The 71,514-nt window shown below is 37.4% G+C and overlaps 7 protein-coding genes and 1 pseudogene across 9 annotated transcripts; 6 read left to right on the top strand and 2 right to left on the bottom strand.

The window, feature by feature from the left end:
* Window positions 1-4,500: 4,500 nt before the first annotated feature.
* LOC126622915 (senescence-specific cysteine protease SAG39-like) lies at window positions 4,501-5,361 on the top strand. The gene is made up of 2 exons (XM_050291596.1): window positions 4,501-5,025; window positions 5,153-5,361. Exons 1-2 carry the CDS (start codon window positions 4,587-4,589, stop codon window positions 5,359-5,361), a joined length of 648 nt encoding a protein of 215 aa, XP_050147553.1. The 5' UTR covers window positions 4,501-4,586.
* Window positions 5,362-10,997: 5,636 nt separating this feature from the next.
* Window positions 10,998-11,579, top strand: LOC126622914 (KDEL-tailed cysteine endopeptidase CEP1-like; the record flags this gene model as incomplete). Its single annotated transcript, XM_050291595.1, has 1 exon — window positions 10,998-11,579. A coding segment is annotated over one exon (414 nt), but the record flags the coding sequence as incomplete, so codon positions are not given.
* Window positions 11,580-23,758: 12,179 nt separating this feature from the next.
* LOC126621717 (beta-xylosidase/alpha-L-arabinofuranosidase 1-like) lies at window positions 23,759-26,912 on the bottom strand. Its single transcript, XM_050290281.1, has 7 exons — window positions 26,454-26,912; window positions 25,946-26,251; window positions 25,673-25,842; window positions 25,486-25,586; window positions 25,023-25,364; window positions 24,522-24,929; window positions 23,759-24,369 (listed from the first exon to the last, which is right to left on the bottom strand). The coding sequence occupies exons 1-7, from the start codon at window positions 26,910-26,912 to the stop codon at window positions 23,759-23,761; spliced, it is 2,397 nt and encodes a 798-aa protein (XP_050146238.1).
* Window positions 26,913-47,486: 20,574 nt separating this feature from the next.
* Window positions 47,487-49,152, top strand: LOC126623888 (uncharacterized). 2 transcript variants are annotated; one of them, XM_050292867.1, is made up of 5 exons: window positions 47,487-47,695; window positions 47,801-48,028; window positions 48,183-48,293; window positions 48,550-48,619; window positions 48,792-49,152. In XM_050292867.1, the coding sequence occupies exons 1-4, from the start codon at window positions 47,552-47,554 to the stop codon at window positions 48,565-48,567; spliced, it is 501 nt and encodes a 166-aa protein (XP_050148824.1). In that variant the 5' UTR covers window positions 47,487-47,551; the 3' UTR covers window positions 48,568-48,619; window positions 48,792-49,152. The 2 variants fall into 2 exon arrangements, with proteins under 2 accessions (XP_050148824.1, XP_050148823.1); XM_050292866.1 differs by lacking the exon at window positions 48,550-48,619 and having other exon boundaries at window positions 47,488-47,695.
* Window positions 49,153-49,368: 216 nt separating this feature from the next.
* On the bottom strand, window positions 49,369-55,627 carry LOC126623887 (tobamovirus multiplication protein 1-like). Of its 2 annotated transcripts, none has more exons than XM_050292865.1 (13): window positions 55,189-55,627; window positions 54,205-54,255; window positions 53,330-53,363; window positions 52,888-52,974; window positions 52,754-52,778; window positions 51,776-51,950; window positions 51,544-51,639; window positions 50,775-50,835; window positions 50,540-50,604; window positions 50,296-50,370; window positions 50,123-50,198; window positions 49,868-50,034; window positions 49,369-49,758 (listed from the first exon to the last, which is right to left on the bottom strand). In XM_050292865.1, the coding sequence occupies exons 1-13, from the start codon at window positions 55,291-55,293 to the stop codon at window positions 49,729-49,731; spliced, it is 1,047 nt and encodes a 348-aa protein (XP_050148822.1). In that variant the 5' UTR covers window positions 55,294-55,627; the 3' UTR covers window positions 49,369-49,728. The 2 variants fall into 2 exon arrangements, with proteins under 2 accessions (XP_050148822.1, XP_050148821.1); XM_050292864.1 differs by having other exon boundaries at window positions 52,754-52,805; window positions 55,189-55,625.
* A 3,322-nt stretch (window positions 55,628-58,949) lies between these two features.
* On the top strand, window positions 58,950-59,802 carry LOC126624418 (agamous-like MADS-box protein AGL62; annotated as a pseudogene).
* A 2,123-nt stretch (window positions 59,803-61,925) lies between these two features.
* LOC126623415 (agamous-like MADS-box protein AGL29) lies at window positions 61,926-66,058 on the top strand. The gene is made up of 2 exons (XM_050292302.1): window positions 61,926-62,501; window positions 65,656-66,058. Exon 1 carries the CDS (start codon window positions 61,936-61,938, stop codon window positions 62,461-62,463), a length of 528 nt encoding a protein of 175 aa, XP_050148259.1. The 5' UTR covers window positions 61,926-61,935; the 3' UTR covers window positions 62,464-62,501; window positions 65,656-66,058.
* LOC126622913 (uncharacterized) lies at window positions 63,867-65,350 on the top strand. Its single transcript, XM_050291594.1, has 2 exons — window positions 63,867-64,161; window positions 64,867-65,350. Exons 1-2 carry the CDS (start codon window positions 63,983-63,985, stop codon window positions 65,348-65,350), a joined length of 663 nt encoding a protein of 220 aa, XP_050147551.1. The 5' UTR covers window positions 63,867-63,982.
* Window positions 66,059-71,514: the final 5,456 nt, after the last annotated feature.

Here is a 71,514-nt window from a genome sequence, read left to right as displayed (position 1 = left end):
AGAGAGCCGAGAGAGAGTGATAAGGGAGAGAGGGAAAAGAGAGAAAGAGGAAGACTTTTCAGAAGAAGAAGAAGAAAAAAAATAAAAGAAAGGGAAAGGGAACCAGGGGACAAAATAGGGGTGGGCCCCTTGGGCACACCATTTAAGATCCAAAAACAATTTTAAATGCAAGATAAAATCAAACTTAATGAAAAAACAATTTAAATTAGAGGTGGGTGTAACACCTCTGGACTCTGGGATTTGGGACAAACTTTCACTCTGGTAGTATTCATACAAAAGAAGGCAGTTGTAGTTACTGTGGTTGCTTTTGGTTGGGAATAGGTGGCTCTCGTGACCAAAATGGAAATAACTTGATTTGCGAACAGTTCTCGTATTATTTTTGCGAACCTTCATCCAGTTACAAGTCAAAGAATCTCACACTTCTGTTGAAACTCCGTCTGTTTGACCCCAACAAGGCAGCTCCGCCCTTTGCAAATCAAGTGGGTAATAATTACATGCACATTCCAGTTGCTTCTCCGTATGGGGCAGTTTTACCTAATGAGGCAAATCACTTTAAACCTTTCCATGATGTTGAATTTCAAACCTCTAGCATCTGCCCAAAGAATTTCATTATCTTCGACCAGACTAATCATCGAAGTCAAATTATGTTCAATCCCGAAATTGCCCACAAAATTACTGGTCCTGCGTTTAACCTCGGTGCAGCTTACATCCAAGACAATCTGGGATTGAACGAGGGAAATAATGACAATAGAGAAGCATCGTCTACTCTGAAGGAGGATTCCGATGATATTGATGAATTGTTGAGCTTGGTGAGGAAGAGCTGGAAGACTATGATGAGGAAGAGGTCAGTACAGCACGAACTCATGGAAATTATGGGAACTCATTCTCTGATTCTTGCTCCAGTTATGGTTTGAAAACCAAGAAGGAAAGGCTGCGTTCTTCACTTGAAAAGTCTTCTGGCGTAGCAGCAGCTGCTGCAACAGTGAAAGGAAACGCCAGAAACAAACGTATTCCTTCTGATCCGTGGAAATTTGCGGGATTGAAAAGATGCGTTCCATTTAATTCAACTTCTATTTTCAAGCGGTATTAAATTTCTGCATTTCTTCCTAAAACGTACTTTCAATATATTTAGTAATCCAATCCAATCTAGATCCAGGCACCAAACGAAACCATAACGATCCGTTTAATCCTGTCACATGATTCAGAGACACGTCACTGTTTTATCTCCTTTCCATACCTCTCACATTCATCCGCTGGAAATCCAGGAACGCGAACATGATGGCCATGCATGCATCCATGGTGAATTCTTGCGTCTCCCCTCACAACCAATCAGCAGACATGTTTGTGGCACACTTGTATTTGGTGCTGGATTCGGTCAAAAGCTGATGCTTTTCTCAAAAGCTGCAGATGATCACTGGTTGCTTTATGTGAGCATGACTTGCTCAAATCTCTGTCACTATTTTTTTGTTTTTTTGTTTTTTTTTAATTTAGTTATACACTCTAATTTGGATGCTTTTTTTATTAGCTTTTTGAGGTGCTGGAAATAGTGGGGACATGGATGCATGGAGGTATTGCCTCCTCCCAAGTCCCATCCCTGTACATATTTCTTAGGTTCCAATAAGATGTGAGGATAGTGGCACACCACTGAAAACCTCTTTTCCCCACTTACCCCAATATTTCTTGCTTGGTAGTTTTTGTGCCTTTTTGGTCCCCCTCTTTGCGATCAATTTTGGTCAAGTTGGGACTAACCTATCCATCATCCCTCCCAGTTCTCTTTGTTTTCTGATGGCTTTTTGCCCACCCATATATCTACTTTATTTCCTTGTGCAAATTTTGGAAACAAAGAATAAGAAATTTACTTAATTTTGTGTTCATGTTTCCTTGGATCTTACGTTTGGATATAATCCATTCTCAGTTGGCTGTAATCATGGGAACTATTTACTTTTTAGTTGTACCGTAAAGTTTTTTCTTTGTTATACTGAAAGAAACCGATTTCTTTTAACCTACCTTAATCGTAACTTATTTCTCTGCTTTTTCACTATTTGAACTAACCTCAAGGCTTTTACGTAAAGTCTTTTTTCAGCCTGCATCGTTGTCCAGTTTAATTTGGAATAATCTTAAGAATATTCCTCATGGTAGAAATTGATTCTTGCATATATATATATGTGTTCGCGCTCATGTGTAAGTAATATAAAAACAGAGATGCTACTGACGCTCTAAAAATGTCGTAGAAGTAGGATACATAAGAGGCAAAACAATCTTCTTACTTCTACATCAAAGCAAAAGAACAACCATTCTGTTAGTATGCCATCACCTTGTGCATGTGCACCATCAGCATGGCAAACATTTTCATTGAACATTTCTATTCCATTTGCAGTGTCAGAAGTATGATCTTCTGTATCCCCTGATTTCTTTTGCTATTTCTAGTTCTTTTTCACAGCATGTGCAAAAAAATTGTAAATGCCAAGCTACAGATTGATAGCTGGGAAGAAAATAATGAAATTTAAATTTAAATTTTCATCACACCTAAAATGTAATTAAATAAAGCAAATATATAATATCATATCACAACCACAGAAGCAAGAATTTTAAAATGCCACAACATTTAAATACTATGCATTAATTTTTTTTTTTAGAAAGAGTATAAAACTAACCTATCATGGTAGCTATTAATCACTCCCAAAAGAAGATGCTCAAAATCTAGACAATAGGACCTATCCAAAGTAACAGAAGAAAAAACTGATGGAAAATATGCATAAATTTGCTTCAATAAAATCAAATCTAAACAAATGGGTAAATTGAAACTCTGATTTCAATCCACCAAAATTTTCAAATTGCTTACCTTGATTACAGAGGACTTCGGAAGACAACAGCATTCGAGTCCGAAAACAAAATTAAATAAAATAAATTACTGTATATTAACATGAATTAAAAAAAAAGATATTTTATCTGATGAAAGCTCAAATTTCCTTGTGAGCCCTGTCTATCCCAATTTTTTTTTCGCATATCCAGCGTCATTTAATAGTGCTCTGGCTATAGAGATAGAGGCATTCTTATGTCAAACAATCAGTCCACACAAATCAATGCTTACACAGATGCAGACTGGGTAGGTAGTACAATTGATAGAAAATCTATCGCTGGATATTGCACTTTCGTTGGGGGAAACCTTGTGACATGGAAGAGTGAGAAGCAAACTGTTATAGCACGATCTAGTGCTGAAGCGGAGTATCGAAAAATGGTAGCCACTGCATGCGAACCGATTTGGCTTAAAGGGTTGGTTTCAGATTTAGGGTTCTCACATCAAGCCCCCATGTCTCTAATGTGTGATAACCAGCTGTCATGTACATTGCAGCTAATCTTGTTTTTCATGAAAGAACCAAGCACATTGAGGTGGACTGCCATTTCATCCGAGCTCAAGTTCAAACACAAGTCATTCAGACTCAATTCACTCGAAGCCATGATCAATTGGCTGACTTATTCACTAAGGCTTTACCCTCTTCTCAGTTACACAGGCTTTTGAGCAAGCTTGGCTCGACTACACTTCACGATCTAGCTTGAGAGGGAGTGTTGGAACCAGTCACACTAAACCCTAGCAACAGCAACCCTAGCATGTCGTCTCATTTCAAGTCTACAAGTAATCATGGATACACAAGTCAACCGCCAATTTTCCAACTCCTTGATTTAAGGCACTTAACTTGTTGATTACTTCTTAGTCTTGGATTTGATGTAAATCACCTTAAATTAAGGAAAAGCTTGTGTCCTAGGTTTAACCGGTCTCTAGGGTTCCATGTAAAAATGGTTGCTTGTAACCATCAGTTCCTCTCGCCTATACATACCGCATTGTACATTCAAAATTACTTATGAAATAGAAAACACTTTGAAACCAAAATTCTACAGCACTTTTTATCAATTAGTTTAGCATAAAATAATTTAGAAGATCTGCAAACCTCAAGAAAATTAGTTTTGAAAAAGGAACCTTAATTACAACAAACACTATGACAGCTAGTTTGGAAACTCTGAGTTGGAGGGCAACTGCATTGGCTTACCAATTTTAGTACTTGAACTTCAAAAATAAGCATCAAAGACTGCAGTCCTTAACACGGTACGGTATGTACACGGTTAAGGACTGCAGACTGTAAAACTTGCAGTCATCAGCACCATTCACGGCAGCTAAAAGCCAAAGGGCAGAGACTCCGGCAAATAGAAAAGGACCTGTAGTCATCAGGTCAATAGACAACCCTTGATTCATCGGTTGACTGAGTCATTCGAACTTCTTTGTGTGAAATCCCCGGAGAAAACAAAAGCAAGAATCGCATTCGGGCCAGACTGATTGATAAAAAAATTTATGTGGTCGTCAACTGTGAAATGTGCTTGGAAATTTCATGGCGACTAAAACCCAATGGGAAAAGACTCCTACGAAATTCCCATCCTAAGAGTTCCATCAAAGTGCACATACAGGAGGTTCTGATCGTCTTCTATATAAACCCGCAATAGCATGCTTGCTTCTTCACACCAATCACAACTTTAAATCAAAGCCATTGTCGATACAGAACGCCCCTCTCATCATCAGTGGTGCTTTGTGAGCAATGGCGTTTGAAAGAAACATTTTAATTGTTGCCATACTCATCACCTTGGGGACCTTGGCATCTCAAGCCACGTCCCGCACATTGTACGAAGCTTCCATTGCTGCAAAACATGAGCAATGGATGGAAGAGTTTGGGCGCGTTTACCAGGACAGCGCAGAGAAGGAAAGGCGTTTCCACATATTCAAGAACAATGTGGAATTCGTGGAGAAATTCAACAGTGAAGGGAAGAAGACATACAAGCTAAGCATCAATCAATTTTCTGATATGACCCATGAAGAATTTCTCAGACATCATACTGGATACAAGAAGCCCACTGAATCAACCTCATCCGCAGATGCATCTTTTACGCACGAAAACCTAAGCCTGACGGATGTTCCCCCAAGCATTGACTGGAGGGAGCAAGATGCTGTTACTCCTGTAAAAGATCAAGGGGACTGTGGTAAGAGCACCAACCACCATATTAATATTGGGCCAAGCTTACTCGTACATATATATTTTTAATTACGTTCTTCATGCATTCTTTCCTACGGAAATTAATTCGTATCTGTTTGTTTGAGTACATGCAGGTTGTTGCTGGGCATTTTCTGCAGTGGCAGCAGTCGAAGGGATTACCAAAATCAAAACTGGCCAATTGATCTCACTGTCTGAGCAACAACTTGTGGACTGTGATACAAGTAACTCTGGCTGCCAAGGTGGTGACATGGCTAAAGCCTTTGCATACATTCAACGGAACGGAGGAATTGCCAGTGAAGAAAATTATGTTGTGCTAGGATAGCACCAAACCCGTTGGAACCAACTCAAGCTAATCCACAGGAAATTTACCAAATGAAAATGCAAGAACAAAATATTAAAGACACCAAGATTTTAACGAGGTTCCTCAACAGTCAGTGTAACTGGAGTACGTCCTCGGAGCAGTAGGAGCTCACCCAATAATCCACTATCAACCAAATGGGAGTTTACAAAGTGTTGGCAATCTCACAACCCAAATAACCTAATACACCAATAGCTCTCACACACCACAGAAACAAATAGAGAAAGAAATATAATGAATAATTTCTTCTCTATACATGTAGCTCAAAGCTATTACAACAACAATTATGATGGATGATTGCTAACAAAAAGAAGAGCACTTTCTTCTTCTCTTCAACGAAGGGTTGCTGCACCCTTTCTATTTTTCTGATGCACTCCTTTTCTCTGCAGCTCTCTACTCACTCTTCTCTAAAAAAAATGAGCCTTTTTTTTCTCTCTTATTGCACCAACCAAACCCTTATTCTTTTCTTTAAGAAAAAGCCAAAGAGACATCATCATCACCCAATAAAAAATTCAAAAACATCATCATGACCATCAACTTTTCTTTTCAACAAACATAATCATGATGCCTCCTCATCATGATGTCTTTCACCTTTTTTTATTTTGGTTTGTTTATTAGCCGAAAGTTGTTTTGTTTTGTTGTCCACTTGGCCACTTGGCCACAATTCAACAATCTCCACCTTGACCAAGTTCCAAAAAACGCCATGATAAACCAACCAACACAATTAACACACAACATCACTCCCAAACACTAGCAAGAGAACAACTCATGCCGAGCCAAATGCTCCAAAACTCCTACTGCTCAACGCCTTCTTTATATAGGCAAAATGTGAGCCAAGTTCAAACAATGAACAAACTTGGCTACACCAACAACCTTAGTCAACATATCAGCGGGGTTGTCTTTAGTTGGAATCTTCTGGAGAATGATTTCCCCTTCACCAACAATTTCACGAACAAAGTGATAACGCACATCTATGTGCTTGGTCCTCGCATGATGAACCTGATACTTAGCCAAATAAATGGCACTCTGACTATCACAATGTACCTCCACCTGCTTCTGATCAACCCCCAAATCTCTAATCAGCCCATGTATCCAAATGGCCTCCTTTATAGCTTCAGCAACTGCCATATATTCAGCCTCTGTAGTAGACAAGGCAACAGACGACTGCAAAATGGACCTCCAACAAACTGGTCCTTTAGCCATAGTAAACACAGCCTGTAGTAGATTTTCTTCCATCCAGATCACCTGCATAATCTGAATCAACATAACCAACTGCAAAATGACCAATACCAGAGTCATCCCTCTCAAAGCATAAACCAACATCTCGAGTACCATGGAGATATCTCAATATCCACTTAGCTGCTTGCCAATGCTCTTTACCTGGATTATGCATATATCGACTCACCATGCCAACTGCATGAGCAATATCCGGTCTAGAGCATACCATTGCATACATCAAACTACCAACCAAATTTGCATATGGTATATTTTTCATTTGTAGCTTCTCTTTATCATTTTTAGGACACTGTAGAGAACTCAACTTAAAATGAGGAGCCAAAGGGGTACTAACCGGTTTGGTTGAATCATGAACTCCAAACTTCCGAATCAATTTCTCAAGGTATTGTCTTTGATTCAAACTAACCAAACCCTTCTCTCTATCTCTAGTGATCTCCATGCCAAGGATCTTCTTCGCTTCACCAAGATCCTTCATCTCAAACTCATTCTTCATTTGCTTTTTCAATTTTTCAATCTCTTCAACATTCTTTGAGGCAATCAACATATCATCAACATATATCAACAAATAAATGAAAGACCCATCTTGCAACTTCTTGAAGTACACACAATGATCATATTGACTTCTAGAATAATTTTGGCATCTCATAAATTTATCAAACCTCAAATACCATTGCCTTGGAGATTGCTTCAAGCCATAAAGTGATTTCTTCAATTTGCAAAACAAATTTTCCTTCCCTTTCACTATATACCCATCCGGTTGACACATATAGATCTCTTCATTCAAATCACCATGTAGGAAAGCCGTCTTCACATCGAGTTGCACAAGCTCAAGATCATATTGTGCAACAAGAGCTAACATAATACGAATTGAGGAGTGCTTCACAACCGGAGAAAATATTTCATTGTAGTCAATGCCCTCCTTTTGTGCATACCCTTTAGCAATTAATCTTGCTTTAAATCTCACATTGCTTTTCTCATCAGCATCTTCCTTCTTGGCATACACCCATTTGCAACCGATAGCTTTCTTGCCTTTAGGCAATTTAGCTAACTCCCAAGTCTTGTTCTTCAAGAGAGAATTCATCTCATCACCCATGGCATTGCACCACCTCTTCTTCTCCTCACTCTCAATGGCTTCCTCGAAATTGGATGGAATCTCATCAGTGATAATAGGAAGAGCAAAAGAAACATAGTCACTATACCGAGCTGGCTTGGTAATTTGTCTCTTTCCTCTATTCTTGGCAATAGACTCTTGAGGTGAAACTTCCTCTTCAACTTGAATAGAATCTTCAAGTTCAACTTCTTCAACATCCTCATGGTCTCCAACTTCTTCACTTGTAGTGGCTTCGACATCAGCGGAAATAGGATTTGAAGTACCAGAGGCAACTTTCTCAAGCTCCACCTGTTGGACATCTTTCACATTCTTCTCAGAGCCTTTGTACATACTTTCTTCATCAAATGTCACATCTCTGATGATTACAAGTTTTTTCATCTCTGGGCACCACAACCTGTAACCTTTGACACCACTACTAAAACCAAGAAAGATAGCCTTTTTGGCTCTAGGATCAAGTTTATTTTCAGTCACATGAAAATAAGCAGGTGAACCAAAAATACGGATATAGTCATAATCAGAAGAAGGTTTTCCAGTCCATACCTCCATTGGTGTCTTACCCTGAACAGCAGCTGAGGGTAATCGGTTGATGATGTGACATGCATAATTAACTGCCTCTGCCCAAAATGACTTGCTTAAACCCGACTGAGACAACATACATCTAACCTTCTCAAGCAAGGTTCGATTCAATCTTTCTGCAACTCCATTTTGTTGTGGAGTTCCCCGAACACTGAAATGTCTCACAATTCCTTCTTCTTTGCAAACTTTAAAGAAAGGATCGGATGTGTATTCACCACCATTATCCGATCTCAAAATCTTAATCTTTCTTCCAGTCTGGTTCTCGACCATTTTCTTCCAACCCAAGAAAATGCTTAACACCTCACTCTTGTGCTTCATAGTGTAGACCCAAGACCTTCTTGAATAATCATCAACAAAGGTCACGAACCAATGTCTACCACTCAAAGAGGGAGTCTTTGTAGGACCCCAAACATCCGAATGCACATAATCAAGAATGCCCTTCGTCTGATGTACAGCAGTACCAAACTTCACTCTAGTTTGCTTCCCTAAGACACAATGCTCGCAGAAATCAAGCTTACAAGTCGTGGCACCTTTTAGAAGACCTTTTTTCACAAGCCCTTGTAGAGCTTTCTCACCGGCATGGCCTAATCTCATATGCCACAGTCTAGTAGTATCTGAATCAGATGTGCCCATATTTTCTGAGACTACAGATGCTTCACCTGTCACAGTGCTTCCTTGCAATAAATACAAATGGCTACATCTAGGAGCTTTCATCACAACAAGTGCACCATAAGTAACTTTCAATGTCTGTCCATCTGAATGAAACATGAAACCCTTGGATTCCAAAGTACCCAAAGAAATAAGATTTTTCTTCAAATTCGGTACATACCGAACACCTGTCAACTCTTTAACCATGCCATCATGCAACTTCAAACGAACTGTACCAATCCCTTTTGTTGTGCAAGGATTGTCATCTCCCATGAACACAACGCCACCATCAAACTCTTTCAAGCTTGAAAACCAATCCTTGTGAGGAGTCATATGATGAGTACAACCCGTATCCAACACCCACTTAGTAGCACAATCAAATGATGAGGAAGTGGTTAAAGCAAAATCAGAAAAATCTGTTTCAACCTCAGCAACATTAGCTTCAGAACTTTCTTTGCCTTTGGTCTTCAATTTAGGACAATCTTTTTTCCAATGGCCCTTATTACGACAAAAGGCACATTCATCCCTTTCCAAAGGTTTTCTACCTTTAGAGTTTCCTCTAGGTCGAGACTGTGATTTTTTCCTACTAGAAGATGACTTCCTCTCCGATGATCTACCTCTAACAAATAAAGCTTCAGAGGTACTATCATGATTTTTATCTCTATGCCTCATTTCATAATTCATCAAGGCATTTGACACATCTTCAAATTTCATAGTTTCTTTACCATGCATAATAGTGGTAACAAAATGCTCATAAGAGTCCGGCAAGGAATTCAACAATATTAAGGCCTTATCTTCATCCTTAATATCCTCATCTAAATTTAACAAGTCGGCAATCAACTTATTAAAAGCATCAAGGTGTCTAATCATTTTTGTACCTTCTTTGTATTGGAAGCGGTAGAGCTTTTTCTTCAAGTGTAGCCGGTTCTCTGCACTCTTCGTCATATACTTGTCTTCCAATTTTTGCCACAACACACTTGCTACCGTCTCCCGCATCACAAAATACTTCTGAGTTTTTGCAAGGCACAACCGAATTGAAGAGCAAGCCCACAAATTTAATTTCTCCCATTCCGGCTTCGACATAGCTTCCGGCTTCTCTCCCAAAGCGGTAAGTAGATCTTGTTGAGCCAACACATCTTTGACCTCACATTGCCACATCCCGAAGTTGTTTGTGCCATCAAACTTTTCAACTTCGAACTTTGCATTTTGCACTGTAGTTCTTGCAAACCCGGAGGTGCTTCCAAAAGGATTCTCATCTTGCCCGTCTGACATCTTTGGCAACTAGACAGTACCCAAGAGCAACTAGTGCTCTGATACCAATTGTTGTGCTAGGATAGCACCAAACCCGTTGGAACCAACTCAAGCTAACCCACAGGAAATTTACCAAATGAAAATGCAAGAACAAAATATTAAAGACACCAAGATTTTAACGAGGTTCCTCAACAGTCAGTGTAACTGGAGTACGTCCTCGGAGCAGTAGGAGCTCACCCAATAATCCACTATCAACCAAATGGGAGTTTACAAAGTGTTGGCAATCTCACAACCCAAATAACCTAATACACCAATAGCTCTCACACACCACAGAAACAAATAGAGAAAGAAATATAATGAATAATTTCTTCTCTATACATGTAGCTCAAAGCTATTACAACAACAATTATGATGGATGATTGCTAACAAAAAGAAGAGCACTTTCTTCTTCTCTTCAACGAAGGGTTGCTGCACCCTTTCTATTTTTCTGATGCACTCCTTTTCTCTGCAGCTCTCTACTCACTCTTCTCTAAAAAAAATGAGCCTTTTTTTTCTCTCTTATTGCACCAACCGAACCCTTATTCTTTTCTTTAAGAAAAAGCCAAAGAGACATCATCATCACCCAATAAAAAATTCAAAAACATCATCATGACCATCAACTTTTCTTTTCAACAAACATAATCATGATGCCTCCTCATCATGATGTCTTTCACCTTTTTTTATTTTGGTTTGTTTATTAGCCGAAAGTTGTTTTGTTTTGTTGTCCACTTGGCCACTTGGCCACAATTCAACAAATTACCCATACCAGGGTTCGGATGGAACATGTGATACGAACCTGGCAAATGAGGCTGCTGCCAAGATAACTAATTATGCAAGGGTAACTCCCAACAGTGAAACCGATTTGCTCAAGGCTGTATCCGTGCAACCAGTCTCCGTTGCCATCGCTGCCTCACAAGCCTTTCAGCTCTATTCCGGGGGCCTGTTCACTGATGATAGTTGTGGGACAGAATTGAACCACGCTGTTACCATCATTGGGTATGGGACAACGGAAGATGGCACCCCCTATTGGTTAATCAAGAACTCATGGGCCGAAAGGTGGGGTGATAATGGTTACATGAAGATTCTTAGAAACGCTGATGCCCCAGAAGGTGTTTGTGGCCTCGCTATGCAAGCTTCCTATCCAATTATGTAATGTATTAATCAAGGGCTGAGGTGAGCTTTTTCACTTTGCCTATAGGCTATAAGTACTACCAAGAAAACCCATAGGCTGTGAAAAAATGCCTGTCTATTGTACTTGCTTAAAATATGCTCAATGAAAACAAAAGAAGAACTGCATTCGGGCGAGACTGATTGATCATAAGTTTACTGTGGTCATCAACTTGAGAAATATTCCTGGAAATTTGGCTTCAACAATGAATTTGCAGACCCCGCTTGCTTACTTAGATTAAATTCAGAACCACATCTGCAACGGCGGCTTGATGGAAACCATGTCATATCCTGCTTACTCTTGACTGCTTAGACTAATATTTATTTATGCATATCTGTTCCCTGTTAGCTTAATTGTCTAAAAGTTACTTTGTCGCAGTATTTTTATTTACAAAAATAGAGTGATACTAGCGAGAAATGCCAAGCGCAATGCAGCGGTAATGAAAACCATACGTTACTTTGAAATCAAAGCCTGTTGAAGAATTTTCTTTGAATAGGGAGAACCGGGACGGGATTTCCTGGAAAATTGTCTAGAGATATATAACACAAAATTCATTCAATTTGGGATTTCAAAACAAATAACTCTATGGACGCAAAATTGCAACCCTTTTATGTGGTACTGAAGATAGTGGGGAGCAGGGCAACACACCACAGTGTCAACCAAAAAATGCAAGATTTCTATGTTGAACTCCGCAAACTCAGCATGGTGGTTGCTGAAAGCAGTGATTTCTGCAAGGTAGGGGCACAAATTTTAGCAAATCAATCACATTAAGATAGATAAGCATCTAATAAAGATTCAAAATTTGTATGCATAAATGTTGATTGTGAAAACATACTTAACTGCAGGACAAACAAATGTGAAGTGCAATGGGTTAAAAAAGAGAATCACATACTTCTTCCCAATGTACTTAGAAAGCTTGACCTGAAATCCAAAACCAATTCTTCAACTTGCAATGAAACAAAGGGCTTTTTAGTTTGGAACCCCTTCTATACGAAGCACTTCTGCTTTTAAGCGCTTCTGCTAGAAGTGCATTTATTTGAAACATGTTTGAAGTTCCTATCCAAGTCCAAATGCTTCCTAAAAAACATAGAAGTAGTTCTAGAAAGCAGTTATATGAACCTGAATATAAATTCCCTAACTAGAAAATCAAAATACAAAATATGATTGCAAAACAATGTTTTTGTGTAATACAATCTGGTCTTGGTTAAAATCTAGTATCATTTACATAAAGGGAAAAAAAAGTAGTAGTAATATTCCTATAATACGATATAACATGCTTGCACTTCTCCGCACCAAGTTCTCAAGGAACGCCAACATGTTGTTAATCATGTCAGCATCCAAAATCACAACTATGTGCCTGATAAATAAAGCCAACCGAATACTCGAGATCAAAAAATGTGAAACTACATGCATAGAGAACTATAAATAAGATGAAAGTCAGTTCGTTGCAAAACCGATTGTATTTACCAAAAAATGAAATAAAAATAAAACCCAACAACCAAAAAAGAGGAGCATGTGCAGTAGCAGTCATGTATGTGTTCAATCATCACCTAAAGTTCGGAATTTCAGATTAACCCATTGCATCATTTCTATAAATAAAAAAATCCAATTATGGCATTATCATTGAGCAAAATTAATATGTTGGCATCAAACAAATTTTATGAAAATGGTGTGTGGATTTATAGCTAACCAAAGCATTGATTATAAAAATTGTGACATCTAACTGATCAAAAGAATAATCTTTACAGTGATAACATACAAATGCAAAGGTGATATCAATTTTTTTCAAAAGAAAACTAATGAAAATGGCTTGAAAACTTTGAGTTTTAACGATAAAGACAAAATAAAAGGTAAAGTGAATAGTATCATGTTTGACTTTTTAGTGTTAAAATGTGGTTTTTCGTTAAAGTGAACAGCACCGCGGGTTTTTCGTTAAAACTCCCTTTTTTCAATTGTCCGAGAGGTATACAATTCTAAGTATTGGGTTTACTTCATATTGGGTGAAATCCTATTTAGAGAATGTGGATAATTGTTTGTCTAATCATTAATAACAACCTCCTTCCTAGCGCTTTTTCAAGATGTCTAGAAGCACCCGGGTTCAAAGTCTCCAAACTCAAACACCATAAAACACATCATTGAAAAAATCACAACTTAAAAATGGTTGAAAAATTAAAACTTGGTAAGCAAAATCTAAGAGGGCAACAAATTACCTGCACTTGGAGCAAAGACTGGCAAATCCACCAAACTGCAAAGATCAACCTTTCTTTCATTCGTATGTATTGGATGTTATGCACGAATGATTCATACAAACCTTGAACCCCATTGCCCCCAATTCAAATTCTCCAAAACCCTAAAAGCATATAAAACAGAGCAATCAAACCTAAATATCTGAACCCCTTTTGACCAAAACCCATCAATTAGAACATAAAACCCAGCATTAAACTGGTAATTTAAAAAAAAAAAAAATTTGCTCATTACTCATTTACAAAATATATTAAAATTCACATAAACTAATAAAACCCAAAAAAAGGAAAACAGAGTTTGAAGTTTTTTTATGAACTTACAACAAACAAAATAATTCTTTTTTCTGCAACCATGTGGAGTTTCTTGATTCAATCACATAAAACAAAATTCTTAAGTTCAAAACAAAAAAAATATTACAAATTAAAGTGAAGAAATAGGAAGAATAAAGAAAGAAGAGCGTGCAAACGGAGGAGAATAAATACAAACGAAGAAGTTCAAAATAAAATCATACAACAATCTTTAGATAGAATGAGAACGTACGCAGGAATTAAAATTTGGGGACAAATATTAATTAAACTACTGTAGCAACATGCTAAAAAGGGCGAAGTTGGAAATTCATGTACCATTTGAAACGATCAGTATAATCGTTGCATGTCTCTTAGTCTTATCCTAATCTGCATGGAGGAAGCTGTCTCTTTTGCCCTTTCTTTCTGGGTTCTCTCTGTTTTCTCTCCCACCTATGCCTCTTGATTCAAACATAATGCTTGGTGCCCAAAGAGCAATCTGTGCAGGTTGATCAAGAGGTCACTAATTGGTTTTAGCCAACAGACGGTTAACCTATCACCAAAAAAAAAAAAACAACAACAACAACGATAAATCATGAATTAAATTAAATTTCTCACCTCCACGTCCGGCATAGCTTTCACATTCTCAACCTATCACCAAAAAAAAAAAAAAAAAATCAAAGAGAGAACTTGAACTTCCAAATTAATTGAAAGAACTATAAAATGAATCGGGGGTTTCTGCTAAAGTGAAAAGTAAGAACAAATAATTAATAAACATCATCCACATCTAGCGAATTAAAATTGAGAAATATTAAATTATAAATACGGAAACCAGAAAGATTGAAAGATGAGATCATCATCCATCTTGCAAAGGAATATGTATAGGGTGGAGTGCCTTCATCAAAGACAAATTCATCCTGCAACCTAATCAATTGTCCTAACAACCATAATATAGAGAAATTTGTGGTGCTCCATTGCACATAGGCAGCAGGCTGTTAAGCATATCAATATTTGCATAAGATGAACCAACATTTGAAAATGATAAGTAGACGGACCAACAAAGAGAGAACATCTGAATTTACAGCAAGATGAAAGTATGCGAAAATAGGGTGCAAACATAATGTGCCTCTTTTTTAATGTGGGTCAGTGAGGGTAAGAGAGAGTGCCCTTGGTGTTCTCTCTCTCAGTGCAACCTTACTTGACAGAGATATGACCTTACTACCAGAATGGAAAGAAGCCGGTATAACAGCATTGGTACTTACCTTGGATATATGCAACCAACTCTGGGAGTAGGGATGGGCAATGGTTATGGCAGGCGGGTAACCACGATTATTTACCCATAACCTTTTATATTCATACCCGTATAACCGTTTACTAGTTAACCGTTTATAAACGGTTGGTTATACCCAAACCCATAATCGTTTATAAACGGTTAACCATACCCATAACCGTGTACCCATTTAACCATAACCGTTTACCCATTTAACCATAACCATACCCGTTTACCCGTTTATCCTTTTTTTACCTATTTACTCATTTTTCATCCGTCTACATGTTTTTTTAACAACTTGAAAATTACAAAAGAAAAATTTGTCGTAATTTTCGTTTTCTGATAATTAAACATCGTTATAAGTAAATTTTAGCATGCATTTCCCTATTTTAATCATTTAAATCCTCATACAATTCCAATAATTGAAATAATAGTTTACGAACGATATTTTTCTGCTACACCCAACTTTAATTATAATCCATATGATTACAAAGTAATGCTTCTAAAAACAAAAAGTAGTCATTATCTTGAATACTAGATGATTCAAAGCTTCAAAGTATTCCGAAACTAAACACTTTCGAACACTAATACTTTAGCACGTTCAATCATAAAGTCTCATCGACTCGTTGCCATCAAAAGAGACCTACAAAAGAAATGTATAAATTGAATTAGTATCCCATTTAGGAACCAAAAGTCGAAAAAACAACGATGCATGGAAAAATGGCGTGAAGGGTAGAAGAAAAATGAAATCTTGATGGAGATAAAGGGTAATGGATGCAGTGATTCGTACTTGAAAATCGAAACGGGCAATGGGGCTGGTTTGGAGGCACGTAGGGGAGCACCAATCCAAAGTCAGTTTGGATTCAATTTATAACCACGGTTAAACTGATAGAATTAGAGCAGGGCCAAAACTTGTTGGGTCTGCTGAGTTTTTTTTTTTGTTTTTTTATTTTTTATTTTACATATATTGAATTAAATGGGTAAATGGACACCAGTTATAACCGCAAGTAATACCTACAACCGATAGATACCCATTATAACCACGGGTAATACCCATAACCGTCCATTTAAATTTCACTTATAAACGGTTATACCGATAACAGTTTGTTCGTTTAAACAGTTATCCATAACCATAACCGTAAACTTTATATGGACGGGTAACCGCGGTTACCCAAATCCATGAGTATTTTGCCCATCCCTATCTAGGAGCCATGTATCCAAAGTGGCAAATCTCACCTACAAAAGCATCCAAATCACCAGAATAATGCAGATAAAAATAGAATCGAAACTCATTAGCGTAAAGCATAAAATATGGAATTGAGTAACATACAAATAATAAAACGAATTGAAGTTTTTGCATAACCGAAAATTATACCTTTGGTATAAGTACCCCAAGACACCTATGGATCCCTGAACATTGCATGCATATGAAGATACCAAGATTCACGCTAGCCAATCGTATGGAGCTCTGCACCAAAAAATGGAAACACTACAACAAATTAGAAAAAAAAATGTTTGACATATCTGTTTGAGGTTACCCACACGACATGCAGTATGAAAATATATAGGATGTTGTTTAAATTAAAAATATATCTAGTATTGCTGCAATGACATATCTGCAAATCAAAGTAATATTACAAAAATAAAATAAAAATTATATTTCACCCATTAACCTCCATTCTTTGTCCAGCTTTCGCAAACCCTCTCAAACCCAATCACCTGCTTAGCATGAGTGCCTACAATTCCGTCTGGGGGCTTTGAGTAAACAAAAAGAACCTCACTCCGATCCCTTTTGCCTACATGTTTCACTTCAACCTTGACCGAAAGATCGTGTTACAAGTCATCTAAAAGGACTGCTGGGCAGGATGGCTTGTATGTTTCATCGCCGTACTAAAATTTGTGGCAGTGTTGCGTCTTGTTCAACAAAATATTCATCGATTCAACTGCAGCTATTAGGGTGTAGTTGAATTGAGTGTAGCTAAGGCCATAGCCAAATGGATAAACGGTAGAGCCATTTAAGAGTTTGTATGTACGACCAGGATAGCCTAGGGTATCGATTGGCCTCAATGGCATGGATGTCATAGGTAGCATTTTGACGTAACCAGCTTCATACCATGTAAGAGGTAATCTTCCTCCTGTAACATAGTCGACATATATTGTTGGGATGTTAGGTGATCACTTGACGAAGCAATTGATATGCACTTATTACATCTATCATCTTTATTATAATTAAGTATTGGCTAACATATTAATTGTCACATCATGTGGTCTAAAAATGCAGTTCTATTAACAGTTCTTGTACTTATGATTATCATTTTGTTTGGCGAACAACTTGGTTGATAATTGAGTTTGGTAACCAGGAAGAAGGAGGTCAACTTTGTCCAAGCCCTCCGCTTCAACCGATGAGTCCAATCCCACCATAACTATGGTTGCATGAACTGCCTTGGCGGCTGGCATGGCAGGGAATATATATCAAGCTCTCATTTAGACATGCAACATCACATCCCACTTCATACCTCACTTTTCCATAGGATTTGAAAGCATCACGAGGTGAAGTGTACTGCAAGGAACACGTACACAATGTAGTAACTAATAATGTTACATGTAACACATTTGTTCTATAAAACACGTAAGAGTTTGGAAACATTTTTTGTATTTTCAATACCAGCATATTTTCCAATCATGACCTTGGTAGTAGCATTGGCATGAGGCCCGACGACGGCCAGGGTTTTGAACTTAGCAGAGTTCTACGCAAAGTTTCATTGGCATTGTTTCTTCTCTTTGCTGCTTCTGTGGCTAACTCAATATGTTCTCTGGTGCATATATACCCTTCTTGTCAAGAGATTTGAAAGTAGGGTTTCCATCAAAGTAGCCTACCCTCATAAGCAAAACATAAGGTAATTCAGTGCCCTATCTATGTCGACCACATTCACCTTTCCTTGCTCCACAGCCGTTTCGGTGAAATTCTGGTAGTAAGCTCCACAGTCCAAACCCAATCCTGTACTGATTAATTAGAATGCATGGAACTTAATTAACTGAAATCATATGTTTATCATTTAAAACTCAAGAAATTAGTTAATTGTATGTTGTAACACATTATCCATAAATTACTGACATCTTATCTGAATGGTATATTTCTGTTTTTCGTAATCGCAAGAGATCTTATAAGGTGAGTTCTGTTAACATCAGTTAGTGGTGTTGTGGATAATATGAATCTTCACTGAATCTCGCCCAAAATTTTATCATGTAATTTTCATAAGAAAATCTTTGAATGCCGAGGAAATAGCTGGGAAATTTGAAAAAAACTATGAAACGTTCGATGCCAGGAAACAGGAGTAAAACAACTAGCAGTTGGATAAGACCATATAAATTACCAAATTCTTTGGCTCTGCTAAGGTGGGTTTGGAGAGATTGTTTAGACATGAAGTGGATGAAAATTAGAAATCAACTGGCTACCGTTTACAGGCTGATCTGTGTTAGACGAAGTCATGAATCACGTGAATCCACGTGACTCCAAACCCTAAAGAAAGGTCCACGACAGAACCTCCACCTTCTCGCTGTACAACCTGACAGAAGGAATACTTCACATGGTTTCTGGCACTTGTATTATTTATTGCATGCGTGTATTAAACTTGTATATAAACCATGCTGTCAGTACAGCAAGGGTTAAGGACATTATTATTTATTGCATGCTTGTAAACTTATATAAACCATGCTGCCATTGCAGCAGGTAAGGAAGTGAGTAAGCTTGATTATTCATCAGTAAAGACCATATTCTTCATGGTATTGAGCCCTACCGTCTAACGACTCGATCCACCCTTCGTTTTATTTTTTTTTTCTCACGCTTCCATGGCTGACGAAAATGGCACCTCCTCCCAGTCCACCATCACCACCCCGCCTACCACCAATCCCTTCCATCCTTTCTCCACAGTGGTCCATATTAAGCTTGATAGATCCAACTACCCACTGTGGTTGGCTCAAATTCTCCCAATTCTCCGAAGTCGAGATCTGATGGGATATGTGGATGGTACCTCGGTGTGTCCTCCAAAACACTTGCCTGGTATCACCACTGTCAATCCACAGTATGCTGCTTGGGTCCAACAGGATCAAACGATCCTTAGTTGGATAAATGGCTCATTAACTGCTTCTGTCTTGTCTACTGTGGCCAGCAAGAGGACTGCTCGCGCCACTTGGGAAGCCTTGGAGCAGAGGTATGCCTCGACATCCCAAAATCGAATTTTGTTCCTGCGAAATGAATTGTTGCAGACCAAGAAAGGTGATCTCTCTGTTGCGGATTACCTGGATCGCATGAATGCGATATCTGATAACCTAGCCCTAGCCGGGCAACCTGTCTATGATGATGAACTTGTACAGATTGTGTTGAACAATCTAGGACCTGCATTTGAAATGACAGTGAGTGCTGCTCAAGCTCGGGATACTCCCATTACTTATCCCACACTTGAGTCACTACTGTTGACCACTGAACGCCGAATGGCGGAACAAGCAGCTTCCTTGGCCGAGACTGCATCTGTGAATGCCTTTGTTGCTGCTCGCGGTCGTGGCGGTGGAAGGTCGAGAGGAAATGGGAGAGGTGTGTCTTCCCCCAATCGTGGCATTCCATTCAATCCCCGAGGTTACAACCCTCGTCCCAACCATCAGCGTAACCCGCCAAATGGTGATCGTCTTCCTTGTCCCGGTGAGCGCATTGTTTGTCAAATTTGTGGCAAACCAGGTCATCCTGCCCTTGATTGCTACCAGCGAATGAATGCCGCGTATGAAGGTAGGATTCCTACAAAAAAAACTTTCAGCTATGACCTCCTCTCCTAATACTCTGAACAAGCAACAGAATTGGCTTCTGGACACCGGTGCTAATGCACACATTACTCCTGATCTTCACAACCTTATCAACCCTAAGGAGTATACTGGTAATGAAACTATTGGAGGTGTAGGTAATGATTCTGCCATCCCTATTTTGCATTCTGGTTCCAATCAATTACGTACTAAAGCTTGCTCATTTAAATTAACCAATATTCTCCACTGTCCCACTGCTTCTCAACATATAGTTTCTGCCCATAGGTTTACATTAGATAACCGATGCTACCTACTAATATTCCCATATTTTTTCCTTGTTAAGGACCTCAAGACCCGGAAGACGCTTTTCCGAGGGAGATGTGAGAATGGGTTATACCCATTTCAAAGTGGCAGTGGACAACTCCAGTATCCCATTTCATCCTTTGTTGGAGTCCGGTGTTCTGTGAAAACATGGCATGCCCGTCTAGGTCATCCGTCTCATTCCATCATTAAGTTTTTAATTTCAAAAAAATTAGTACCAATTCATGGTACTTCTGATGTTAGTTTTTGTGAGACTTGTCCCTTAGGAAAGAGCACTAGATTGCCTTTCTATGCGTCTGAGTCTGTTTCTCAATTTCCTTTGCAACTGTTGCATTCTGATGTGTGGTCTTCTCCAGTTATTTCTAATGAAGGTTTTCGTTATTATGTTTTATTTGTGGATGACTATTCTCGCTATTCTTGGACTTTTCCTATGAAAAACAAAAGTGAAGTTTTCGAAATTTTTGTTAAATTTAAAGCTTGTGTTGAGAAAATGCTTAATCTTTCCATTAAAACATTTCAATGTGATGAAGGAGGTGAATATAAGAGTCGTGCATTTCAAAATTTCCTTAGTACAAATGGTATTTCTCAACGATTTTCATGTCCTAAACATCCGGAACAAAATAGACTTGCCGAAAGAAAACATCGACACATTGTTGAAACAAGTGTGGTTATGCTTTCCCAATCTCACTTGCCCAATCGTTTTTGGTTTGATGCGTGCTCAACTGCAACATATTTGGTGAATCGAATGCCCACAAAACTTTTGTCTCATGTGTCACCGTATGAGAAACTGTTTAACAAAACCCCAAAGTATGACATGTTGAAAGTTTTTGGTTGTCGATGCTTTCCTTGGTTGGTACCCTACACAAGCAATAAACTTCAACCCAAATCCAAATCTTGTGTTTTCTTAGGATATTCACTCAATCATCAAGGCTATAGGTGTTTGGATGTGTCCACACGACGAGTGTACTTGTCACGCCATGTCCTATTCGATGAGGACTCCTTCCCTTTTAAGGGACTCACATCTTCCTCTGCAGACGTCATTCCACCAGGTAACCATGTTTCCCCTGAACTTTTATTAACCTTTAATATGCCTGCTAGGTCAAGTCCTTCCCCACCCCACGCATCACCTTCTCCATCAATTACTTCCTTCCAACCTCAACCAACCTCTACCCGTGACCAAACATGTCCTTCAATCACTACTCAGTTGCAACCTGAACAAAATAACTCCCTAGCCCAACCTCATTCTATTTCTACGACCCATTTGTCTTCCTCGCCCATCCAATCAATCTTCCCATTGCCACCCACCCTACCCTCAAATGAGCAAGTCACGGTATCCACAGAACCGATACCAATGGTGCCTGAACCTCAGGGCAATCGTATGACCACACGTTCACAGTCAGGAATTCACAAGCCCAATCCTAAATATGCCATGCATGTCACTGTTGACAAGTTTCCTCTTGAACCCAATTGTTTTAGTCAGGCTGTGAAGTCTCCAGAATGGAGAAATGCTATGGTTCATGAGTTTAATGCGCTGCAGCAATGTGGGACATGGACCTTGGTTCCGTTTCATCCCAGCATGAATTTGCTTCCTAATAAGTGGGTTTTTAAGCTGAAGCGACGTGCAGATGGCACGATTGAACGTCATAAGGCGCGTCTTGTGGCAAATGGGTTTCATCAGAAAGTTGGTGTGGATTACACCGAAACATTCAGTCCTGTTGTGAAACATACAACTATTCGGCTTGTTCTCAGTCTTGCTGTCTCAAAAGGTTGGCATGTTCGACAGCTTGATGTCCAGAATGCCTTTTTGCATGGGTTTTTACGTGAAGATGTATATATGAAACAGCCTTCGGGGTTTATTGACAAGCAATTTCCCTCTCATGTTTGTAAGCTTCAGCGGAGTATTTATGGTCTTAAGCAGGCACCGAGGGCGTGGTTTGAGAGATTCTGGGACTTCTTGCTCCAACTTGGTTTTCAGGAATCAAGCTGTGATTATAGTTTATTTGTCTACAGTCACTCCGGTGTTTACTTAATCCTTCTAATCTATGTGGATGATATTTTAATCACTGGCAACAGTCCTCATCAAATATCTAGGTTGATTAAAAGGCTCGGCACCTTGTTCTCGATGAAGGATTTAGGACCCCTTAATTATTTTTTGGGTGTGGAAGTCAAGTATGATGGCACGACTATGCATCTTTGTCAAGCAAAGTATGCGTTGGACTTGTTGTCACGTACCAAGTTCACAGATGCAAAACCAATTTCAACGCCTGCTGTATCTGGTCAGAAACTCAGTGCACATGTTGGTGATCCGTTCGAACACCCCGATCTGTATCGGAGTGTGGTTGGGGCCCTACAATATCTAACGGTTACACGTCCTGATTTATCCTATGCTGTTAACCAAGTCTGCCAGTTTATGCATGCCCCCACTACTCATCATTGGATGGCGGTGAAACGGATTCTTCGTTATTTGAAAGCCACACCTAGTCATGGTCTTCTGTATAAACCAGGCTCGGCACAACTTTCAGCATACTCTGATGCGGACTATGCGGGGAATCCCGATACTCGACACTCTACTGGAGGATTTTGTATTTATCTCGGCTCCAATCTTGTTTCTTGGAGCTCCAAGAAGCAGAAAACCGTGTCTCGGTCGAGTGCTGAGGCCGAGTACCGGCAGTTAGCCTACACAGCCGCCGAGCTTTCATGGTTACGTTCCTTGTTCAAAGACCTGCAGTTGTATCTTGTGTGTCCACAGATATGGTGCGACAATGTCTCTTCAATTGCCCTTGCTTCTAATCCTTTGTTTCATTCACGGACAAAGCATTTGGAAGTTGATTATCACTATGTTCGAGAGAAGGTCGTTCGTCGTGAATTACAGGTTAATTATATTTGCTCGCAGGATCAGCTCGCTGATATCTTTACCAAGGGCTTGTCTTCGTCTCGCTTCACATTATTAGTGTCCAAGCTCCCCGTTGTTTCCCCACCTGTTCGCTTGCGGGGGGGTGTTAGACGAAGTCATGAATCACGTGAATCCACGTGACTCCAAACCCTAAAGAAAGGTCCACGACAGAACCTCCACCTTCTCGCTGTACAACCTGACAGAAGGAATACTTCACATGGTTTCTGGCACTTGTATTATTTATTGCATGCGTGTATTAAACTTGTATATAAACCATGCTGTCAGTACAGCAAGGGTTAAGGACATTATTATTTATTGCATGCTTGTAAACTTATATAAACCATGCTGCCATTGCAGCAGGTAAGGAAGTGAGTAAGCTTGATTATTCATCAGTAAAGACCATATTCTTCAATCTGATCTGAAAAGGGAAAGGAGGTGATCAGCAGCTAGCCTTCTAATTATTCTACTAAATAATTATTTACTCACAATAAGCCTAATACCCCATTGGGAGTTCATTTACAATAAAAATTCACTCTTTAATGTTGACTTGAATAGGGAAGGAGATGACATCATCGCCAATCGAAATTGTGTGTCTGCCTGATGTTAGAAGATTGTAAGCATTGTAGTTGACAAGTCCCAAGCTCTTGCAGGCATTGAACACAAAGTTAACAGTTTCGCTTTTTCCGGCTTTCACAAAAACCCTTTTAAACCCAATCACTTGCTTGGCATGCGTAGCGGCGATGCCATTTGGTGGTTTTGAGTAAACGATGATGACTTCACTTCCATCCCTCTTACCCACATTTTTAACTTCAACCCCGAACCCAAATTCATGGTTGCATTGCAAGTCGTCAATAAGGACTGCAGGGCAAGGTGGCTTGTATTCATGATCCTTATACTCTATGTCGCGGCAGTGTTGGGACTTTCTTAAGTTTATATCCAGAGATCTCTTTGCATATCGCAGAGTGTAGTTGAACTGGGTGTAGCTAAGGCCGTATCCAAATGGGTAAACTGTGGAGCCATTGTAGAATTTGTATGTACGACCGGGGTAGCCTAGGCTATCAATTGGTCTCAATTGCATGGATGTCATGGGTAGCATATCCACGTAACCAGCTTCATACCATGTAAGAGGCAATCTTCCTCCTGTAACATAGTAAACATATACATTAGATGTTTGGTGATCCAGTTAAAAGCTAAGAAATACATTTAGGAAAAAAACTATGCTAAATGATGCAACATTATCATCAACTAATGTGGACTAAAAATGTGATTCTTTTAGCTTTATGTGTACTTACCAGGATTGTAATGTCCGAAAGCAACATCTGCAATGGCACGACCGCCTTCCTCCCCCGGGTACCCAGCCCACAATATTGCATTGATGTTATCATTTTGTTTGGCAAAACTGATATCAACACCACCAGCTGACATGATTACAAGAGTCACTGGACCCTTGGAGACTTGAGCAACTTGATTGATAAACTGGGTTTGGTAGCCAGGAAGAAGCAGATCTACCCTATCCAATCTCTCTGCCTCAACTGATAAGTCCAACCCAGCAAAAATTATGGTTGCATCTGCGTGCTTTGCGGCTCTCATGGCAGGGAATCTATCATTTGCACATGCAACTCCATCACATCCCATTTCATACTTAACTTCTCCATAGGATGAAAATGCATCGAGAGGTGAAGTGAATTGGCAAGGAATACCTGAACACAAAATCGGAATTGTATGTTTAATTGATGAGTATATTATGTTTGACATGTCGAACTTAATTCAAAGAGCATTTTTAGATTCAATACCTGCATAGTTTCCAATCATTGCTGCAGTAGCATTGGCATGAGGCCCGACGATGGCTAGTTTTTTTATTTTCTTCGATTTCAACGGCAAGGTTTCATTGACATTTTTCAATAAAACGATTCCTTCCCTTGCTGCTTCTGTTGCTAATTCAATATGTTGTTTGGAGCACACATCCTTCTTGCCAAGAGACTTAAAAGTGGGATTCCCATCGAAGAAACCTAGCCTCATAAGCACCACATAAAGGTTCTTGAGTGATCGGTCGATTTCTACCTCCTTCACCTTCCCTTGCCTCACCGAACTTTGAGTGAAGTTTGGGTAGTAGTCTCCACAGTCCAAATCCAACCCTAAAGTAATTAACATGGAACTTAATTAATCAAACCTAGTAATTAAGTACGAAAAAGCAAGAACATAAGTATTTCCCAAACAAAAACGGTTCAATAAGTAAATTTTGCAAGGAGTACTGGCCTGCTTTCAAAGCTTGTGCAGCAGCATCCTCATTGGTGTCGTTGAGCCATTTGTGGTGGTCCACCATAACTTCAAGAGAGTCACAATCCGCGACTATATATCTGCAAGACAAACGAATAAAATAAAAAATTATTCGTATCCATGAAAACTTTGGGAGAAATTTTTTAAAGGTGATTAGCATACGTACCCGTGAAGATCCCACTCTCCTCTAATGGTATCTGTCAAGAGTTTCGGATCAGCACAAGTAGGTATGCCATTAACACGGTTATAAGAGCACATTACACTGCTTACATCACCATCCTTAATACACATCTCGAATGGTTTTAGGAAAGTTTCCGCCATATCTTGCTCCGTCACCTTTTCATAACAAAATGGAAATAAGAATATGCTAGGAAACACATTTTGTATCACTTTAATTAGTTGATTATACGTGGTTTATTATCTAACATTATAGACTTACCCTGGCATCAAAATGGTAACGATCAACACCGAGCCAGTTATCTACATCGTAGGCGGCATAATGTTTGCAGCATGAGGAAACTTTGAGAGGTCTAGAGTTCAAATCTGTAGCATTCTCTGTGCCCTCAACATCCTGCAAGCCTCTGACGTAGTTAGAGGCATAAACGCCAACAACATAAGGGTCTTCACCGGGTGTTTCCGTGGCTCTTCCCCACCTCGGATCCCTCACTACATTAACGTTGGGACTCCAATATGTCAACCCGGCTCTTCCTAGATTGTACATGGCTCTTGCTTCTGTTGAAACAACCTAAAATAGTCGTAAAGAAAAAAAAATTCATTTAGTACAAGATCAAATTATATAAATTAATATATTTATACAATTCAAGCAAACGAAAAGTATAGCTTTGAGCATTTTTTTTATTAATAAAAAGTAATTTCCACAGCTTTGTCTAGTGTTGTCATCTTTCCAACCAAAAACATTGACAAAAATGTAGTGATACAATGTATACCTGACCAATTTGCTTCCACAAAGACTGGTTGAACGCTGCGGTGGTAAGAATAACAGTGGGGAAGCTTGTTGCACCCGGAATAAGATCATCGAAACAAGTCCCGTGACCAACATTTGACACACCGTGGAGTGCCTCAGACCACCACTCATACTTTGGCAACCCCAACCTTGGAACCCCCTTTGCATTATTTCCAAGCTGCTTCACTTTCTCCGCCAGTGTCATCCTATCTACCAAGTCCTTGGCCCTATCGCCATACGAAAGTTTAGAGTCGCAAAAGGCAAAGGCTGACATGTCCAAACCAAGGTCAGAATACCTTGAAGGATCACATACATGAGTGAAGTTGCTACCACCATTGTTGCTTGCAACATTGTTCGAGTCTAGGACTCTTCCGGCATTGGAAGAAATGGCAAAGCAAGCAATGGAGAAAGTAACAAGAAAAACAACAATATTGGTAGCCATGGTTACTAGCTAAGAGTATGAACGATTGAGGGAACCAACCTACATATATATATATATATATATAGGAGGCGGATCCATGGCACGATGTTTTTTACACAATTTTTTACACAAGTATCTAGCCATTAGATTAGTCCACTTTTAATGGTTGAGATGATAGGTTGACAATATGGCAATTAGTTTTATTTCTATTTTCCAAAAAATACATATTAAATATAAATAAAACTTTACGATTATAATTTTCTTTCTCTCTCATCTATCTTATCCGTGGCACTATGTTTTTTACACAATTTTTGACACAAGCATCTAGCCATTAGATTAGTCCACTTTCAATGGTTGAGATGATAGGTTGACAATATCGCTCTATTTTCCGAAAAATACATATTAAATATAAATAAAACTTTACAATTATAATTTTCTTTCTCTCTTATCTATCTTATTTAGATTAGTCCACTTTCAATGGTTGAGATGATAGGTTGACAATATCGCTCTATTTTCCGAAAAATACATATTAAATATAAATAAAACTTTACAATTATAATTTTCTTTCTCTCTTATCTATCTTATTCGCGGCACCATGTTTTTTACACAATTTTTTACACAAGTATCTAGCCATTATATTAGTCCATTTTCAATGGTTGAGATGATAGGTTGACAATGTGGCACTTAGTTTTATTTCTATTTTCCGAAAAATACATATTAAATATAAATAAAACTTTACAATTATAATTTTCTTTCTCTCTCGTCTATCTTAATAGACTTTCACCAAAATAACCATCTTTGAATTCTCACTGTCATCTAATCCTATTTTTGGGGAAAGTATTTTAATCAAATCTCACTCTCTCATTTATTCCTAATATGTGGGAGAGTGATGACCAAGAATATTTGGAGAGTGATGATGTTTAAATTTTGTAGGATAAATTAGTCACTTAATTGTGCTATTTTGTTACAGTTTTCATAGTTTGGAAAATTGGGTGTATTTTGTTAAAGTTTATGCCAAAAATGTTTTGAAATTAGTTGTGTTTTATTAACGTTATTGATACTTCACAAATTCGATTTCTGTCAAGCTTTATGAGAGAGAATTTTGATTTTTTTAATCAGAATGTAAAATAAGAATTTTCTATGAGATATTGGGGTAGAAAGAAGGATAATATCTCACATACTAAGGGATAGAGGAAGAGTTTGATGCAAAATGTGCCACGCTCTCTGCCATTTGAACAAGAATAGATTAGAAATGAATTGAGTGATGATGAAAAAGAAAAGCTTATTAGGTTTGCATAGGAAGAAGGAGAAACGTAATTAGGGTTTTTGTTCTTGTTCTTCACCAATTATTAGAAATAAATGAGAGAGGGAGATTTGATTAAAATACTTTCCCCAAAAATAGGATTAGATGACAGCGAGAATTCAAAGATGGTTATTAGACTATGCCAATTCGTTGAAAGTCTATTAAGATAGATGAGAGAGAAAGAAGATTATAATTGTAAAGTTTTATTTATATTTAATATGTATTTTTCGGAAAATAAAAATAAAATTAATTGCCATATTGTCAACCTATCATCTCAACCATTATAAACAATGAAATCTCTTCTTAATTTGTCAATGGCGTCTGCAAAGCTTGGATGAGATTGTTGCCAAAAGTCTCCCTAATATCTACAGAAAAATCACCATTAGGTAAGCAAAACACAATTCTATATTCTTTATTATTGTTCACTTATGTAGGGAGATTAATACATGCATCCAAGCGCAATGCACTTATTTCATGAATACCTGCAATAAAAAAGAAAACTCAAAGATAAGCCTTTCGAAGCAACATCGAAATAGAACAAGATTAGATATAAAAATATAAATCAAAGCATCGATATCTTGAGACTCGCTCCTTTACTTGCTGCCATTAGCACTTAAATCACAACTCCTAATCAACTAAGACTAACACAATATCTAACTTCGAAAACAAAATCCAACCAAGGTCGAAACTTTCCAAAACCTCACCCGAGTCCGGAACAAACGGAAACAAATTCGATACCACTCTAGCCATGAGTTAATTAATGAATTTGTTTCCATTACTTATGGTGATTCCCCTTCAACTTGACCTATACTCTCGGGTAAAACATCAAATCTATTAAAAAAATCTGATAAAAGAACTACTTTCAGTCTACAATTGTAGAAGCAACACCGAAGGCAATACGGCAGATGATGGGTTTGGATGGATTAACCATCTTTCATGTTAAAAGTCATCTGCAAGTTTAAAGGAATCCATTAAAAAAATATTTTTTTTTTCCTTTTCTAAAGTATAATTTATTTTCCTCTCTCCTTTTTAATTTTAATTTTAATTACCTTCCATATTTTATGATTTTTGAATTTTATTTTTATGTTTAATATTAGTTAAAATCCACTTAAGCATCCATGTCATTTAATGAATGAATATGGACCTTTGGATGTTTTGTAATCTAAAGGTTTAAAAGAAGTGTAAAAATATTTGTAAAAATGTTTGTCCATTGATCCTATCCCTATATATATATATAAACATGTTGCCACAGATCCGTCCCCATATATCTATATATATATAGATATATATATATATATATAGAGAGAGAGAGAGAGAGAGATATAGATATATAGATATATAGATATATAGATATATATAGATATATAGATATATATATATATATATAAAGATATATAGATATCTATCTATAGATATATAGATATATATAGATATATATAGATATATAGATATATATATATAAATAAAGATATATAGATATCTATCTATATATCTATATATCTATCTATTGATGCACAAAATCAGCGAGGACTTTGGTACAACAGAAAGTGTCAGGTTTGCGACCTTCGCTTGGTTGCTTCGATCACTAGTGAAGATAAGTACGTAAATGAATAGGGACAGGGAAGCAAACACAAGATGTACGTGGTTCACCCAGATTGGCTACGTCCACGGAGTAGAGGAGTTCTCATTAATTGTGAAGGGTTTACACAAATACATAGGTTCAAGCTCTCATTTTGTGAGTTCTAGTGAATAGTTTAGTACAAAATGACATTAGAGATTATTGTGGGAGAATGATCCCTATTTATAGAAGAGAGTTTCTAGTTTTGTTCTAACATTGACACATGTCGTGTTGTGATTGGCTTCTGATGTTGACACGTGTCGCGCTGTGATTGGCTTCTGATGTCGACACGTGTCGCATTGTGATTGGCCTCCTGGTTGAAGGGAAGCTCTTCTGGGTCCTTGACGGTATAACGTTGACCGGTGCTCAGTAGTTTCGGGATTGGTCAAGTATGGTACAAACAGTGCTCCCCTAAGTTCCCGAGTGAGGGAAGCTCCTCGGTTGGGGACTAGCAAGATCCAAGCCATTGAGTAATCACGAAACTTCTAAGTACCGAAGTGTGGTATCATTTTCACGTGCCTTATCTGTATCATATGTAGATGTGGCATCTTCTCTGGAAGTACTTTTCCTCCATCCATGGGTGGTATCTTTAACCGATGAAGATGCACAAGGTAATGTATCAATTTCACTTGAAGCTTACTTGTAGTTTCGGGCTTGGTCAAATGCGATACAAACCCTATAGTAGGAGTCCCCCAAGTCGCCGAGCTAGGAGATCTGCCGAAAGAGGTGACAGACAAGGTATGCAGTCAAACTTCCAAGCAAGCAACCCAGGATCGGAGGTTCGACTTCGGCTTCCGGTTGATTGTTTTCCTTCTCATTGTCTCTCATTCAGCTACCAGGATAAGGAGAAGCAAATGAAGAAGAGATGATATGAGATACTTTTGCTTTTGAAGAAGTAACTTTCCACAGGCTTATTCTTGAACTGTGCTGGAGGGTTTTCTGGTTCCCTTCAGAGTATAAGGCCGACTCAAGAATTTGAGGGTCAAAACAAGTCCATCAAATCTAGAGTACGTTCGACCTTGATGATATGTGATACTTTTGCTGTTGACGGAATAGTGAATGTGGTATGGAAAGGTGTCGTGCTGTAGTGATCTGTTTCAGCTCACCGTTGAACCTTCTGCTTCAATATTTTGCATGGCATAAGTGGTGTGCAACCTTTGCATTTAAATGGTCCTTCAGAACATTCCTTCATAGTGACTCATCCACGCTTGGCAGCTTCAGTGTAAAGAGCCAATATCTGATCAATTGTCATGAGGTATTTGCCGGTGGAATTCATGACCTTGACAGCAGTTGAGGATGAGTTCTCGAGAGCAATGTTAAGTAAGCAACCAGGCAAAGTTCTCAGGCAGTCAGTTCCAGATTGGAGGTTTGATTTCAGGTTCCGACTGACTGCTCTCTTTCTCTTTGTCCTGCAGGTGTGGACAAGGACGAAGACAAGGATAAGGAGAAAGCATGATATGGGATACTCTTGCTTTCGACCCTGATGATATGAGATACTCTTGTTCTTGGTGTAGCTTATTTTCTGAGGTATTATCGGGGGGAAATAAAGCTGAGTATTTCGAGAGGTTATGTTGAGGGTGCATTCTCGAATGCGAGAAAGGGTTGAGCATTTTTTCAGGTTTGCCTGTCCGTTGAGGAGGGAGGTCGATGTATATAGGGATTTCCCAATAACAAGTAGTAATGCTATTCCTTTACCCTTCTTGGTCACAGCAATGTAGTGGGAGCTGCCAGCTTCACGTGTTTTAACTTTGTCAGAGCACTTTGAAAAAGTGGTATGTGGTATCTGGAAAGCTGATGTTGCGTGTGAAGATTACAGACAAGCTTTATCTAAGGAAATCTGGCTCTCGAAGTTCTGAGAGCTGTGCCTCTTCAGTTTTCGAACAAGCAATCCCGTCGGGGATCTGGCTCTCGAGATTCGGAAAGCGGTGCCACTTCGATTTTTGATAAAGTAATTATGTTGGGAGTCTTTTCTCGAATGTGAGTAAAGGTTGGACGTTCTTGCCAGCCTGTCTTGCCACAGAACACAGAGGTCGACACACATAAGGACTTTCCAGTTGTCAAGCAGTGGTGCTGTTCCTTTATCCTTGTGGGTAATAGTAGGGTAGCTGGAACTTCGAAATTCTCGCGCCTAAACTTTGTCAGAGATCTTTGGCAAAGTTATATGTGGTACCCGAGGAGTTGATGGTGCGTGTGGAGAGTGGTGATTGAACAGCAAGATTCGCGTGCTTTCTACTTCACCAGAAATCTTCGACAAATTGCCCGTAATTTCCGCAAAGCTGAGTGTGCATGTGACAGGTGCTGACGAGGCTGAAAAAGCAGGTGCTTTTTCGATTTCTGAGATCGGCCCTCGTGGTCTCTAAGTAGCCCAGCTTTTTAGAAAGGAAGCGCCTCTTCGATTTTTGAGATCGGCCCTCGTGGTCTCTGAGCAGCCCAGCTTTTGAGAAAGCAAACGCCTCTTCGATTTATGAAGCTCCGTCGAGTGCAGATTTTTATAGAGGCTGGCATTAAGTTCCATAGCACACCTGAATCTCCACCAGTAGAAGCTCCCTTCTTGCACTTCTAAGATCTTGATTTGTCTGACCTCTTCTCTCTTCAACACCTTTGAAAATGTCTGGCCCCTCCGACCGTCGTTTTGACTTGAACCTTGGAGAAGAGGCAGCCACGCCTTCCCATAGACGGCGCCAAATGTTGATGCACAAAATCAGCGAGGACTTTGGTACAACAGAAAGTGTCAGGTTTGTGACCTTCGCTTGGTTGCTTCGATCACTAGTGAAGATAAGTACGTAAATGAATAGGGACAAGGAAGCAAACACAAGATGTACGTGGTTCACCCAGATTGGCTACGTCCACGGAGTAGAGGAGTTCTCATTAATTGTGAAGGGTTTACACAAATACATAGGTTCAAGCTCTCATTTTGTGAGTTCTAGTGAATAGTTGAGTACAAAATGACATTAGAGATTATTGTGGGAGAATGATCCCTATTTATAGAAGAGAGTTTCTAGTTTTGTTCTAACATTGACACATGTCGTGTTGTGATTGGCTTCTTATGTTGACACGTGTCGCGCTGTGATTGGCTTCTGATGTCGACACGTGTCGCATTGTGATTGGCCTCCTGGTTGAAGGGAAGCTCTTCTGGGTCCTTGACGGTATAACGTTGACCGGTGCTCAGTAGTTTCGGGATTGGTCAAGTATGGTACAAACACTATCTATATATCTCTCTATATATATAATAGAATTTTTACGGGGTAATTTCATTGTATTACTTCCTTGAAATATATACTAATACAATCCTTGTTCTATAAGGAAAATATAATTAAAAAGGACACAACAAATAATCCTTCCTAAAAAAGGATTCCTAATATTTACAATATATTTACATACTTATTTTTAAAGACTCACGTTTACATTCCCCCTCAAGTTGGTGCATAGATATCACACATGCCCAACTTGACAAGTGAGTCACCAAACTTTCGACCACACACTACATGAGTAAGAACATCTGCAAGTTGCTCCTCTAACTTCACAAACGGTATTGATACAATCTTCTTTTCAAGCTTTTCTTTAATAAAATGTCGATCCACCTCCACATGCTTCGTTCTATCATGTTGGACTGGATTATCAGCTATATCTCTTGCGGACTTGTTGTCACAATACAACTTCATAGTCTCCTCCGGTTTAAACCCAAGTCCTAAAAGAAGTTTTCGTAGCCAGAGGATTTCACAAATTCCTTGAGCCATTCCTCTATATTCGGCCTCAGCTGAAGATCGTGACACCACCTTCTGTTTCTTACTTCGCCATGTCACCAAATTCCCTCCAACAAAGGTAAAATACCCACAAGTAGACCGTCTATCAGTTACATCACCTGCCCAATCTGCATCAGTAAACCCTTCAATTCTCAAATGCCCGTGTCTCCCATACAATACTCTTTTTCCAGGTGCCAACTTCAAGTATGCCAAGATACGCATAACAGCAACCATATGATCCACATTTGGTGAATGCATGAACTGACTCACAACACTTACAGCATAGGCAATATCAGGACGAGTATGAGCCAAATAAATAAGTCTCCATACAAGCCTCTGATATCTACCTTTGTCAACCGGTTTCTGACTTGGATTCAAACCCAAATGATGCTTTTCAACAATAGGAGTCTCTACTGGCTTACATCCCAACATACCAGTCTCTTTTAATAAATCCAGCACATACTTACGTTGAGACAAGAAGATACCTTTAGATGAGCGAGCAATTTCAACTCCCAGAAAATATTTCAAATCTCATAAATCCTTCATTTCAAATTCGGCCGCAAGGTTTCCTTGCAACTTGGACATCTCATCAACATTATCTCCTGTTATAATCATGTCATCTACATAGATAATCAAAGCTGTTACTCTATTTTGTTTACGTTTTACAAATAACGTATGATCAGAATGACTCTGACGATATCCATTCTTTCTCATCACTTGAGTAAATCTATCAAACCATGCACGAGGTGATTGCTTAAGCCCATAGAGTGACTTACGCAATCGACATACTCCGGTATTCCCACCATTGCTATATCCAGGAGGAAAATCCATATATACTTCTTCCTCCAAATTCCCATGGAGAAACGCATTCTTCACATCGAACTATTTTAATGGCCAGTCCATATTTGCAACTAAAGAGATAAGAACACGTACTGTATTCATCTTGGCAACCGGGGAGAAAGTCTCTTGATAATCCACCCCATATGTTTGAGTATACCATTTAGCCACCAACCTTGCTTTGTATCTGTCAACCGTTCCATCAACCTTATTTATCTGTAAATACCCATCGGCATCCCACGGTCTTCTTTCCTGCAGGTAGCATCATCACCTCCCAAGTATTATTTTTTTGTAATGCCAACATCTCCTCATCCATTGCTTTCGCCCACTTTGGATCTTTTAGAGCTTCCTCCACTTGAGTTGGTACTTGAATAAACTCCATATTGCTCACCAAGGTCTAACGTTCTGGTGCAAGCTTGTTACATGATACATAATTGGCTATCGGATACTTTACCTTCCTTTCAGGAGAAAACCTATCAGGAGGCACACCTCGATTTTGTCTCGGTGGCAATTTATAAGTACTCACATTATTACTTGGATCAGTTACACAATCATTTACAATACTTACTCAGGAATATTCAGAGAAGACGTATTGGGCGGCACATTGGAACTAGAGAAATAGGGCATACTGGACTCAGCAAGAACATGGGTAGTGGGCTTGGCAAGGGACTATTGAGCACTAGGACATTCCTCGGCAGCAACTAGCCGAGGCTCTCTTATGGGTTCGGTCAAATCACCATCATCATCTGAGTTGTCAACACACTCGGTACTCACTGTACATTCGGCACCAACAATTCCAGGTCCTACACGATGTTCAATAATCACATCTCCCCCTAGATCCAACCAACTCAGATTACCAACAGTGTTCTCCCCCTGGTGATCTGAAGGGGAAGGTACGGAAGTGTAGAAATATTCCGTTTCAGAAAAGGTCACATCCGTAGTTACATACATATGCCTTGTTTCATGATGGTAACACTAATACCCCTTTTGGTGAGAAGAAAAACCCAGAAAGACACACCGTAATGCACATGGATCCAATTTACTACAATGTATTTTCTGAATATGAACATAAGCCACACAACCAAAGACTCGAGGAGTGAGAGTATTATGTGACACCACAAGAGCATGCTGTGTGAGGACTTGAAAGGATGTTTGAAAACTAACCACCCGAGAAGGCATACGATTAATAACATACACGGCATAGGTAACTGCTTCAGGCAAAAAACGTGGAGGAACGGAAGCCCCAAGGAGCAAGGCACGGGCTGTTTCCAAAATATGGCAATTTTTACGCTCTACAACCCCATTTTGTTGTGGAGTATGCGGACACGTGGTTTCATGGAGAATCATTTGATCATGTAGAAAAATCGACAACTTAGAATTGATGTATTCTCCGCCATTATCAGAACAGAAAACCTTGATAACAGAAGAATATTGTGTCTGAACCAGCTGAGCAAAGGACCGAAATATGGCACTAACATCACTTTTATTTTTCAACACATAAAGCCATGTCATACGAGTGCAATCATCAACAAATGCAACAAACCACCGGATTCCCGAAGAAGTAGTAACTGGAGAAGGCCCCCAAACATCGGAATACACAAGATCAAATGGAAAAGGTCTTTTATTCATACTAGAAGGAAATGAAGCACGATGGCTTTTAGCAAGAATACATACTTCACAATGTAAGTCTGATTCATTTATTCCACTAAATAAACTAGGCACCATATGCCGTAAATAGCTAAAGGATGCATGCCCTAATTGACGATGCAATAACCATGCTTCTTGTAAATTACTATCACAGAACACTCGTACTGCATGAGCTCTGCCAAGAACGACATCATCCACATACAACCCATCTCTCTTAGTGCCACGCCCAATTATCTCCTTGGTCTGAATATCCTGAAGTAAACAAAAGGACAGATACATTAGAACAACAAATCCAATTGTTCAATAACGTGTGGTATAGAAAGTAAATGATGTGATAAATATGGAACAAGTAAACATCGGTGTAAAGGGAGAGAGGCAGTGAGATACACGGTGCCAGCACCAATAACAGGAGCACGGGTACCATTAGTGGTGGCAATATATTCCCTGTGAGATGTTGTCATACATTGAAACATATTCTTATCATATGTCATATGATCCGTTACACCAGAGTCCAAAATCTAACCTGTATGATGCTTAGTATCAGCGGCCAAGAGACCATGCCCTACAGTACTTACGGTGGATGACGAGTTACCATGGGTAGAACGAGTCAGCAAGGTTTGACTCGGGTCATTACCAGGAGTGTCGGCCTCCTTTGCTGTTGGTGGGGCTGTAGCTAGGGAGGCACAACCTCCATTGTTTCCTGCACTTTCACGCTCCTTTGCATGCAATTTCTTCTTCAATTCTGGAAACCAATCAGACACCCCATGCTTAGCAAAACACATATCCTCAGTATAACGGGTTTGTCCACAGAAAGTACACTTCAAATCATCTTTATTTTCTCGATTGAATGGACGAGAATTTAAAGAGTGATTAGAAGAATTATTAGGACGAGGGACAGCAGCTGGCTGAGATATCATGGCCATGGATGGCAGCCCACCTTGGTTGTTACTTCCACCCATCATAGTAGCATGTCGTTGTACTTCACGCCGAACAACAGAAAACATTTCCTCAACAGATGGTAAGGGTTGAGTACCTAGAATATCACTCCGTACCTTATCAAAGATATCATCCAAACCCGCCAAAAAAGCATACACATGATCAATTTGAATCTCTTCTCGAAGGGTCTTGAAATCCACAGCACACTTCATCTTGATTGGTCTCATTTGATCTAACTCCTGCCAAACGGACTTGAGGTCAGCATAATACACACCAACTGGTCGGCCCTTTTGACAGAGTCTGAAGGATTTAACCTTCAATTCATAAATTTGAGAAATATCCGAACCATCATAATAGGTCCGAGCCACCTCTTCCCAAACTTCTTTAGCAGTACGCAGGTGAATAAAAAATCCCATGATAGCAGGTTCCATGGAATTGATTAACCACCTTTTTACTATTGCATTCCATGTCTCCCATGTCATATATTCAGCACTATCCTCAGCAGGCTCCTTGGTACTCCCAGTCACAAAGCCCTTCCTACCGCGTCCAGCAATGTGCATCTCCAAAACCTTGGACCAAAGAGGATAATTTGATCCATTTAATTTTACGGTGTTTGGTACAGCAGACGCATCACTCTGAATAACGACAGGATTCAATACTGGATTATTGATTGAGTTACTGCCTTCCAACTTCAACATGCCACTGCCTCCTTCTGATGCCATCCAGCTTTACCGTAAAAAAAACAGAAAAAAAAAGAGCAAGACTGATGTTTACCACACTGCTACACCAATCAAAGAACTACTGTGCAGACACACGGCAAGATTGTGCATGAACCAGTCAAAGAACCAGTCAAAGCACTACCCACACTGCTGCACACGCCAGCAAGATTACACCCACACACACGGCACCACTGTTTTCTGCAAAAGATTTGCAGAAAAACAGTCAACCAAGCACAGCGGAAAAACTAGGGTTTCGGCAACACTGGCTCTTGATGCCAAATAGAATTTTTACAGGGTAATTTCATTGTATTACTTCCTTGAAATATATACTAATACAATCCTTGTTCTATAAGGAAACTATAATTAAAAAGGACACAACAAATAATCCTTCCTAAAAAAGGATTCCTAATATTTACAATATATTTACCTACTTATTTTTAAAGACTCACGTTTACATATATATATATATATATATATATATATATATATATATATATATATTAATACGTATAAGGGATAAATGAACTAATATTTGAAACATAGGCCGGAGATAAGTGAAAACATTGTTAATTCGGTTTTTAAAATCATGTGGATATATATGATGTGGATATCAAGATTATTAATTCAGTTTTTTAAATCCTGTGGATATGATATGGATAGAAGCTGACTTAGTCTTGAATTTCATATCCGAAATTGTAATTTTGTGAAATTTAATTTATGTTTTCTAATTTATAACATTGTGGCCCTATATTTAAGTAAATAGAAATTTGTCTAACTTAATTAGCCTTATTATTTGTACCCTTTAAAATAATTTCCCTTCTTTTGATTTTGAAGTAAATGTAATATTTTATTTTCTATATCTTACCTTCGTAATTAATTCAAAGACATTTATACTGTGTCATATTAATCTGATACAAACTTTTACTAGACTACATTTGACACAAGGTTTTCAACACTCAAATTTGGGACTGTTACTTATGGCTTTCTTCAAGATATGACTTTGAATTCATGAGTGCTAAACTAGTGACCTTTTGATAAATCATAAAACTAAGCTTCAATAGAAGTTTAATTAGAACGGAAGTATTAGTGAAATTTAGCAATAAATGAAATCAACAGGACATAATTGTGTCTGCTTGACCATTGTGAGATGATTGTATGCACTGTAATTGACGAGTCTTCGGCTCATGCAAACATTGAACACAAACTGAACGGTTTCGCTCCCTCCAATTTCACAAAAACCTTCTCAATCAATCCCTCTCTCCCTTCTCCCCCTCCCTCTCCATCTACGCTTTTCGTGTGAGTAGCAGTGCATATATTAGTATATTAAGATTAAGAATAGTATTTGGCTAAACAAGGAAAGATCACCTCATTATTATCAGATTTCTTGTCAGGTTCGATGAGAACAAAACCCTTGATGTGCTCAACAGCAAACGCAGAAACAATCTGTAGTTTGGCACCTAGTGATTGAAAGTCAACAAACATTTGCATCATACAGAAGGCTGAATGCCTCTCGCGTCCAACCAACTGCCCAAAACATTTGACGCGTAGGGGAAGAAGATGGAAGGGGAAGGGAGAGAGATGCGTAGGGAAGAGAGGGGATTGAGATGATTTGTTTGAGTGTAACAAGAATAATATTAAAGTTATTGATTAATCGACTGTCAAATTAATTTAAGAGTTTAAATAAAAAAGAACCTTACAAACCCTCAAAATGAGAATCTTAGATGAGCATTACTCGATATGAGTTTAGCAGGAATTTGAACAATAACTAAAAAAACTGTTTTTGTCCACGATTAAAGCAAGAATAATGGTGAGTGTGTAACTTTTCGTTCCCATTTGGGCAGTAAGTTTTCTTTCCTCTTCAAATTTACGATTTTGATTTCCGTTTTCTCCCTCCCTCTCTCCCTTTTTTTTTTCTTTTCTTGAATGTTGGATTGGATTTGTATTCCACGTTGGTGTTTGCCTCACTCATATGCAGGCTGCAGATTTCTATTTTCGAGTTTGAATATAACATTATTTTATGGCTAGTCCTATGAGGATAGAGTAGTTGGAAGATAGTACATGTGATAAAAAATTAGGATTTAAGCCTATGTGGTGAAGTCTATTAGGATTTAGGCCCATGTGAGCCTCATATGCTACCAATTAACGAAGAGTTGACGAAATTTTTAATTTTAGGTCTAAATTCTAACAGACTTCACCACATGGGCTTAAATCCTAGATTTTTTACTTCATGAGCTATTTTCCAACTACTCTATCACTACAGGATTATTAATCTAATTAAACATTATTTTATAGGAAAACTAATGAAAAGGGCTTGAAAACTTTGAGTTTTAATGATAAGGACAAAATAAAGAGTAAAGTGAATAGTACCAGGATTGACTTTTTAGTGTAAAATGTGGTTTTTCGTTAAAGTGAATAGTACCGGATGCTTTTCATTAAAGTTCCCATATTTTATTTGTTTATCATAAATTGGTGATTCCGATAACTCTTTGTAATTCATTTCTTACTAATTTAGTCACTATCGCTTACCACTTGACAATTCATCACCCAGACAAAGACTAGAAAAGAAATGAAAGCGTTGAGCCAAGTTTGGAGTAGAGTATGTGGCCAATATTCTATAGCACTTAAAAGAGTTCTTCTTCAAGGGCAAGTGGCCCTCTACCACAGTGGTGAAGAGGAGTGTTGACCTTTGCACCATAACATGGGTTCAAACCCTATCGGCTCCCTAATTTGACAAATTTATCGTTTGACAAAAAATAAAATCTTCAAGGAGTTCATAAGTGGTAGAATATTGTATCATCCGATAAAATGTGCAGCTTTACCCTTAAATTTTCAAAATTTCTTTACTGTCTCGTTGAAGTATTAATTAATCTTATGCTAGTAGTCGGACTCATTACTTAATTTAATGTACGCAATCTCTGTTTGCATCAGGAAGAAGATTGTTCATCTGATAGACTTTTGAACAAAAGGGAGCTTTTGGAGACTGGTCTTACGCACCTCACAATCCTGACTCTGACTTGAAATCTTGTTTCCGAGAGTGAAATCAACCGCTGAAAACACAGTGGAATGCTTCAAATTAGAGATTGGCGTTCATATTTTAGTGTTTAAATATCATTACTACATCTATATCTTGTAAAAAAGAAAGATTATTAAGAAAGGCTTGGAAATTAGTAGATCCCTTGTGGGGGTCAGTCTTGAATTTGTTATGGATGCTACTTCAGTTTTGGTATGATTTAACATTAAAGAACTGAGAAATTTTATGTTCTGAATACACATGGCACGCCCAGACCGGGGCTTCAGTGGAAAGTAACCCCACGTCTGGAGGAGATTTTTCAATATTTTCAGAACACAAAGTGATACACTAGAATACAAGTAGTGAGACACTTATGTTAAAAATTTAACAATTTACAAAATAAAACTTCCCCACTTATACAATGACACGTGATATATCACCTGTGTTTCAGGTACATTTGGCGTTGTGTTGAGAATATTAAAAATGATGATGATGCTTGAGAAATTTTTTTGTAATTCATTTCTTACTAATTAGTCGCCAAACAATCCATCACCCAAACAAAGACTAGAAAACAAATGAAAGGGCCAATAATAATATAAGACTTTATTTTTATTTTTTATTATTGGTTGAGGAAATTAAATAATAGTGCAGAGCAACATAGCACGCAACACGGTGTAGAAAATAAATTACATCATTGCAATAATAAATATGTAGTGGGTAACTTCAACAACAAGGCATAGTAAATAATAATTTTTTTAACATTAGTACAATATCCATTGATAATATAGATTAAGAATGCAATATCCAATAAAGATTAAGAATGCAATTTGGTTTAAAAGAACATATCATTCATGGTCATCACACTTCATGTTAAATAAAATATGTATATGTTCTAGAATGGCAAGATTCAAAGTTTTCATTTGATAATGGATAAAAGTGGCGTTTGCATTTCTTTTAGTTGAGGCTTTGACATTTTTTGTGGTTGAAGTTTGAATTGTGATTGATAATGATTTATCAAATTGAATTTTAACTGGTGTTGACGCGATTTGATTTAACTTTAAAAAATTCTTTAAATATAAAGTAGAATTGAGTTTGAATATAAAAAAGAAAATAATGAAAAATGTTTTAAAACTTTAAATCTTAACCAAACACACTTTAATAACTTTATTTAATAATTAGGATAAATAATAATAATAATAATAAAATATTAACAAAAGCACAAATTAATCAATCGTTGGTCCCCACTTGGCTGGCTGGTTGCCTTATAGCCACGCACGCCAAAAATTGGGTTGTTTCCCTCCTTTCATTGAAGTGCAAGCCATTTTAATTAAATAAAATTATTAGGTTAGTTTTGGTTTGAAGAACCCTTTTCATTAGGACTCTCTAAATAAAATTGGACAACCCGAGCCTAACCTGAGTTAGGATTGGTTGACCATCCAATCAGCCCCCGAATTTCTTAGACTGAGGCATAAGGTTATGAATAATACTTGACTATAACTTGGCCAATTAACAAAATATCTTATTTATAATCGAAACTGTTATAACTATAAGCACAATATTTTGGGAAAAAATCAAAAGTGTTTATGAGAAAAAAGTGAAAACTGTTATAACTATAACTTGGCAACCAGTTATCAATAAATTATAACATTTGATCCAGTTAGCAACTGGGAGAATAAGAAAGAGACAAGATATGGTGGTTTATTTTGATTTTTATATATTTTGGTGAATAAGATTTTCTACTCAGGATCTGTTGAGTTGCAAACCCGATCGGGCATTGAGTTGCGGCGATACAATATGGGGTTTGAATAAACAAAAGGACTTCAATTCCATCCCTTTTTACCGGCATTATCTTCCCTAACCATTATCTCAGTTTCATGGTTGTATTGAAACTCGTCTGTAAGGACTAAGGTGGCTTGTATTCATCTACTCTATATAGCGGCAATTTTGTAAGATAAGCCAAAAATAATCTCCCATACAAATGGTTATTTTGGATATTATTTTTCTGCTACAATTACTAATTAGTATGTCAATGTTATGTTCTCTGTTATGAATTTTATTACTTTATGAATTTTATTACTAGTTACCATGTGAATGGCGTGCTCTTTGGTCTGAATTCTCCGCATGAATTGAGTATCTTCTGAGTTTTAAGTCTTCAAAGTATTTACCACGTCAACGATAGGCTCATCTGTTGTCCCAAAAAAAGAACATAACTTTTTTTTTTTTCGACACTGTTCTCAAGATCAAAGAGAAGGTTCAAAAATACCCAAGCGATTCCCATTTCCAACCAAACCCTAGTCTTCAATAGCCAAGTCCTACACGACCAATGCGACGTTGAATACTGACAAACAATTCTCGCATCCAACTCCTAGTCGCATCTGAATTCGATGAACCGACGAATAATAGTAATTGTAACAACAATGTGAAGGTCATGGAGGACAAGCCTATAAAATCCAGCTCAACACGAAGACCCTGTTGGATTTGTGACCAAGTGGACAACACCTTTCGGCTAATAAAATAGAATAAGAAAAAGGGGACATCATTATGATGTCTAGCCCTTGATTTGTGGCTTTTACAAAGGCAAAGAATATGTGGCAATTATGGTTTTGTTCCTTTTGTTTATTATATGTTTTTTGGTTATGCCTTTGGTGAAGGGGGAGCGGCAGTAGAGGAGAGAAAGGGAGTTGTCTGTTGACAGCTCTAATCAGTGAGCAGAGGAGAGAGCATTCGTCTCTCCCATTTGAAATAGGGTTGCTGCTTTCCCCCTTGGTTAGTGATAACTCAATCAAAGATATTTGTGCTACATGTTGTGGCTTTTGGGAGAGAAGGAATTTGGTATATGTTTCCATTTTCTCCATTTGTTCTTTGTTTTAGTGAGAGCTATTGGGTGTATGTGGGATTTGGGTTTGAGAGTTAAAACTCTATTTGTAATCTCCTTTTGATATTAGTGGAATTTCCTCGCCGTCTCGGAACTGGATGTAGGCTTACGCCGAACCAGTATAAATCCTTGTGTCTTTTGGATTATTTGTCTTGTCATATTTTACCGTATTAGCCTATTGGTTTCATATTTGACGCTTCCGCACAACAAGTGGTATCAGAGCTCTGAGTTTCGACTTGGGGCTTTGTACTAATATGTCTATGAAACCTTCGAATATGTCGGTGAAATATGATATTGAAAAATTCAATGGGAGGAATGATTTTAGCCTGTGGCGGGTTAAGATGCGAGCTGTGCTAGTTCAACAAGGGTTGCTTAAGGCGCTACAGGGTGTGGAAGCCTTGCCACAAGATTGGTCTGCTGAAGAAAAAGAAGACGCTTTGAATCGAGCACATAGTGCAATTATGTTATCACTATCTGATGAAGTTCTTCGTGAGATGGAAAATGAAACTACTGCAGCTGGTTTGTGGCTTAAGTTGGAGAGTATATACATGACCAAATCCCTCACCAATCGTTTGTATTTGAAGCAACGTTTGTACACTCTCCGTATGACTGAAGGTACACCTATTCAAAACCATCTTGATGAGTTTAATAAGGTTATTATGGATTTGAAAAGTATGGATAATAAAATTGATGATGAGGATCAATCTTTGATTTTGTTGTGTTCTTTACCTCCTTCGTATGCGAATTTTGTTGAAACTTTGTTATATGGGAGAGATTCTATTTGTATGGAGAATGTAAAAGCCGCTTTGAATTCAAGAGAGTTAAAGAACAAAGTATTTGGAAATTTGAATGATTCTCATTCTGAGGCTTTGATAGCAAGAGGCAGAGATAGAGAATATGGTTCAGGTAGTAATAAAGGAAATTTGAGATCGAAGTCTAAGATCAGAAACAACACATGCAACTATTGTCGCAAGGAAGGGCATTGGAAAGTTGATTGCCCAAAACTGAAAGATAATGCTGGTGCGAGTGCGAATGTCGTCGATGACGACTTCGACTTTGTTCTATGATGACAGTTGGCTACACCAGATCTGAAATATTAAAAAAAAAAAAAAAAAAAAGGAATCTGGTGTTGTGGGTACTCTTGAATCTCTTCGCTACATATGGAGATTTAAGAGTTTGTAAGGATTCTTTTGTTATGTTGTGCTTGTGTTTTGTCAGTTGCCTCTTCATTGTTTTTTGTTTGTTTTGGATATTGGTATGGTTTTGCCTTTTGGTAAAATTGTATTCAGTGAGGACCAATTTGTTGAGTTCTGCAAGGTTTTGATAGTGAGACACCTAATGCGGAACATTTGTGTGGAACCCTCTTGTAGAAGGCAAGTCATATGCTTTCTAACTTTGGTCTATGGACATTTGGTTGGATTTGTTTGCCACTGCTATTTGGTCTGTTGGTCTCCATCATCTGCAATTATTTTTCTTGAAGACTCCAGTTGAGGTATGGTTTTGGATCTCCTACTGATTATTTGAATTTAAAATTTGGTTGTCCTGTTGGTGCTCATGTGATGATGGTAAACTTGAGTGAAGGGCATATTTTTGTATGTGGTATGTGAGACCTTGTTGCCAAATTTGTAATCAGTTTTGACTTGGAGAATGTGCCATGCTATGTGAATGAGTCTATTGGTGCAGTTTAAGACCATGGTGTTTGTGAGCAGGTGGAGTTCGTTGTGTGTCCAACTTTGGTATGGTGTGCTTGATCTTTTGTCGGTGATATTGAAGAATTTCAGTTCTTCGTTTGAATCACTTTTGTTTTTTTAATCAAGGCACTTATGGTTTGCAAATTTGGAGAAGACGGTAGAGAAATGTTCACTTTCGTTGGCTTTGGTACAGTTTGAGTCGAGGTGGAAATTGTTATGAGCACTGGTAAGTTTGGGGAATTTGATTTAGTTCCCGTTGGTTTTAGTTTGTACTTTGGGTGCTTATGGTGATTGTTGATTCGATTCTCTGTGATGCTTTCAGAACTTGGTCAAGGTGGAGATTGTTGGATTTGTGACCAAGTGGACAACACCTTTCGGCTAATAAAATAGAATAAGAAAAAGGGGGACATCATTATGATGTCTAGCCCTTGATTTGTGGCTTTTACAAAGGCAAAGAATATGTGGCAATTATGGTTTTGTTCCTTTTGTTTATTATATGTTTTTTGGTTATGCCTTTGGTGAAGGGGGAGCGGCAGTAGAGGAGAAAAAGGGAGTTGTCTGTTGACAGCTCTAATCAGTGAGCAGAGGAGAGAGCATTCGTCTCTCCCATTTGAAATAGGGTTGCTGCTTTCCCCCTTGGTTAGTGATAACTCAATCAAAGATATTTGTGCTACATGTTGTGGCTTTTGGGAGAGAAGGAATTTGGTATATGTTTCCATTTTCTCCATTTGTTCTTTGTTTTAGTGAGAGCTATTGGGTGTATGTGGGATTTGGGTTTGAGAGTTAAAACTCTATTTGTAATCTCCTTTTGATATTAGTGGAATTTCCTCGCCGTCTCGGAACTGGATGTAGGCTTACGCCGAACCAGTATAAATCCTTGTGTCTTTTGGATTATTTGTCTTGTCATATTTTACCGTATTAGCCTATTGGTTTCATATTTGACGCTTCCGCACAACAGACCCCACGTCCAAAAATGCATGTCTCTATTGAAAAGGCCGAACACAACACCGTCTTGAAGCTAAAAGAGAAAATTCAAGCCATCATTTAGTTCTTTCCTATTAATCGTTTGGTGCTTCATGCAGTTGGAAACAAGTCCAGAAATAAGTTGAAGCTTATCGTGTTAACAAAGTGCGGTACAAAGAAGATTGCGGTGAAAGTGAATTTCATCTGCAGCAAGTTTATAATGTGATGGATATCGACAACTCGTTTCGGTGGCATCAGGTTGGACAGGATGATAAGATTTTTAATGGTAGTGTTACCAGTGGATTGTATTAATCTACAACATTTTTCATTTTGTTACCATGGTTTCTAATTTTTTTTTAATTTGGAATAAATAAAAAAAATATGCAGTCAATATATTCTACCAACAAAACAAAAAAAACAAAAAAAAGTTAAAATTCAGTTAGAATTATTTATCTAAAAACATCAGTTGGGTGAAAATTTTTATACATCTCTCTTTTCTAATTACTGTTATTGCAAATAATTTAAGAAAATGAAAATTATCTCATATTTTAGTTTCTGCCAATATCTCAGATTCTCAGTTACACTTGTACTTGTAATTGTTAGCCAATATCTCAGTTACGTATATACTTGTAAATTGTTAGAAGAATTGGTAGTCATTATACAATCATACTTCATGTAATAAGAGGTTCTATAGTCATTTCATTTTTACTTATATATGGCATCAAATAAATGTGACCACAACATCATGAAATGGATATTTCATGGAAATTAAAAAAGTGAGATAATTATTTGATGAATAAGTTACTAGTAACCCATATAGTTAAGAGTTGTTTTGGCATCTTAAAGATGATGATGCGACAAGGAGTTGTTTCAGTTAGTTAAAAACATTGAACATTTTTCCAGGTTCATCGATATTGAATCAATCGAGCTCACCTCTAAGACATGCTTCATTTTTAACAGACGTTGTGCCATATCATCAAAATTGTTTTCAAAGTTTTGAGTTCGATACTCTCCTAGCCTAATATGGTAATATCTCGTACATATAAAATAAATAAATAAAGATGACGCAACTACATTTACACTGTTTTCGAACACAAAGCGGTGGCTCATCCAAAAACTTGTCGCTCAGTTAGTTAAAAACATTCCAAAAACGGTGACCCATTAGAAAATCCAAAATAGGCCCATTACAAACGCCCATTTCCTGGTTTGTCATATCCAAGCCCAAAACAAAAGGCCTAAACACAGTGAAGTAAAAAAGACATCTCTCTGTCTCCCCCTCTCTCTCTCACACTGTACATCTCTGCTCTCTGCTCCTCCCATGGCGTTTGGATACATAAGGCAGTTTCTGGCTTCGGAGGCATTCAAAAATACAGGGAGAGAAATAAGGGACGTCGCTCCGAGACTGGTAAAGTTCGTATGCTTCGTCCAAGTCACCAAGACGCACCTCCTCACCGTAGCTCTGGTAACTGTTAACTGATTTTTTTTTTTTTTAATTACGTTAAATTCGATGAGCTGAGAGCAAAAATGAACAGAAACACGGGGATGGGTTGTGATTCCGTGTGTGCAGTGCTACGGTCCCAGCATGCTCCCGACCATCGGCCTGGCCGGAAATAATTTGTGCTTGGCTGAACGTATCTCGACCCGGTTCGACAGAATCGGTGTCGGAGATATTGTCATGGTACGGTCGCCTGAGGCTCCTCGGAAGACCGTCGCCAAGAGATTGATAGCAACGGAGGGTCAGTCTGTTACTTATGTTGTCGACCCTAAGAACGGTGATCGGTCGGAGACTATAGTGGTATCTTCGTGTTCCATTTCAACTTTGCAATGTTGGTTTTGTTTTGGATTTTGGGTTTTGGGATTTTGGGTTTTTGGTTTTCGACATTTTCTTTTATGTTCTTCGGTTTTTTTTTTAAGGATTTTGGAGATTGTAATGTTGTTGTTGGTAATAGGTTCCTAAGGGACATGTTTGGGTGGAGGGAGACAACATCTATGCCTCGCGTGATTCGAGGAATTTCGGGCCGGTTCCTTACGGGCTTGTTGAAGGCAGAATCTTCTGGAGGGTGAGAAAGTTTTCTTCTTTTAGCTTTGAATTATGTGCATATACATCGTTTGGATTGGTTTCGGATTGACTTGCTATGCGTAAAGGAATTCATGTTGAGTGGAATTGTGAAGAAGATATGCCCCTTCAATTTGTGAGTTGTAGGATTATTTGTTTTAGGAGAGTACATGGCGGAAAACCAAGCGCAGAGACGTTGTATGATTCATGCAGCCGACCCCACTTGGTGTGATAAGGCTTGGTTGTTGTTGTTGTTGCAGAAAGTATATGAAATTTAGCTCCAATAGAAGCTAGAAATCAAGTGATGGTGAAAATTGTAAGGGATAAGATGTGCGTAAGTGATTGTCGTTATGCTTTTCACTGTGAAGAATTGGAAGATGTATTTACTGGCAGTGGTAGAACTAGTATGGTATCATAGAAATGAACAACGAAGTGTCTTTTAGTAGTTTTATTTTCTTGTTTGGTACTAAAGATTTCTCGTGTTTGATCACTTTGTCATTAGATATGGCCGCCTAAAGACTTTGGATGGTTGGAGCAAAGCAAAAGGAAGGATATGGACTCATGAGGTACACTTACTGAACATGCACACTGTTAGTAAGCCATTTGTAACTAGACAATCTTGTTCTGAAGCTGCTGTTTGAGTGATGTATAAGCTCCTTTTAAATCATTGAGCGGATAAAATCCTTTTCGCAAGTTAGTCGTAGCAAGAGAGGGAACAAGATGCTTTTCCAGTTAAGGGCACGCCAGTACCGATAGTCGTTGAATTTTACACATCTTAGCCAGTTTTGAGTCTGAGATGTTCTTGTCCAAGACACTAGACTTTTGTGGTTCAATCTTTAAATCCACCACCAACTTACGTTTCAGTGATTTCTCCATTGATGTCACGGTTTACCGTATACGCGGATTGTGATTGGCTTTCGATGGAAGTGATCTCTAAGAATTCATACTTTCTGCATAAACTTATAATTCAGTAGTCCTGACTCCTGAGAAGTCTTGGGGTTGCAGTCTTCATGATGTGGGTTGATCGGAGCATTTCTTTATACAAACTTTCTCCGGTGTGAATCTTTGAGAGATTAATCTTTTTACTTTTACGCAACAAACACAAAGCCGTTATCTTTTTATTTCAACTTCAACAAAAATTTAATGAAGCACATCAAAATACTTTTGGAGCGGAAAGAATCCCTCAATTAGCATATGGTTGCTATTTACATCCCCAAAATGTCAAAAAACCGTGGCAACGGCGACTTATGGCTGTACACAAATTTCCAGCTCCGGCCAAGAATGTCACTCGACGCCCTCTTCATCTCGTCCTCTCAGTGTCGCACTTCTTGTCTGGCATATCGTTCTTTGATTCCAGCTCACTCCATAGATTTGGCGAGCAAGGACGTGCTTCGCACTCAGGAACGGTAGTAAGACTCACTTTCCATACGGGATGAGTGTTATACGGGGCTTGTTCTTGATACCTGCACCTGAAAACCAAACTCAGTGAGCACAAACCTGAACGACTATCGACAAAACAAACCGAGATTTCAAATAGGTCTGCTACTGTAACGTCTAGCTACCACGGCGAAATCAAACCTGGTTCCGCAAGCTCATTGCAGCATTCCAGCTCTGAGGATCTTGTAATGTCGTGGAAATGTCGCTGATGAAGGTTAACGTAGACGGTTCTTCTCGTGTGTTAGCTGTTACAGAGGGTGGTATATCTCTCATGACCCATAAGACAAAGGCTGAAGGTATTGATGAACCTGAAAAAACAATATAAACATCGTAAAGATACTAAAAACGACAGGATTCATCTAACCACGAACAGTAAAGGAATTTAGAACGACCTACCTACGAAATAATATAAAATCAGTAAAACAGAAGTATAAGCATCCTTCATACGCTGTTGATGCCAATCGTAAAGCATCTGCAGAACGATATGGTCAAGTTTCGGAGATTCATTGAACTGACTTAGATGTCTGAATAACGAAAAAAAACCTTTGAGCTAACAATCAAGTACGTACAGGAATATCAGTTAATAGAGCCACCAAAGAACTCGAGGCGAAACAGAGAACGGAAACAACAGCTAAACCTGCAACCTGTCAAAAAAGAAGACGGAAGCAAGTGATAAACTATAAGCCACTGATATATGTTCACCGAACAATACACTTTCCGAATGATCTGATACTTTAACGGACAGATGAATGATATTATATACAACATGAGATTATGGAAATCAAGAAAACAAAGACCAAAATAAAAGTATACCTTCCACATCTCAGAAGAAGCTCTCTCGGATCTAACGTTTCTCATTCTCAGGAATAATAGGAGCCCTGAAAATCCAAGACAAAGCAAAACGACGCTTCAGATTGAAGGATAAGTATATAGAGGTGTTACTGACACTCCAAAATAGTCATCGCACGCCCCTCCCCCTATAAAAATAGGGCGGAGTTGCACATAAAGAAATGCAAGAAAGTACAAGAGTGAAACGATAGTTACTCACCATAACATGCTAATGCTCCTCCTAATAATAGTATCGCTATTGCAAAGAGATCTACATATACCTGGATAATGATAAAATTCATTGCACCACAGGTTAACTACTCGTTAATAAGAAATAAGTACGATGCAAAACTGCATATTCGGCCACAACAGTGATAACCTTCTTTACATCATCAAAAAGGAATTATACACATTTTAAACACCACTACATTACTAAGGCCCCGTTTGGGATTGAGGTGATTTTAAAAAAAGCCACTGTGAAAAAAAGCTGAGGGTTATTTTTGTGTTTGGTAAACTGAAAAAAAATGGCTTATTTTGGAAGCTGCTGTGAGAATAAGCTGAAAATCAAAGGAAAAGCTGAAGCTGCTATTTGCTGCTTTGAAAAAAAGCCAGTTTTTTCAAAGCACACAGAGCTACAGTGCTCCTTTAATGAAAAGACACACTATCATCCTGATTTTTTTTCCAAAAGCACTTTCACAAAAAAGTTTACCAAACACTCTACTGGCTTTATTTCACAGCCGCTTATTTTCACAGCACAGCCGCTTATTCTCACAGCAGCTTTTTTTCAAAGCACAGCAATACCAAACCAGCCCTAACAGTCTGCATCCAAGTTCCAAGCTGAAGAATTATTTAATGGTCTGAACACAAAACTGGGGCAGCAAAACTTTATTTCTTTTAGCATCTAAATATAGCAAAACTGGAACTATAGCATACCAAAGATAGAAGGTGATCACACATGTAACAATCTAGAATTAGCAACGCGTTCATACCCGAGCCACCAGTGCAGAATCAATAGGATTTTGTCCCATCCCGATCCAAATTATCACTGCACTTGCTATCATTATAACAAAAACTAGCAAGGTGACCTGGTAGACAACCTCAAAGTTAATAAATTTTAACATTAATTTCACAAAACATGACATAGGGAAATCATGCAACGCTAAGGACTAATATTAGATCATATATGAGTAGATAACAGGGAACTTTGAACTGTGGCAATACCAAAATTACGATTCTCTGACGGCTTCCAATACGAATAAATCGCAGAGGAAAACAGGTCCTATGACTATCTCTGTCCAATGAATCTGGTCTGCTGAATGTCTGCTCCAACAAAGCTTCACGAAAACTCCCTTCATCCTCATCATCCTCATCATCTGCCTGATGACACAGGTCAACCCTAAAGAGAGATGTCATAAATAGCTCAAACGAAACACCCTTTTCAATATAAGTACCAACTTGAGAAAGGCAATATTCAGGTAAAGAATGGTTGATATATCTTTATTCATGTAAAAGTGCACTTCCAGATCTCTATTTTCTGATGGCTCATAAAAAACACACTATAGAGACATTAGTAATCAACAACAGATCCTAACTATAACAGAATGGCCTGAAAAGAAAACAGGAAAGGCACACCACAGATCTATCAAAGCCACATATCCTTCAAATCCATAAACAATGGATTTCTAAACTGTTCAACGAAAGAGAAAACTACAAAAGTAACGAGATCATCTATATGCTGAATACTGATTCATAATATAAAGGTATATGGGAGCACTATATGTCTCAATAGATGTTGATTTGTTATGTATGTACTACTTCTCAGGTAATGCTGGTTATGCATCTTCACATCCATACTTCTGTTACCCTCATCCCATGGTTGTGTTTTTGCCTAGTTGCCCAGCACAATGTATGATGTTACTATTATACTTTTTAATTGACAGGTATTCTATGGTCACACAATACTCCCAATGCACTTTTCCATTTCATCCATCCATCTTAATCTCTAGTCCCACCTCAACCTCTGTGTTTGCGAATGGAAACAACAGTGCTGCTGATCGAAAACATAAAAGGCAGGTTGTATCCAAGATAGATGAAAAAAGCTAAGATCTCTACACTTTTTTCGACATTTTCATGAAAGTTCGTGAGCTAAGTTTTGGATTGTTTAAAATGAAAAAGAAGAAAAGGAAATAGAAAACTTACCAGAACGATAAAAGTAGAAGAAACACTGCAAAAAACAGAATTTCGGGTAATGCTGCAAAGCATTTTAACCATTCAGATACTCTGACCAAGCACTGAAGATAGATATATGGCGTGTATTGAAAGAGAAAGCATACCCATGAGGGTAAAACCACAAGAGTTAGACCAACATTGCCACCCCTTGCAAGCAGCAAAAAGAGTTAATACAAAATAAATTAAGCAACCTGTCACAGACAAGATCAAATAAATTAAATCAGTTTGAATCAGATGTAAATACAACATTCTTGTCGAAGTCATAAGTTAATGGAAAAAATCATTACTTAAGATGGTATCATCAGTTCTGTATCTTGGTTGTGTAACAACTGGCTATGAGTCCAAACTCATGAACCAACAAGTTGTTGCAAAATCAGTCATACATAGAACATCAGATGATTTCAAAAGTCAGGAAAAGAGAGCCAAAATATCAAGGCTCTTGATAAGCAACATAATTAAGGCGAAGCATTCTTGAAAGAGAATATCAGATCTCAGACAAGAATAGAAGGCAATAGTGCATCAGGATCGGGAATAAACAATTTTTACCCAAATTAGAAGAGCCAATCAACAGATGAAAAACCTGCAGCGAGGCAATAGTATGTATTAAGACAATGCCAGCATGCTTTAGTAAACTTCAATATAGCGATTAGTCGTGCCGTAAGTACATATACATATTCACATGCGTACAAGTGAGCATATTCATGCAGATGCAGCACCAAACACTAAAATATTACTGTATAGCCATCATGCACATGTATGATGTACCCCTTCATCATTTTCCTCCTCATATATGCATCCGTTCTAAATTGAATTTCCCTACCAAATTCTTAGGAACAATGTCTATAGATGCAATTTTTTATGGGACTCAACCTTGGGAGTTGTCAACCTATGACTTTAATGTATTCAGCGACAGCACAATTTCTCTAACAGTCACCAAAATTCTTCACATTAAGACTGATTCCTAGGAGGCCTTACGATGTCAAACTACTACATCCAGGACAAATAGGTAAATCCAGCAAGTTCTTTTGAAATTTAGCTACATCATGCATGCACGCACGCACAAACACATGTATAAATGTCGGGAGTTTTAACGAAACACTCCCAGTACTGTTCACTTTTAACGAAAAGGACATTTTTACTCTAAAATGTCACTCATGGTACTATTCACTTACAACACCTTTTTTGTCCTTTTGATTAAAACTCAAAGTTTTCAAGTCCCTTTCATTAGTTTTCCTATAAATGTGTTGGTATGTATGTACGCATATGTATGTATTTGTATTACATACCTGCATATATATAGAAAAAACATACACAAACAAACAAAAAGAAACAGAAATAAAATGTGAATTTGAATAAGGAATAGTAATCTTGACCAAAAAAATAAATCAGCAAGGAATGGTAAAGCATGGTTCATCACTTACTTTTTGTCGAGTCCAGCCAAGTTGTGAATTCCTCGAGTGAATTCTAATTAACTGAAATAGCAAGGAAAAGAAACTCAGAATCATTTCAACAAAAGAACCTCATAGACGCCAATCATGGGCTTCCCCAGTTTTAAAAGTTTGATGTTACCAAATTTACTTAAAACATAAGAATGTATCTTGAGGATAATAAGTTACGGAGATTGAGAATGGGGATTTAGCAGTAATCTTAAAGTCACGCCCAAGTCTCATAACCTAGCTATTCTTCAGAGTGATGACTAGTAAGGCTACATGATGTGATCTTTCAAGTATCCTGAACATAAATTTATCTAAAAACACTGAACATTTATAGGTATAATTACTTACAAACCTGTGCTAAGAGCAATTGGTCGACAAAGTTTTGAGCACCATGTATTTGTATTCATTACACTAGCTATACAAAACATGATCTCGAACAATTTAACTATCCCATATGATCTCCTTCATGTATCAGTTAATTATATATCTTATTCGTTGAATTCAAAATAATTCCTTGTCTCCAATTTCCCCATTGTAATCGGTTCATGCGTATTGAAAGGAAGAGTTATACCCTGGGCAAGAACCTAAGAATCAAAAAGGGTCATTACCTGCTCCGAAGCACACATTCTTTCTATCAAAAATGGTTACTGGTTGGTCTAAAATCAATCCATTCACATATTTATGCAAAATCCCAATTACCAGTCCAACGAGAAAACCAAATGACAAGTAAAATCAGAAAAAAAATATCAAACAAAATGGCCATTTCAAATTTGTCCAAAAACATTCAACCCCAGAAAGTGCTACCGATTCCTCAAGTTTCACAGTAAAAGCACATTCCTTTAAAACCCACATTGACCGTCTTTCCCACAATAAAATCTCACCAAACAAAACCCAATTGGGAAAATTCAAATGCACACAAAACTGAACTCAAAAACAAATGTAAAACAAATATACAAGTAAGAAGCAAACCTGATAAAATGCAAGAAGTGCTATAATGCCATCAACCAGAGCAAGACCCACATTCACTCCCACCAACACCCTTGGAAAGCAAGACCCTTCTCTCAATCCAAACATCCTCTTCCAAACTCTCTCTCTCTCTCTCTCTCTCTCTCTCTTTCTCTCTCTCTCTCTCTCCTCAATAACCCACTCTTTCTCGCTCTAGATTAATTAAAAACTAGACAGTTAAGCAAAAGAGCAAGTCTAGGGACTGAGAAGCGTACGGACCCTTTGTGCCTTTGACGGTATCCTTCATGACAGATCTGTGCGCTGCTTCTGATGCAGCCTTGATTTCATCTTTTTGCGGTGTTGCCCCCACAACCCAACAACGAAATCTTCCAACTTCACAGACCAAAATCTTGGTGGTATTTGGAGTAATAACCACCCGATGTCGAGGGTAAATCGGTAGTTTGGACCCACACGGTCTGAATCTCTCGCACGCGGGCGGCTTTGATTCTCCCATGAATGGTATCATTATCAACATATCATAATCATAATTTTTGCCCTTTTTGACTCCCACGGGTTTGACTTGGTATTTTAACCAATAACAAAAGAGGGCAGATTGTCTGCCCTCCCTTTTCCTTTCCTTTGTCTTTCTTATTCTTTTTTATTTGTGCGGTCACGGTTAAGTCACGTTAATATTTTATACTAATTTTGTAATAAAGATAATAAAACAAAAGGTAATATGAATATAAAATTTTGACATGACTTAACCGTGATCGTACAGATAGAAAGAGATGGAAAGGCTGTGGAAAAAAAAAAAGGACAGACAATCTACCTCTATAACAAAAAGGCTATAATTTCTTTTTCTTTTTATTTTTTTTTAATTATTTTTTTTTTGGTATGTAAAGTTTTGCTAAAGTAGGTTAGCTATAGCCTTCGTCTTCCCTTTTTTTTATTTTAAAATATAATTTTCTTGAGGATTGATAATTACTTTTATATTTACGTTATTGTTTATTAGTTTTTTCATCACTGGCACATGTGGAAAGTCTTTTATTTATTACGACCGCTAAGCATATCCATTTTGTATTCCTATTATTCGCAGTTAAGTTAGAAATAATTTTCGCCATGTTGAGAAGCTTTTGATCCTGCCTAACAATACGGTCATGCTAAAAAATATACTTATCAAAATGGAAGATGAGGAAGTTTCCACAAAAAAAAAATGGAAGATGAGGACTTTTTTTTTATATAAACAAACGATATATTACACTATAGGGTTGATGGCGTATACTAAGCCTCATAATGTTCAAGTAATAATGTAATTTAAATTCGCTTTTGGCGAGAATAGAAACTAAGACTTCTTCTTACATGTGAAGAGAAATACTACTAAACTATAATACTAAATCGCAAGATGAAGACCCAGTTGAACACAAACAAGTGTTAAACTATTCTAATTTCTAACAAATTGCTTGAACCAAGTAGATGAAAAGTCCACAGATTAAACAATTAAATAGTCAAATAAAACCTCGAATGTAAAATTAAGATTGAGAGCACAGTTGACAAACTCTCCCTCGAAGCCTCCACCAGCCAATTGATTTTCGTTGTAACCCCCTACTTTGTCTACGTTTTCAATTCTTGGAGGTTGGATCCTTGACAATTTTCTTCATCTGTTCTTTATTTTCGGTTCTCATTTCTCTCCTCTTCTGCTAAACTGCTTCCATCTGCATGTTCTCGTCCTTCATCATAAATCTGAAACCGCAAGAAAGAAAGACATAACAATCCACTAATCTGAGAACGTCAAATTGTTTGATCAGTGGAAATGGAAAGAAAAAATAGTCTGGTGATTGGAACTGCCACTAATTTCGAAAGTGGAGTGCCCCCAACTGCATGCATGGACAATTGGGAGAACCGAAACAACAATCCCAAAACAAACTTGGAAGTTAAGCTAAAAAAGTCCAAACCAAACGGATATCAATACCGTGTGAATGATCTTAACTGAAACCATATATCGACAGAGTCACAGAACTTTGCAGAAGGTTGATATGTCTAAATAGCATTATCGTTACAAGTAAGTTTTTTTATCATTAATAACTTTGACACCATCTTATGGTCAATTATTTATTAGAGCATCTCAAAATTTGTTCATAAAATGATGTGGCCTTATCTCTTCGATTTTCCAAATTGGCAAACAAATTTAGTAAATAGATTTAGTAGCACTAATTTAACAAGAGTGTGTTATGTTCCTATCACACTATTTTTTTACATAAAACTACCTTAACAATGGGTCAAACTATAATCTCATACCTCATGTTTTAAACATTGCAATGTCATACCTCAACTTATGAATTCGTTGCAATGTTATACCTCAATTAAGTTTTCTATCAATTTGGTTGTTAAATGATAACGTGGCTGGAGCGATACCCACTCATTCGCCACATCATCATTTAACAGCCAAATTATTAATTTTTTTTTGTAAATTAATTAATTCATTCCAGTTGGCAAATGAGTGGGCCCCACTCCTGCTACGTCAACATTTAACAGCCAAATTAACAAAAAACTTAACAAATGTATAACATTACAACGAATTCATAAGTTGAGGTATAACATTGCAATGTTTAAAACATGAGGCATGAGATTGTGGTTCAACCCATAGTTGAGGTAGTTTTTTGTAATTTACTTTTTTTTTAATACAAGCAATATTACTAATGTAAATTACCCTAAGGAAAAGGGAGAATGTTTGAACTTAGGATGTGAGTTAAAGCATAAGACTCTCATCACCAAAACAATCCATCGCTTGCTTATATTAGGTTGTCATGCTATCATTGTATGAAAATTTTATCAGATTTCATCTATCTAGATTTAATTAACTTTGATCTCAAAAATGTGGACGCACATCTAACGCACGACAATATTGTGATTGTATCTCTTTCGTAAAGACAAAAATTCCAACTTTTAATATAGGAGTTAATAAAGTATATAATATATTAACAATTAGTTAAGACATTACTCTCGCAAGCTAATGATTGAAAGTAAAAAAAAAAATCTTATTGAGGTTGAATTGTGAAACAGTAACGCCATGTGACGAGTCTTTCTCTAAGGTGTGTGGCACCAACATATGCATTGCCAAATAACACATTAATTTAAGAGTAAAATGTCCAACTTCTGGTTAGAATAATATTGGAATACATCGAAAAAATATAGGGAACTTTAACGAAAAACTTCTGGTATTGTTCACTTTAACGAAAAATCACATTTTTACACTAAAAAGTTAATTTTGGTACTATTCATTTTATCTTTTATTTTTTGTCATTTTCATTAAAACTCAAAGTTTTCAAATTATTTTCATTAGTTTTCCTAAAAATAAAAGCTTTTAGGGGAAATGTTGGTAACATACTAATATGACTATTTAATTGGAAATTAGTTAAAACCCAAAACAAAGAAAATTTGAAGAGATTTTTCAATGTGATCGGCACACAAGGTGGTACACCACGTGTCACTATACAAATGGTGGGATATATGTGTTAAAAATGTTAATAACTTAAAAAATAAAATTTTCTACTACTTACATATAAATACGTGGTGTAACACTCGTGTTCCTGTCACAATTAAAATTTTCTCTAAAACAGGGGGGAGAGGACAATTTGAAAAACATATCTAGTTGGTCAACAGCATTGAATGACCGAAGATGCGGTTTTTCATCCTATATAAGCACAAGAAATGTAAGGAAAACCAAACCAAGCAAACCTTTTTACAAGCCAATTACCAAGAAAAACAATTCTTTCATCATTTTCCAAATGGCCATGGAGGGAAAGCAAACTAGAGGTAGGTAAAAGATTGAGATGAAGAGGATCGAAAACGAAGAGGATCTTCTCGTTTCTTTCTCGAAACGGAGATCCGGCGTCTACAAAAAAGCTAGCGAGATGATAACACTATGTGGCGGTGAGGTGGGAATTGTGGTTTTCTCACCATCTGGCAAGCCTTTCTCATATGGTCATCCATCTGTCGACAATGTCATCAATCGGTTTCTGGACCAAAATCCACCCGAAAACGATGACTACACTATTCAGTTCATGGAGGCTCATCGACAGACGAGAATTTCTGAGGCTATCGAACAGTACGACGAGCTTATCAACCAGTTAGAAGATGTGCGGGAGCGACAGAAATCGCTCCTAAGGAAAGCCAGGAGAAGGAGGAATCGAGAGCACCTGTGGTGGAGTGCACCCCTTGATGAGCTTGGGGTGGATGAGCTCAAACAAGTCTATGCATCCTCGGCGGAGCTACACATGATAATCTCCAACCATCTTAAGGAGAGGAGTACTAATATTTTTGGTGCCTCCTCTTCTGGATCTGTCCAACAAACCAATCTCAACTTTTATGCAAATCCAAGTGGGACTGGTTCTTATGCATTTCCTCCTGGCTACGGCCATTAATTTTGAAAAACCCTCCTTAAAGCTAGCTAGGGTTTTTCAAAGTAGGACACATGAGTGGGTTATTTTACTAAATCCAAATGCCCCCCTTATTACTTAGTAATTTCAATTGTTGCGCCCACATGAGTTTATGTAGATTTACTTTTTGTTTAATTATAATTATTACTTGCATTTTAATTCAGTTATATGAGTAATTGAACCAGGAGTAGAAGTTTCTTGATCATATTTCAACATAATCAAAATTAAATGACTAATGTATGTATTTGACATTTATGACTTGTGCTCATAAGCGGTCTTGCTAAACATATTTTTATTGGAGACAAGTGTTGTAATTTTTATAAAAAATTCAAGAGGATACATTTTTTCAAAAAAATTTGATATGCCTTTTGCCATAAAGCATCTCATCACATGTGTTTTTCCAAAAAAACGCTTGCATGATCCATAAGCACTTTAATTATCAAGAAAAATCTCTTTTGGAAAAATAGTCACAAACAGGCCATCATGCAGACATGATGCGTGTAAGGAGTAAATACTTATTTGTTGCATATATAGTCCAGTAAATACCAATTTGTTGCATAAATAATGTCAAATATGCTTCTATTGTTTTTAGAATAATTTTAGCTAGATACACTAAAGTTACATACTTATTGTCCATACCATTTATGTGGATATCCACATATCAACAAATATATTTATTTTGTGTATTTAAATAGAATTAGCGTTAAAAGCCAAGCCACCACCACCAATTACATAATATCGATCTTGTTTCCACTGGTTTCTAATTATGTGCCCTCTTTTCCCTTGACTTCAACACATGCAATCGATGATCTCATGTCACTCTAGTTTCAAGGGCATCACTTCCGATGTTTGGGATCCTTGTTTGAAGTTTTATACAAAGAAGAAATTCATAAAATTTTAGAATAGAGGAATTAGAAAATGCACGTATAAGCATTACAAAATAATGTGATAGAGATTTATAAATGACTCTTTCAAGCAATCATTTCCAAATTATTCTATCATACTTTTTGTAATATGTAGTGTATTTTAATTCCTCTTGTTAAACTTTTTTCTGACCCATTTCATCTTTATTTACATAAATGCCTTGAAATTCGAAAATATTTCACCGAACGTACCCATCATGGTTCATGGTCTAATTTCTAGGCTCTCAAGTGACATTTTCTCTTATCAAATAATTTGGTAGCACATGAAACAGAAATATATATTGTAAACGTGATTGGTCCCCACGTGACTTATTAGGTTTACCAAAATATGTACTTTAAAACACATTGCAATCTCATCTGACCAACTAGAGAAAGCACCACTATTTTTTTTTTTTAACAACCAATATTAGTGGAGGGGAAACTGAACTCAAGACCTTTAGCCCAACAAATTAAGTTACAAATCTTTTGCAGTTAGATTATTTAGTTGATAAAAAGTAAATTTCTAAGATGAAACATGAGATCAACCAGTAATACAGTACAGCCAAGTGACATTCCTTTTACTTTGATCCATTGGGTGCTTAATCCTAACCTTCACTTCTAATATCATTTTATAAAGAATAAAATGAAAATATTAAACAGAGATGTTTATTTACAAAATTAAAATAAAACACCTGCCAAAAACTATAATACATTCAAGGAAATATCATTTAAGGAAAAACATCGTTGGCAATTAAAGAATGGTAAGTTAATTGTAATTGGTAACCATGTTCATTGGACTTTCCCCTTGCCAGTTTAGAGGCCACGCGTTATCACACTATCCATGGACCTAACAAATTTATTACTTTGTGATAATTTTCACTCTTTTTGACTTTTTACACCTATTTTTTAATTTATGGCTCTTGAATTAGATAAATTAAACGAAAACAACGGACCTAATACAACAAAATTACGTGAATTTTTTTAAAAATTGTGCGTTTATCGTGTCCGTCATTGAAAGAATTCACATCTCATTTTCCTTTTTAAGTTATAACTGCCATTTATATTGGAAAACTCAAACAATTGGATAGCTACAAAAAGAGAGCTTACCTAATTTGTAATCAAATTTTTTTTCCTCATTCAATTCCAGAATATGGAGTGCAAAATTTGAATTCAATGATGCCAACCCAAAGTGGCAATATGGAAATTTTCAAAAAGAAAAAGGAAAGATAATATAAAATTTAATATCTTTCTATATCAGCAATTTTCTCATAAAATTAAGGGCTAAAAACCAATATTAGAAACATTGAATCATTACTTGGGGTACTTATATCTCAAGCCCTATATATACTCCTTCACTTACATCAACTTCCCCATAAATTTTTCAATAAAAATCCCCTCCCCCCCCCCCCCCCCCCCAAAAAAAAACATTAGCCATGGGGAGGAGAAAAATTGAGATGAAAGTGGTGGAGGATAGCAGCTCTAGGCAGGTGACCTTCTCCAAGCGCAGGAGTGGCGTGTTCAAGAAAGCAAACGAGCTCGCCATCCTGTGCGGCGCTGAGATTGCCGTCCTTGTTTTCTCTCCGGGAGGTAAGCCCTTCTCGTTTGGGCACCCGAATGTGGAGTCTATCGCAGATAGGTTTCTAAATGAGGAGTGCCCTAAATCAAAATTTAGGGTTTCAAAGAATGATGAAAAAGCGGGGAGGCTTAACCAGCAACTGGAGGACATGGACAGCCAGTTGGAGGCTGAGAAGAAAAGAGGACTTGTGCTTGACAAGGCTGTACTGAAAGCAAGGGGTTTGCCACTCAAAAGCAAACCGCCGAGCTTTCGTGAGGTGAGCCGGGCAGATCTTCGAAAAATGAAGGCGTCGCTGGAGGCGCTGCGCGAGACCGTGAAAGAAAGAGCCAGTGAGGTGGAGGCATCGTCTTCGCTACTGCTCCTGGCAAATGACAGGAGAGACTGATATGACTACTGTTGCTAAAAATGACAGACCTTAATTAGGTAAACTGTAGGGAATGAATGTCTTTCTGCGCTTGTGTGATGCTGGTGTTAGGTAGATTAATTTTGCTTGTACCTGAGATGGAATTTCCTAATTTGTGAAATGGGGGGAAGGACATATGTGGTTGCTTATATATTATATCATTTTCAATTGTCTGTTGGAAGAAATGTTTTGTGTGCTTCTATTGTTGGGTTGTGTCGTGGGTGTCAGATATTCAAAGAGACGGATCATTCATTCATTTCTAATTATACTGATATTGTCTCAATTTAATGACTTATTCTTAAGTATTGAGTTTTACCAAAAAGTCTTCGGTGTTATTAGAAGTAAAACCATACACTCATATATTGTATTTTATTTTCTCAATTCCCTGATGTGAGACTTATATTTAACTTGTCCCCTTACGTGAGATCACTACATAGTGGTCACATGTGCAACCAATCTCACATCGGACATTAAGCACAAAAGCATGGTGTTACATTAAACCTAGTAACTCGAGCACGACATGGACCCACAAGACCCACAATCAAACCCGCTTTGATACCATGTCGGATATTTAGAGAGACGAGTCATTGACTCACTCCTAACCACACCAATAGTGTCCTAACTTATTTACTATTGCTATGTATAGTACTTTTCAACAAAAGGTCTTGGTGTTATTAAGAGTGAAACCATAATCTTATATATTATATTTTATTTTCTCTATATTTTGATATTGGACTTACTCATTTAGTGACATATCATTTAGTTTGTAAATTTAGTTTATAAATTTAATCTCCTTAACATTATTTATACGAGAAATTATTAACTACTACAGTATCACCACGTGGATGTGATACTTTGACATGTGTAATTTATTTTTACACTTGGATTTGAAATTCATTTTGTCTCTTTCAAAAAATTAAATTAAGAAATTAAAAAAAAAACTGAAAATAGAGTAAAAAACCTGCCTCTGGACACCGGACTCTAGGGGTGGGTTCAAAAAACAGAAAACCGAAAAAAACCGAAAACCAAACCGGACCGAAGCCGAAAAAAACCGAACCGAAAAAAAAACCGAACCGAAAAAAAAACCGAACCGAACCGAATCTGCCCAGTTCGGTTTCGGTTTTTGAGGTTCGAAAACCGAACCGAACTGAACCGAACCAATATATATATTTAATTATTTTTTTCAATGTTTATAAATAGTTTAGTCATACAATTATAACAAAACAGAACTTGTTGTGAAGTTGGTTAGGGAAACTTTCCAAGCTGGTGGAGCGGATGGGTTCGAACCCTCTTCACGCCCCCCGGATTTTGGGATTTTTTTTAATTTTTATAATCAAATCAATAAAACCCTAGCAGCCACACTTTTTCTATTTGTCATTCCCCTCATCTCTCTCTGCGCAGCCACACCTCCAGACTTCCTCCATGCCTCCAATTTCTCCCTCTTCTCTCTCTCGTCCCCTCTTCTCTCTCAGTCCTCCCTCAAGCTCCAGCACCGATCCCCATGGCTGCGAGCGTGCATACCCTGCAGCAACCCTTCCTCTCACTCGCCGTCGCCGTCTCCAGCACCCATCCCCGTCGCCGTCTCTCAGCGATCTTTCTCTTATCCCTCTCACTCGCCGTCGACTTTCTCTCGCCGGTTCAAGGCTCAAGTGTCGACCCACAAATCCCCTCCTTTGCAAGGTTAGTCTCTCACCCCATGATGCGTTTTGCAGATTTTTTTTTTTCAATTTCGTTGGTTCTGAACTTCTGATGAATTTGATCTGTAGCTTCTAAATTTCATGGTTTTGCAATTTGTTTTGGGTATGCTGGATTTGGTTAGGTAACTTCATTTATGAACACTATTAGACTATTAGTTGAGGTTTGATTAATTTGTGAGAGTACATACGGTTTGATTAATTTGTTTTGGGTATGCTGCTGCTGAAGCCTGGATTTGGTTCTGCAAGTGTAGCTTTATGACTATTTGATTTAGACTATGAGTTGCTGCATATTACTTGTTGTTTGTTGTGTCTGAGATTGTGAATAACTAGTTTAATCCATCTGGTAGTAAATTTAAAGTGGAAGCGGAGAGGAAGATTTTGGAGGTGAGGGAGGGACAAAATAATGAAATGGCTTGTGAAAATTTAAGTGGGAAAATTGATGTGAATAAACAAACTAAAGGGTCAGAACTCAGAAACATGGTTAATATATAACAAACATGGTTGTTTGATGTGCTTCTGAACGAGCAGCAGAAATATGGTTACTTATTTTACTCAATAGCACAGATTCTTTGTGACGTGTTTAGCACAGCTTCTTCAATTGGTTTTAAGTTTTAACCTGAATATGGTTACTTATTTTACCATTTCCAAAGCAATCTAGATGGCTGATATTAACTACATTTGTGCATAGGCTTCTAGCTTTTCTGGGACTAATTCACTTGTTAGCGGGATGCAGAGGAAGGAGAATGAGACAGATGATGATGAACAAGACAGAGGCGGTGTTGAGCGAAAGCAAGGTTGAAGAGCAAAATGCTACGTTGAGCGAAAGCAAGGTTGAAGAGCAACAATGGCCATTAATGAAAGAGACTGAAGATAAAAATGCGCCATTGTTGGACAAGACTGAAGGAAATACTGCATCATTGATGAACGGGACTGTTGAGCAAAATATGCCATTTTTAAACAAGACTGAAGACGAAAATGCTGAATTGAGCGAAAAAAAGATTGAAGAGCAACAATGGCCTGTGATGAAAGAGATTGAACAGAAAAATGCGACTTTGTTGAACGAGGCTGAAGAGAAAAATGCTTCGTTAAGCGTAAACAAGTTTGAAGTGCAGGACACGACATTGATGAACAAGACTGAAGGGAAAAATGCGCCATTGTTGAACGAGACCTAAGAGAATAATGTGCATTTTTTGGAGGAAAAAAAAAAAATACCGAAAAAAAACCGAAACCGAACCGAAAAAAAAACCGAAAAAAATTTGAGCCGAACCGAACCGAACCGAAATTTCGGTTTGGTTTCGGTTTTGGCAAAAAACCGAACCGATAAGAACCGAACCCAGCCCTACCGAACTCTCCATCTCTTTTCCTTCCTCTCTCTCCTCCTGCTCTTTGTCTCCCCCTGTTTATCTTTTTCTTTCTATGTAACTTTTAATCTCAATTGAGAAAAGATTGATGCCTATAAAATTATTTTTATAAACAGAGTTGGCGACCTTCGGGGTCTTACCCCTAACCTTCCCGGCACGTGCAAGCGACCAGTGAACCAAACCAAGGCTGATTGCAGATGCTGCTGCTATTTGCCGGCGGAGAGACTGAGGATGAGGGAAGCCTATGTGTGTGTCTGTTTATCGCTGTCAGATTTTGAATGGAAGTATCACAAGTGACGTGGTACTATTGTACCGTACTATAATTTCTTCATAAATATGTGTTGTCTGCATAATAAGCAGACGCAAAGTCTGAATAAAAAAATAGTAGTGCGTAAATCTTTATGCCTATAGCACTCATCATTTGATAAGAGCTCGTGATGAGTTTTCTTACAAGACTCATAAGCCCGGGTGTATGTAAATTAGTTGTATACTTACCGGAGATTAATGGCATTAAAACTCTCCTAGTAATGGTTTGGACATATATATTTGAGAGAATATTTATAATTGTGGGATATATATATACACATACACATAGAAGGGTATTCATACCCTTACATTCCAACCACGAACAAGAGATACTTTTGTATGTTTCACTTTGTAATGTATTTTAATTATTTAAGCCATTTTTGTTTTGGTCAAGCTAATTATTTAAACATATAGTTTTTAGTTCTTCCTCACATATATTAAGGAAATTGGGCTTAGTAGCCCTTTTACAAATCCATCAACCAAAGATAATCCTGCTGTAAAAATGCAGCCTTTCCTAGCCCTCTTTGACAAAAATATCTTTAATTAAATTAGTATATTATTGACATAATATTAATACATTCACGACACAATATTGGTAGATAGCTTATTGACACAATATCGAATGTTTTCATCGAAGACGAATAGTAAAGATTGCATGTTGAAAGCAGGACTATTTTTTGTTGGTGTATTTGTAAAAGGACTAGTAAGCTTAATTTTCCTATATATAATAGTTGCAAAATATTAATAAAAATTTTACTATTAGGCCAGTGGTGCTCTCAAATTTGAATCTTTCTATCCATAGCTTAGTCTAATTTAATTAGATATCAATAAACAAAAGACTTTATATATAAAAAAGATATGGATCATCCATGTAAATGGTGAAAACATTGAAAAATAAAAAGATACCTAGTAGCTTTGTATCTCGAAAAGCAAGTATATAATGAATAGTAAATCAAAATAAAGATAGACTTAAATATAAACTCTTAATTGATACCTTAATCTAGAAAAGAACATGCATGGTACGGATGATAATGTGGTGTCTTATGTGTTTGAAAAATTAGAGAAATATATGGAGAGGAGGTGGGGTGAAGTCCTTATCGGAGAAAATCTTTAATTTTGGTTAAATATCAGTGAAACTCTTATACTTCTTCTAAACTAGTGTTGACATTCCCTAAATTTTCATTTTAAGTTTCCAAGTTTTTTAGCAAACTTCCATCATTTCCATCAAATGCAACTGATATCAATTTTATCGATATTTCTACAAATTTATATACCAATATTTTTACTGATACCAATATTTTTACCATACTAATATTTTAAAAACTGGGTGTCTTAGGCCTGGTTTGGTACTGAGGTGATTTTGAAAAAAAAAACTGGTATAAAAAAAAGCTGGGAGCTATTTTTGTGTTTGGTAAACATTCAGCTTCAGCTTTTTTTCACAGTTTTGGGTGAAAAAAGCCAAAAACAAGAAGCTGCAAAACCCAGCTTTGAAAAACCGACTTTTTCACATCTGTTTTACATAAAAGTTTACCAAACACTATAATACTGCTTTTTTTTTCAAAAGCATTTTTACAAAAAAATTTACCAAATACTCTGTTGCTTTATTTCACAGCTGTTTATTCTCATAACACAGCACAAGCAACTTTTTTTCAAAGCACAGCAATACCAAACCAGCCCTTAGACACTGGGAGACCAAAGCCTACAAAGGCAAATGAAACGTACATGTGGAGCTACCTAAATTGTGGAAACTATAACAAATAATTCAAAATATAAACGGAATTGCAGGCATATGAGCAGACGATAGATGAAATAGACATGGAATACTCGGAATATTTTGTTGTTGAAACTTTTGTCAAAACAGAGTAAGCATTTCGTATATGACCTGGAGTTCCAATGGGATGGACAAACTAGCTAGCTATCTATTTCCTGACTTCATTTTTTATAGATATTTTGGACTACACTCTTCATTTGTTTATTTTGGAGCATCTAAATAATATACAAATTAACTACTGCTAGCCTGTTATTATATTGCTGATCTCCTGGATTAGCTAGCTAGGAGAACAAGTTAGGCAGCATGGTATTAGTGGTTAGCTACTTTTCTTTTATGATACGACCACATATTTACATTAACAGGTAAGATATTCAAGCTAAATGTATCAATTATTAGTATCAAACTCTTCATTTACGAGAGTCGAATCTAATATTATGTGACATGTGTCACTATTTATTAAGAGTATGGATCTCACATCGGAGAAAAAAAAAGTCTTACATATGCTTATAAATAATTGAACTATACTCATATTGTCAATTAGTTTTATAATAGAACATCAACTTTCTTCGTTAACTAAAGAATAAGCAAAATAAGAATCTTTCATGCCCAAAAACGTAATAATTAAGCTCAAGTTTTTCTAAATCCTCTCACATCTAGCTAAAAATCATTGAAGGGAATTTCAAATACCATGGCTGTGAAATTCCCTTGCTTTTTCACTTTCGGGAGTATAAGATCCCAAGAGAATAATATGGCTAGCTAGTTAAGCTATCTACTTCATGTATGACAGTATGTGTGATGTGTCGCCCAAGTAATTTGTTTCCTACTCCACCGTCCCAATTACTTTAGAACGAACTGAATGGAGTTCCATACATGCCAATTGTCAATTGTGTACGTAATTCTGTCTGCTTTTCCCTTCTTTTTCTAAAAAATTAGTTCTGGCAATTTCTTGTACTACTTGTTAATTTGACACGAAATACCACAACCTATTAACGAGTCACCTATTAAAAACTCATTAAAATAACGAGTATGACATGAACACAATAAACAAGATTCGTTTACTAGGCCTATATAAAACATCGCCATCAAATTTTTTGAGTTAAACTAACTTTCATAAATTAACTTTCAATTGCATTTGGTTGTTTTACAAACAATAGGAGAATGTATTTTAAATTCATCTAATCTACGGAAAAGAGAATCGAATTTGAGTACAAAGAGGTAAGCACATTGCTCTGTCCAACTTAGCTAAGTCAATAACTTCTTTCTTCTATCGCATTTGGAGAGAGTCCACTTTCACAAAAAGGTGAACTCATGTGCTATATTGAAAGTTATATTTACGTGAAATGGTACCCAAATTGTTACCCTACTCAATTTTTTCTTAATTACATTAAAAATGAATATTGAAGTTATTTTCCTTTTATTTCCCTTTTCTTTAATGCACTCAAATTTTCTGTCCCCGACTATGTTTTCTCTCTGTTCACACCTTACTCATCCACGTTGGTTTGTAATTGCGGTTTTTTTCTTCGTTACGGATTCAGCTACAATATTTATATGTATTCAATCTAATTACTATCTGACCTTCAAATAATGATTGTATTCAATTTATGTAAATGTTGTAGCCAATTCCTTCATGTATACGGTAGAAATTATAATGAAATCGTAATCCTTGTACTTTTATACACGGAGAGGAGCTAAGACATTAAAAAAAAATTACAGGACATAGTATATTGCCATGCTGCGTTTCGTATGAAATTATAATGTGTAGACAAAAAAATTTGCATATTTTATTGACACTGGATAACACTGTGACGGTGTACCGTTATGGTGACGTTGCTCATCTTTTCACAACTTTATTAAAGAAAAAAAGTAAAAAAGAAGAAGAAAAAAAAAAAGCCACCAAGAAACAGCTCATCATATATTAGTCCAGGGTTCCTTGGAGTGGAATGAAGACATTTCCTAAGATTGGTGTTGATGTATAATTTTCTACTGGAGGCACCCATACAACTCATAATTCCACTCCCCCACGTCTTCTACTCCCCTTGACCGTCAAAACGCGGAGCAATTCAGTCATCGCTTACCCCACACCCCATCAACTTTCCCAAAACACCCTTTCCTCGCCGCAAAATTCCCTCAATCTCCCTACCTTCTAGAGAACTTGCCTTCTAAGAAACCGAATATTTCCCCACCCCCAGATAAAACCACCACATCCCCCAAACCAAAAAACCAGAAAGGAGAAGGCAGAGAAGGGCTGAAATCTAGAGAGAGAGAGTGAAACAGAAGATGGCGGGTGGGGGAAAGAAGAGGTGGTTGTTCTTTAAGAGGATGAAGAAAGAGTCGTGGAGTTTGAGGTGGAAGTATTTGGGGTCTGCCTTCAAGTTCCGGCCGCTGAATCTGCAGCTTTCCTTTTACGATGATGTGGTTTTCAAGATCGTGGCGGCGTTCGAGGCCGTGGTTTTGCTGCTCAGAATCTGTTTCTTCTACTTGTTTTGCGGATGCCATTTTTGAGAGGATTTTGGTGTTCTTCCGACTCTCTTTGTACTTGGTTTTCTATGTTGCTTCAAGAAGGGTATAGTTGACAGATCAAGTTGCTGGCTAAATGGATTAAGGTTTTTTTTTTCTTTTTCTGGGAAGGATATTGGTTCTGTCATGCTGGCGTTGCTAATATGCTTATTATGTTTACGTACAATGTTAATGATCAGTTAACTTTTTGTTTTCTTCATGAATTCTGACTTCTTTTTCTGCAATTTAATTCAGGAAATTGGTTTTGTCATTCTGCAAAGTTACTTTGAATTGTACATATTTAATGTCATTGCCTACTCTATTGGAGAAATTCTTGACTACGATGTCGGTGCCACTTTTATTTATCTACACATATCTATGTATTATTGGCATAGAACGTTACTCGGATGACATTATTATATGTTAGAATTTTTTATATACATTGCAAAGGTAAGATTAAACGCAGGACTTCGTATGTAAAGTTAAACACTTTTAATTCTTTGAGCTACAAGCCGCTTGCCGCATTTTAGTTTGAACAGAATGAATCTTCTAAAACCAAATTAGCAAACCAAGAGTGTTTTATTAATTTTATCTTGGAAGATACAAGGGTATTATATGTAATTTTACATATGATAAGGGATAGAAATATTGGAGTGTCACGTTCTCCTCTTCTTTTTTATGGTAATTTTCCCTGTCAACTTGGTAATATCTTCTCCAGGCTCCATCTATCGTTTAAAGAGTAATATTATATTTATCTCCTATTTGTATTATCTTTCTAATAGAGGTAAGAGCATCTTCAAAGAAGATGTCAAAATATACATATCAATTATAACAGCAAAAAAAAATCAGACTAATATTCTCCAACCAAAATGTTAAATCCTATGTGGCGATGACATGGATTGACAACAAAAGAGGTTTGACAACAGCTTCAAATGTTTTTTATTAATTTTTAATTAGTTTAATAAGTTATTATAATTAATGTTGAGTCGACCGATCCAATTATCCTACTTTTTTTTTCTTTTTAATCAAGGAAGGTGAACAGATTACTGATTAACCTTTAAATGTCATTTATTAAATTTTAATTAGTTTAATAATTTATTTTATAAAATAATAAAATAATAATTTAATTTGACATATCGGTTGGAGAACAAAACTTTAAAATATGTCAAAGTGCCACATAAACTATCAAAATTTAAATTTTATGTTCAAAATTTGACATTTCATTTGGAGATGGTCTAAGGCCCACCAATGTATGTGGTTTTTATCTCTATTAATACAAATAATGATACAACATATGTAGGCTTTTTAGCTAAAATTATTACTGAGATTGACCTAACTTCTCACTTTATAACTTAACATTGAAAATTTATAGAAGTGGTATTCTAAGTTTGTCTACCATAAA

This window comes from Malus sylvestris, chromosome 5 (assembly GCF_916048215.2).
Source record: "Malus sylvestris chromosome 5, drMalSylv7.2, whole genome shotgun sequence".
Classification (NCBI taxonomy): domain Eukaryota; kingdom Viridiplantae; phylum Streptophyta; class Magnoliopsida; order Rosales; family Rosaceae; genus Malus; species Malus sylvestris.
The sequence above is the reverse complement of the archived record's forward strand: the minus strand, read 5'-3'. Positions and strand labels throughout refer to the sequence as shown.

Excerpts from the sequence above, each read along its gene's own strand:
- LOC126621717 (XM_050290281.1), bottom strand. The coding sequence starts at position 26,912 with ATGGCTACCAATATTGTTGTTTTTCTTGTTACTTTCTCCATTGCTTGC. Across the intron at positions 26,252-26,453 it reads TGTGGAAGCAAATTGGTCAG|GTTGTTTCAACAGAAGCAAG; the intron begins GTATACATTGTA and ends CGACTATTTTAG. Across the intron at positions 25,587-25,672 it reads GGAGAGTGGGATCTTCACGG|ATATATAGTCGCGGATTGTG; the intron begins GTACGTATGCTA and ends TTTGTCTTGCAG.
- LOC126623888 (XM_050292866.1), top strand. The coding sequence starts at position 47,552 with ATGGCGTTTGGATACATAAGGCAGTTTCTGGCTTCGGAGGCATTCAAA. Across the intron at positions 47,696-47,800 it reads ACCTCCTCACCGTAGCTCTG|TGCTACGGTCCCAGCATGCT; the intron begins GTAACTGTTAAC and ends CCGTGTGTGCAG. Across the intron at positions 48,029-48,182 it reads ATCGGTCGGAGACTATAGTG|GTTCCTAAGGGACATGTTTG; the intron begins GTATCTTCGTGT and ends TGTTGGTAATAG.
- LOC126623415 (XM_050292302.1), top strand. The coding sequence starts at position 61,936 with ATGGGGAGGAGAAAAATTGAGATGAAAGTGGTGGAGGATAGCAGCTCT.
- LOC126623887 (XM_050292864.1), bottom strand. The coding sequence starts at position 55,293 with ATGTTTGGATTGAGAGAAGGGTCTTGCTTTCCAAGGGTGTTGGTGGGA. Across the intron at positions 52,806-52,887 it reads TTGTGGTTTTACCCTCATGG|CATTACCCGAAATTCTGTTT; the intron begins GTATGCTTTCTC and ends AATGCTTTGCAG. Across the intron at positions 50,199-50,295 it reads CTCTATTAACTGATATTCCT|ATGCTTTACGATTGGCATCA; the intron begins GTACGTACTTGA and ends ATCGTTCTGCAG.
- LOC126622913 (XM_050291594.1), top strand. The coding sequence starts at position 63,983 with ATGGCTGCGAGCGTGCATACCCTGCAGCAACCCTTCCTCTCACTCGCC. Across the intron at positions 64,162-64,866 it reads CAAATCCCCTCCTTTGCAAG|GCTTCTAGCTTTTCTGGGAC; the intron begins GTTAGTCTCTCA and ends ATTTGTGCATAG.
- LOC126622915 (XM_050291596.1), top strand. The coding sequence starts at position 4,587 with ATGGCGTTTGAAAGAAACATTTTAATTGTTGCCATACTCATCACCTTG. Across the intron at positions 5,026-5,152 it reads AAAAGATCAAGGGGACTGTG|GTTGTTGCTGGGCATTTTCT; the intron begins GTAAGAGCACCA and ends GAGTACATGCAG.